This window comes from Procambarus clarkii, chromosome 9 (assembly GCF_040958095.1).
Source record: "Procambarus clarkii isolate CNS0578487 chromosome 9, FALCON_Pclarkii_2.0, whole genome shotgun sequence".
NCBI lineage: Eukaryota > Metazoa > Arthropoda > Malacostraca > Decapoda > Cambaridae > Procambarus > Procambarus clarkii.
In genome coordinates this window covers 33,589,478-33,661,566 of record NC_091158.1, presented here as the reverse complement: position 1 = coordinate 33,661,566, position 72,089 = coordinate 33,589,478, and the positions used below count along the sequence as shown (strand labels likewise).

Genomic DNA, 72,089 nt, shown 5'->3' with positions numbered 1-72,089 from the left:
GTGTATTTAAATACTCCGAAATTACCATCTCTTTTAAGGGTCTGAGCAGGTGGTGGAGAGGGTTAAGGCGTACCTGTTATGCCAGTTGCTGGAAGGCTTCTGTGCTGGCTAGGGTTCGAGTCTCCTGGTGGGAAAGTGTTCTAAAGTTATATATATAGATATATATATATATATAAATATATATATATATATAAGGGTACCACCTCTGGTGCAATTGTAGGGACCCACAGCCTAACAGAAGGGAACACAGTGCATCCAGAGAAAAACTTCCCAATTAAATTCTGAATACATATGAGTATTCACTTCTCGTACAACCCCCTTTTCTAAAGTACTAAACTTTATTTTACAACATTATACAATTACTTATGTGATTGCAAAAAATGAACATTAAGAGGACAAAAGAGAAATTTTGTTTAACAGAGGCTGTAGATTTCTTTGAACTATTCCGACCCCGGGCAGGAACCGAGGACGCAGCGGATATTCCCCCTCTGGATCGCGAGACTGGGGCGCTGAAAGAGAAAAACTACCCGCTCTAGGGGCTCTTATAGTGTCAATGAGCCTGGAACCAAGATCCTTAAGAAACCTTTTTGCGCTCCCTCCCACATGGGCCTAGGGTCTCAAATCCTATTGGAACGAAGTCATACCGGTGATCTAATTCCCTGTACTTAGTTGACTTGAATCTTTCTATGTGTGTCACCGCGGCTTCTGCTTGGCTGGGAGAGAGGTTGATGTATGTGGTTGCCAGGGTGGATATGCAAGTATAGTCCCACGCCAACTGTCTGCACCCTTCTAAGGGCGCAGTGTGATTCCGTCTGGTCGGCCGACAAAGCTAACAGAGTCACTGTTCAATAGATTGCAGGGCTCTCTCTCTGCTGGACACTGGGCAGAGGCAAAGCTTCTCTCAATGATGTTATTGACTTTGTCAATATATATATAACTGAAAACTCCACACCCCAGAAGTGACTCGAAACCAGACAGCCAGGGGCACTATGCAACTGGCGTATCTGGTATCTTAACCACTTGACCAACCGTCACCATACAAAAGACGATGGTAGCCGAGGCTATTTCCCCCATCGTCCCGACGGCACTTTGTGGTGAGCTTGGGCATAGTTATTTTATGAAATCACCACATTTTCTGGGGCCACGTGAGCAACACAAATGCGAACAAGCTTGAATGGTCCCCAAGCATATATGCAACTGAAAACTCCACTCCCCAGAAGTTACTCGAACCCAGACAGCCAGGGGCACTACAACCCATCCTGGACTCAAGTTCATTACATCCAGCGGTCGACCCCACAGGCGCATTCATAAATTTTAACATGCTGTTCATTACAAACATGAATTTTCTGATATATAATTTAAAATTATATTAGCATATTGTGCATATATATAGGCATAGGTAAGGTTAGGTTAACTTTTTAGGGTCTGTTGCCGGTTATTTGTATTTAAAGTACGTGGTTGAAGCATTTCAACTCGTCCTCGATTCAAGTTCATAACATCCAGCGGTCAACCTCAAAGTAAGTAACCTATATAGTGCCCAGCCCGTCCTCCAAACTAAGATCCAAAAGTGATTCCATGCACCCGCCAAACCCCCTGTTTATGAATGAAAGCGGTTTACACACGACTCACAAATGCTGTCATTCGAACATATCCGGAACAAGTGCTTCACTGACGAATTTTGTTCGAATCACAACGCTATAAATGCTTCACCCACGTACTACAAATACAAATAATCGCCAACAGAACCTAAACACCTAACCTAACCTATCCTATGTCTATATATACACAATATGCTAATATATTATAATATTCATTTATATTTGAGAAAATTCCCGTTTTGAATGAACAGCATGTAAACATTGATGAATGCGTCTTTGGGGGTCGACCGCTGGATGGAATGAACTTGGTCTGAGGACGGGTTGCATCCGCGCTACTGAACATCCTCAATAAAAACGTTTTCGAGGAGTACGTAACTGCTTGCCAACCTGAATTTTAAGCCTTCCTATTCTAACTTGAAAGAACTAAGTCAGTAATTCTTGTTCTTAATATAACATACTAATATTAATTTAAATAAACCAGTTTTGATTTTTGTTTAAATAACGAAACCCCCTCTGCCTCTTTGGCAAATTAAACATTGCATAGAAGGCCAAGTACGGTTCTGGCTATTAGGTTCGACATATTTATGTACAAGGAGGGGGGGGGGGTGTTACCCAGTGTTGCTCCGCGTCTGTCTGTCTGTCTTGTATCTGTTCATCTGTTCATCTATTTATCATCTTTTCATCCACTTATCTATCCATCTATGTATCCATCCATCCATCCAGCTATGCACCATATACCTATCCATCTTTTATTCCATCTATCTAACCCTCTATTTACTATCTATTCGTCAAGCTTCCATCTACACATCTATCCATCCAAATATTCATCTGTATATTTGCATGTCCATCAATATATTTATCCATACACCTATCCCTCTATATGTCCATCCATTGATCCATCTACACATCTTACCCTGCATCTGTCATATATCTATCCATCCAGCCATCCTTCTATAAATCTATCAAGATGTCTATCCATGTGTTTATATCTCTATCCTTTCATCTATCAATCACTCCATCTGTGTATTCAACCATTTATTAATCGATCTTACCTGTGGGAATCTTGCTATATATCTAGATCACTAAATCCATCCATCTATCTATTTATCTATCTCTTTATCTATCAAACAATCTTTCCATCTGTCCAGCCATCTACTCATCTATCTATCTACCTGGACATCTATCCAATTATCAAGTGATCACTCCATCTACCCATCTACTACTCTACCTATCCATGCACCTGTCATGCTACCTAACCCAGTCAAAACAACCTCAAGGCAAGTTACCTGTGTTGGTCCAAACACCAGAGGGTACCTGATCCAGTATTATAAATGATTCACTTTGTTGCAGAGCTCGAAGTGAATTATATATACGCTCTGCATATATTGTTTTGTTTGCATATTGTTTTTTCTTACCAATGAATTCCTCCACTGTGCATGTATCATAAGAATGTATTCTGACATAAATAAATTATTATTATTATTATTATTATTATTTTTATTATTATTATTATTATTATTATTATTATTATTATTATTATTATTATTATTATTATTATTATTACTGCCATTATTGAGAAAATCCACAGTAGCCGTGATGAGGGTTCGAACCTTGCGGTGGATGTTCCCATCCCAACTCGTCCTCGACTCAAGTCCATTACATCCAGCAGTCGACCCCACAGATGTATTCATAAATTTTAGCATGATGTTCACTCAAAACAGGATTTTTCTCAAATATATATTACTATTATATTATATTAGCATATTGTGCATATATATAGACATAGGTTAGGTTAGGTTAGGTGTTTAGGTTCTGTTGGCGATTATTGGTATTTGTAGTACGTGAGTGTAGCATTTACAGCGTTGAGGTTCAAATATAACTTATCAATGAAGCACTTGTTCCGGAAGTGTTCGAAGGAACTCAGTTGTGAGTCGTGTGTAACAGCCTGTCCTTCAAACAATCACCCAAAAGTGATACCATGCACCCACCAAACCCCCAGTTTATGAATAAAAAACGGTTTACACCAACCAGTCCTCGACTCAAGTTCATTACATCCAGCGGTCGGCCCCACAGACGCATTCATAAATTTTAACATGTTGTTCATTCAGAACAAGAATTTTCTCAAATATAAATTAATATTATAATATATTAGCATATTGTGCATATATAGGCATAGGTTAGGTTAGGTGTTTAGGTTCGGTTGGCGATTATTTGCATATGTACAACCCATCCTCGACTCAAGTCCATTACATTCAGCAGCCCGTCCTCCAAACAAAGATCCAAAAGTGATTCCATCCACCCACCAAACCCCCTGTTTATGAATGAAAAGCGGTTTACACACGACTCACAACTGATTTAGGTCGAACACTTCCGGAACAAGTGCTTCACTGACGAGTTTTGTTCGGACCACTTCGCTATAAATGCTTCACCCACGTACTACAAATAAAAAATAATCGCCAACAGAACCTAAACACCTGACCTAACCTAACCTATGCCTATTTATACACAATATGCTAATATATTATAATATTAATTTATACTTGAGAAAATTCCCGTTTTGAATGAACAGCATGTTAAAATTTATGAATGCGTCTGTGGGGTTGACCGCTGAATGCAACCCGTCCTCGACTCAAGTCCATTACATTCAGCGGTCAACCCCACAGACGAATTCATAAATTTTAACATGCCGTTCATTTAAAACGGGAATTTTCGCAAGTATAAATTAATATTATAATTTATTAGCATATTGTGCATATTGTCACGTGGGGGTGGGTGGTCCGGGGCTCTGCTAACACTCGGCTGCTAGGGGCTCAAAGGCCCAAATACTCAGCCCCTCCGACTCCCTGGATTCACCGGAGTCTCCTTGGTCACACAAGAGAGGACCAACAATGCCCACCTCCGCAGGTCTTTGCTTCCACCACAAAGGGGTGCCACTGATTCACCCTGGAAGCCCTTCAGTCAAACACGGGGAAACTGCTGTTAACAGTTCCGGCCTAGACCCGTGGGGGAGTGAAGGAAGACTCAGGCTTACCTATAACCATAACCTCCCTGAGTCTTGCCTGCCAGACACAAAAAGGTTGCAGGAACTCCTTTCCCACCTGTTTTCTCTATCTTCCTCTTAGCAAGGTCGCCAGCTGGGTTATTATATCTGCACCCCAGCAATGCAGTTCAGTGGGTGTATTATATATTGTTTGTAGCCAGAAATGTATGCTCATAGAGAAATATCATAAATGGAGGCACACTCAAACACAGTGATAAAATGTGTGGATTTACTGATGCAAATTACATGAACACACACACAATCACAAGTAATACATGAATATGGAAATATGGATAATGAGTCTGGAGATCGTCAGCCTCTTCTTCCACGACCTCCAACACTCCTTCAACTGGGCAGGAAGACAGGAGTCTCACACTCTCACAGGAGGGCCTCTTCACCACGTCGGCGCCTCTTCTTCACTGTCCCGCCATCCATACACACTGTCCTCTCTGACAGTCCTGGACTCAAGCTGCCTTGCAGCCTGTTCTACTATTAAAGTAATCAAGTCTTGCTGCCACATACACAAGTAAATATTGTGGCCTAACTAGCCTACTCATACAAGGGGTAATGGGAGGGAAAATGATCTACCTTACATTCCTGGCTCACGACGCCTGTCCCCCGATGGTGTGAGGTTCCCACGCTTCCTTGGGTCGATCCTTGACGATCCAGGACGTTCCACAGGTCCTCAGGTGTCGTGAAGCCTTCGCGTCGTCGCCGTTCCAATCCCTGAGATTCAGCTGCCCTAATCCTGGTTCATCGATGGGCGCTGAGCTAATCACTATTTTTCCCCACACTCGCCTCTCCCACAAGGCGTTGCTCCTTGTCCTAGGCACGGTGTCGTCCTTCCAAGATTCTCAGTGGATGTGACCCCAGTCACAGCTAGGCCTGCCCGCCCACCTTCCAGACCTCAACGTCCAGCCAGCGGCGCCGCCCAGCGTCGTCGCCGACTATTTTCCAAGTTTGGCACTTCTCTGCTCAATGAACTTGGTTCCTCTTTTGCTTCCCAGAAGCGCAGGGTCTCCAATAACTATGGTGGACTGCGACGGCTAGTTCAATCCACTGAATAAGGCTTGCAGAGCCTCCAATCCTTGAGAGCAGGCCGAGGCGCGTCCTGTCGCTTCCAAGGTCAGAACCACTCTGACGTTGGCGCCGCCCGGGGCACTCGGTGACGTCATGGCGGGCCCTGATTGGTCGCCCGCGACCCACGTCGCCCAATCCGCGATCGGCTAGTGTCCCTTCCAAAAGGTCATATCTGCCATAGGGGATACTGTTTCATTTTATAACAGGGCGCCAATTTTCCTTTATTTACAACTTATAATATAACTTCCTTCCCTTAACTGGCAGCCGGTCTGGTCGCCACATATATCATTAGACTCCCTGAACCTCAGAGAATCAGTAGGGAGAGCTGATATGACTCTTTAAGCCGGCAAACGAAAGAAATGGGAGAGGGCACCGTAACATACCCCTCCCCTTAAAATAAGAGTCATATCGGAAGAGCAGCACTCAAGAGGGCAATCTATACTCTTGCTCCCTCCGTTCCTGAAGTGTCAGTCCTCCAGTTGGTGACGTGGCTCGTACCACCTTGCCAGTCACCTGCCTCATTGTATCTCCACCTCGCATAGTACCGGGTGTGATGGGTGTTCCCTGAACACCTACAAGAAATCCTCTCTCCGTGGCTACGAGTGTACTCCCCATGGCTCGTTATCACTGTAAGATTCAGTGCATGCAGCGCCTCCTCCGCGTCGTGCACTCCGAGATAGTCTTGCATTTCCACTGCATCCTACAGGTACTCCATGTTTCCTCTCATGATCTCCTCTTCGCCAATCTTCTCTCTTCTCGGTTCCTCTTCTCCCATAGGTGCGTTGTCTCCTCACAGTGGCACTTGTAACCTGTACTCCATCCAGCAGCTTCCTCTCTTCCACACTAGGCTTTTGCGATGGCCCAATGCCCCTCTGGTTAGGCTGGTGCCTATTCTGGGTGTACCTATTCCCTGCTTTCTTCGTATTGCCTTTCCTATACCATTTGCTCCTTCGTTCCCGACGAACATCTCCACTCCTACAGGAGATTCTCTTCCCTGCAGACGTCTTCTTCGGTTCGTGGTTGGGCTCATCCACCTCCCTGTGGCTCACCTCACTACGGTGGTTCATCTTGCACCTACCACTATTCATCTGGCCGGCATAGGGTGCACTGCGTCGTGGCTCCTCCACTCTGCCCCTCACTGCCGTTCGCTCATCCTCTGAGCTTACTTTATTCACGTTTCTGTATGGAGGGAGTGCGGTCTGCAGCCTCTTCACCGCCCCAGGCGTTTGTACAGCTGCTCCTCGCCACTCCTCCACACGCATCATCAGGCTTAGTCGGAGGTCCCCGTCGGGGTTTTCCAAAACCTCCGACGACCTCTCTGCACTCTCGCCCTCGTTGTCGTCGTCTCTGGCGACGTTTTCCCTGTCGAAGTCGGCTTCCTCACTATTATTTGGAGCGACTGATACCTCACCTGGCAGGGTTGTACCGCTGCTTGAAACATAGGCACTCCTGGCCCAATCGGGTTGTATCCTGCCTCCTCCGAGGTCATTACCCAGCACCATCTGTACATGCTCTATGGATAACTTAGGGGCTACAGCTACTATAACATTCTCGACTCCGCAGTCGGCAATCAGCTGTACTTCGTGAAGTGGCAACCTGTATTCCTCCCCCACACTGCGTATCCTCACCACTCCCACAGGTGAATCATTAAATTCCTTGGGGAGAATACTCCTGGTCACCATACTTATGTCAGCACCCGTATCTCAAAGCACGGCAACCTCCACTGGGTCTGACTTTCCAAACTTCACGTTGGCCCCGAAAACGAAGGGATGTTCACCCAACTTCCTTTCCCAACCATTCACGTTGGGTCCACTATAATATGGGGTGTGAACAAACACTCTCTCCTCTTCCAACATTAATCCTACATTCCTTTGGTGCTCCTCACACTCGCGGGCATAATGTCCTCTCACACCACAGTTGTAGCATCGGCCACCTCCCCTGGGCGGCCACTCGCTAGTCACTCTGGCGGTACCACTTGCAGACGTCCCCTGGGTCCTCCTTGGACTCCCTGTCGTCGTATCCAGGACTGCAGCACTTGCTCCCGAGTTAGGTCCACTGCTCACAGCTTGGGGCTTCCTCCCCGCGTCTCTTGAGCACTTGAACTGGGTTACCTCATTGGGCACACTACTTTTGGGAGAGTCCCCATCCATCCTCGCTCCTCCTAAACTCCTAAGGTTCCCTCCCGACCTGGGGTAAGGCGAGTGTCTGGGCGGCCCCTCCCTCCTGATATGTAGTGCCTCCTCCAGCATGTCGGCTCGGTCCGCTGCAGCCTTCAGGTCCTTAATACCTGCTTCTCTCACCCTTACTCGCAACTCAGGATGGAGCACCGACATGAACTTCTCCATCACTATCAGTCGTTTGATATCATCCACCGACTCCGCTTCCTCCGCCTTCAACCATCGTAGGAATTTCCGTTCCATATCCCTGGCGGTCTCGGCGTAAGTCTTTCCCGACGCTCTTGTACACTCTCTGAACCGCTTCCGGTACATCTCCGGAGTCAGCCGGAATGAATGGAGAACCGCATTCTTAATCGCGCCGTAACTAGTACACTCCTCTAGGTCCAGCATGTTATAGGCTTCCCGGGCCTCACCAGTCAACCTGCCCTGGACCAGAGCAGCCCAATCATCTTCCGGCCACTCCTTCAGAGTTGCTATCCGTTCAAAGTGTTCGAAGAACGCCTCAGCTTCTTGTGGTTCGAACGTAGGTAAGTCACGTTCCCTTACCTTGAGGTCATCCCGCCGTGCAGGTAGTGAGGGCAGACCACGTTCAACGCGACGCAATTCGACTTCTTTCTTTGCCTTTATCTCCTCCAGTCGCAGTTGTCTCTCTCCTTCTTCCCGCTGCAGCCGAGCTTCTCGCTCCTCTCGCTGCATTTGCGCTTCTCTCTCCTCTCGTCGCAGCTGGGCTTCCAGTTGCATCTTCATTATTTCCAGTTGCAGGCTCCTCTTACTACAGCTGGACCTTCCACTGCTCCCATGTTCACTGTGAATTCTCTCCACACTGGTAGGCGCTTGGGGAGGCCCTAGTCGGGACGGTTCACCTTGCGACGGCTCTCCTCGGGACGGCTCCTCTTGAGATGGCTCCTCTCCCGTCACTTCCTCTCGAGCTGTGAGCTGTGCCATGATCTCTATCCTTCGCTCCGCTACCTTAGTCGTCCTCAACCTGATCCCAAAGTGGTTTGCCACTTGTTGGAGCTGGGCCTTGGTACACTCTTCCAAAATTCTCTCGCCCCTTGTGTCAACAAATTTCTTTACTTTGTCTTCCTCCATCTCTATATCATCAAGCATACACGACAGCACAGACAAGTTAGTAGGCACTAATTTCACCGTTTCAGTCCCTTAGCTGGTTGAGTAACAGTACCACCGAATTCACTGGCCACACTGTATTAGTACCCTGGCAACACTTGTCTTGAAATTTGGTCCACACTGTAGCTTGATCCACGCTTCCTGGCGAAGTTCCCAGTTCTTGGCTACCGGGGTTCGAATCCTGGCAAGGTCGCCAGTTCTCTTGTCACGTGGGGGTGGGCGGTCCGGGGCTCTGCTAACACTCGGCTGCTAGGGGCTTCAAAGGCCCAAATACTCAGCCCCTCCGACTCCCTGGATTCACCGGAGTCTCCTTGGTCACACAAGAGAGGACCAACAATGCCCACCTCAGCAGGTCTTTGCTTCCACCACAAAGGGGTGCCACTGATTCACCCTGGAAGCCCTTCAGTCAAACACGGGGAAACTGCTGTTAACAGTTCCGGCCTAGACCCGTGGGGGAGTGAAGGAAGACTCAGGCTTACCTATAACCATAATCTCCCTGAGTCTTGCCTGCCAGACAAAAAAAGGTTGCAGGAACTCCTTTTACCGCCTGTCTTCTCTATCTTCCTCTTAGCAAGGTCGCCAGCTGGGTTATTATATCTGCACCCCAGCAATGCAGTTCAGTGGGTGTATTATATATTGTTTGTAGCCAGAAATGTATGCTCATAGAGAAATATCATAAATGGAGGCACACTCAAACACAGTGATAAAATGTGTGGATTTACTGATGCAAATTACATGAACACACACACACAATCACAAGTAATACATGAATATGGAAATATGGATAATGAGTCTGGAGATCGTCAGCCTCTTCTTCCACGACCTCCAACACTCCTTCAACTGGGCAGGAAGACAGGAGTCTCACACTCTCACAGGAGGGCCTCTTCACCACGTCGGCGCCTCTTCTTCACTGTCCCGCCATCCATACACACTGTCCTCTCTGACAGTCCTGGACTCAAGCTGCCTTGCAGCCTGTTCTACTATTAAAGTAATCAAGTCTTGCTGCCACATACACAAGTAAATATTGTGGCCTAACTAGCCTACTCATACAAGGGGTAATGGGAGGGAAAATGATCTACCTTACATTCCTGGCTCACGACGCCTGTCCCTCGATGGTGTGAGGTTCCCACGCTTCCTTGGGTCGATCCTTGACGATCCAGGACGTTCCACAGGTCCTCAGGTGTCGTGAAGCCTTCGCGTCGTCGCCGTTCCAATCCCTGAGATTCAGCTGCCCTAATCCTGGTTCATCGATGGGCGCTGAGCTAATCACTATTTTTCCCCACACTCGCCTCTCCCACAAGGCGTTGCTCCTTGTCCTAGGCACGGTGTCGTCCTTCCAAGATTCTCAGTGGATGTGACCCCAGTCACAGCTAGGCCTGCCCGCCCACCTTCCAGACCTCAACGTCCAGCCAGCGGCGCCGCCCAGCGTCGTCGCCAACTATTTTCCAAGTTTGGCACTTCTCTGCTCAATGAACTTGGTTCCTCTTTTGCTTCCCAGAAGCGCAGGGTCTCCAATAACTATGGTGGACTGCGACAGCTAGTTCAATCCACTGAATAAGGCTTGCAGAGCCTCCAATCCTTGAGAGCAGACCGAGGCGCGTCCTGTCGCTTCCAAGGTCAGAACCACTCTGACGTTGGCGCCGCCCGGGGCACTCGGTGACGTCATGGCGGGCCCTGATTGGTCGCCCGCGACCCACGTCGCCCAATCCGCGATCGGCTAGTGTCCCTTCCAAAAGGTCATATCTGCCATAGGGGATACTGTTTCATTTTATAACAGGGCGCCAATTTTCCTTTATTTACAACTTATAATATAACTTCCTTCCCTTAACTGGCAGCCGGTCTGGTCGCCACATATATCATTAGACTCCCTGAACCTCAGAGAATCAGTAGAGAGAGCTGATATGACTCTTTAAGCCGGCAAACGAAAGAAATGGGAGAGGGCACCGTAACAATATATAGGCATAGGTTAGGTTAGGTTAGGTGTTTTGGTTCTGTTGGCGATTATTTGTATTTGTAGTACGTGGGTGAAGCATTTATAGCGTTGTGATTCGAACAAAATTCGTCAGTGAAGCACTTGTTCCGGATATGTTCGAACGTCAGCAGTTGTGAATCGTGTGTAAACTGCTTTTCATTCATAAACAGGGGGTTTGGTGGGTGGATGGAATCACTTTTGGATCTTTATTTGGAGGACGGGCTGTTTATAGCGTTGTGATTCGAACAAAATTCGTCAGTGAAGCACTTGTTCCGGATATGTTCGAACGTCAGCAGTTGTGAGTCGTGTGTAAACCGCTTTTCATTCATAAACAGGGGGTTTGGTGGGTGGATGGAATCACTTTTGGATCTTTGTTTGGAGGACGGGCTGAGCAGTTATAGCTTTGTGGTTCGAACAAAATTCGTCAGTGAAGTACATGTTCCAGAAATGTTCGAACGAAATCAGTTGTGAGTCGTGTGTAAACCAGCCCGTCCTCCAAACAAAGATGCAATAGTGATTCCATGCATCCGCCAAACCCCCTGTTTATGAATGAAAAACGGTTTACACACGACTCACAACTGATTTAGTTCGAACACTTCCGGAACAAGTGCTTCACTGACGAATTTTGTTCGAATCACAACGCTATAAACAGCCCGTCTTCCAAACAAAGATCCAAAAGTGATTCCATGCATCCGCCAAACCCCCTGTTTATGAATGAAAAACGGTTTACACACGACTCACAACTGATTTCGTTCGAACACTTCCGGAACAAGTGCTTCACTGACGAGTTTTTTTCGAACCACTTCGCTATAAATGCTTCACCCACGTACTACAAATGCAAATAATTGCCAACCGAACCTAAACACCTAACCTAACCTAACCTATGCCTATATATGCACAATATGCTAATATATTATAATATTAATTTATATTTGAGAAAATTCTTGTTCTGAATGAACAGCATGTTAAAATTTATGAATGCGTCTGTGGGGGCGACCGCTGGATGTAATGGACTTGAGTCGAGGACGGGTTGCTATAAATGCTTCACCCACGTACTACAAATACAAATAATCGCCAACAGAACCTAAACACCTATCCTAACCTAATCTAACCTATGCCTATATATGCACAATATGCTAATAAATTATAATATTAATTTATACTTGCGAAAATTCCCGTTTTGAATTAACGGCATGCTAAAATTTCTGAATTCGTCTGTGGGGTTGACCGCTGAATGTAATGGACTTGAGTCGAGGACGGGTTGAACTACTTCACCTACCTACTTCACCTACAAATAATTGTCAACAAAACCTAATTACCTAACATAACATAACCTATGCCTATATATGCAGAATATGCTAATATACACAGAAGCTATGTATATTACGACAATATTTGAGGCAAGGTTATGACAAACCTTGGTTTCCAAGGGTTGTCAAAGCCAGTGGGTGGTATTGGGGGACGAGCTCCCATGACCTATAAAAAAACTCCCGTACGGCGTGCGTCTCAAATAGCCTCTGACAACCAAGTCCAACTCCTGGCCTGCATGGGTGGCTTAGTCTCTAAATCCGGCGGAACTGCTTTTACTGACAGGAGAAGGGGCGAGGGCGTGCTTCTGGCGCCTTAAAACTAGCTGCTCCAGGTAGATGTGACTCGTTAGCCTGGGAAGGCAGCTCATCTAGGGGAAGGAAAACCATGATTTTAAACCTCCGCTGCATTGCGGCCATACCCCTCTTTTGGGAAAGGCTTCAAGGGTCAACCTCGAGGAAAAATCCGGAGTTGGGGCCCCTAAGACAGTTCGTTGTCGATTTCGACCTCGCTCTAGCAGCTCCTGCGACAGTGCTGGAACAGTGTTTTTGCATTTGCCTTTCCATTGGATAATTTCAGCAACGTGGAGAGAGGGGACCTTCTGCATGGGTAACAGCTTCTCCTCCAAATCGACCTACCCAGGCTTTGCGTCCTGGAGAGCAACCAGAGCACAACTCTTTAGTCTGCAGAGACTGAAGGATGCCTACTGTGCTAATATATTATAATATATATTTATATATGAATAATTTCTGTTTTTGATTAACAGCATGTAAAAAATTATGAATGCGTCTGTGGGGTCGACCGCTGGATGTTATGGACTTGAGTTGAGGACAGGTTGTGTGTAAACCGTTTTTCATTCATAAACAGGGGGTTTGGCGGGTGCATGGCATCACTTTTGGTCTTTCTTTGGAGTACGGGATGCCAACGCAAACGCCTTAGTCAACACCCCACTCCCCCTCTCACATATTCGAACACCCACCGCATAGGTTCGAACGCGCAACTCGGCTCCTATGGATTTTCACATTGATACATCACGTTAGTGGGATTACTCTCTGTGTATTATTATTATTATTACACAGAGAGATCACATTATCATGATATGTCAGTGTTAAAGTCCACCTTAGCAGTGATCAGGATTCGAGCTTATGCGCTGGGTGATCCCAGATGCCCGCTCTAGACGACTAAGCCATGACACTGAAACTCGTGTTCCATGTCATGGCTCAGTCGTTTAGAGCGTGCATCTGGGAATACCTAGTGCAATGTTTGAATCCTGATAACGGCTCCTGTGAACTTTATTATTATTACTATTATTATTATTACTATTATTATTATTATTATTATTATTATTATTATTATTATTATTATTATTATTATTAATGACCAAAGCACACAATAGAACATGAAGAAATGATGTTGTGTGGTTTGGTCATAATATATTCAGCCACTCATCGTCTGCATTGTTATTATTAATTATTTCAGAATGGTAAATAAGTGGTTAAAGAGATCAACAAAGAGACCAAAACATAACCAGATATTAGGAAGTTCTTCCTAATTGCATTTTTTTTTTTAAAGTAACATATGATAATATATGAGATATATGTGAAGTATCACACTCTTACTTGGGTTGATACATAGTCCCCCTGGATTAGTGTCGTCGTTTGATGTCTATTACTTGGGTCGGTAATACAGATTATCTGGAAACCAAATAACAACAAATGTTATGGAAGACAATGTTACAGGAGAAAAAACGGTTGTCTGGACACAAAGACCACCTGATTAAGCCACCGGGGCGTGCATTAGGGGCCACGCACGCGTCGTCTTGACCAACCAGAAGCCTGAGCACCTGCGACCAGGCGACTCTTCAAGTCAATATAAGGATCCCTCACAGTAACCTTCTGATTATTGTCCTGTGTGTCGTGGCTCTGTGCTCGTCTGGCCTTCACCTGTGTGTCGTGGCTCTGTGCTCGTCTGGCCTTCACCTGTGTGTCGTGACTCTGTGCTCGTCTGGCCTTCACCTGTGTGTCGTGACTCTGTGCTCGTCTGGCCTTCACCTGTGTGTCGTGGCGCTGTGCTCGTCTGGCCTTCACCTGTGTGTCGTGGCTCTGTGCTCGTCTGGCCTTCAAGCCTCTTTTCCATTAGACTTGTCATGTACGTGTCTTTTTTTCAATTTTTCGATTTTCTAATTGAAAGTAAATAACATTTTGTGTATTATATATAATGTGTAGACTCCAGTACAGATGTGTAGATATATGAAATTCAGCATTTATAATGAACAATTTTTTGGTATTCGGTAAATGTGATCATATGATAACATTTTAGGAATAATCTGAAATCCATTAGCGGACACTACCTGTTTGCAAGGATTGCAATTAAACGTTAAATAAAGGTCTCCATCGGATTTGATATATTCACAGCCTGTACTGTAGGCATATCCCTGGGGATAACACGAGTGTTCAGAGACGTACTAGTAATAGGAAATAAGTTTTAGAAAGGTAAACAATTTTCCTCAATCCATCTTACAATAAGAAGTCTTTGGAAAGGTTATTTGGTCTCAAGCTGTGAGTTTAAGATGATATATAACCTTATCATGTTATCATATATTTGAGATCACTATTAGTGTGTGTCTGTGTGTGTACTCACCTAGTTGTACTCACCTAGTTGCACTTGCGGGGGTTGAGCTCTGGCTCTTTGGTCCCGCCTCTCAACCATAAATCAACTGATGTATAGAGTCCTGAGCCTACTGGGCTCTTTTTTTCAGGGATATTCCTGCGCGGGCCCTAAGCCTCTGGCTGGCCCACTAAGTGTTGCTAGTTTCTGTTTTACTTGGGCGGAGTATGCGTATTTATCTCTATCATATGTACATTTGAAACTGTGAATGGAGTCAGCTTCCACCACATCACTACCTAATGCATTCCACGTGTTAACTACTCTGACAATGAAAAAGTTTCTTCTAACGTCTCTGTGGCTCATTTGGGTACTCAGTCTCCACCTGTGTCCCCTTGTTCGCGTACCACCAGTGTTAAAAGGTTTATCCTTATCTACCCTGTCAATTCCTCTGAGAATTTTGTAAGTAGTGATCATGTCTCCCCTTACTCTTCTGTCTTCCAGTGTCGTGAGGTGCATTTCCCGCAGCCTTACCTCGTAACTCATGCCTCTTAGTTCTGGGACTAGTCTAGTGGCATACCTCTGAACTGTTTCCAGTTTGGTCTCGAGCCTGACAAGGAACGGGTTCCATGCTGGGGCCGCATGGTGTGTATGTGAGTGTACTCAACTAAGTGAGTACATACACAAGCTCACATACACACACGCGCGCTCACAGTGAGAGCGTTTGTACTCACCTAATTGTACTCAGCTAATTGTGCTTGCGGGGATTGAGCTCTGGCTCTTTGGTCCCGCGTCTCAACTGAGCGTGTGTGTGTGTGTACTCACCTAATTGTGCTTGTGGGAGTTGAGCTTTGGCTCTTTGGTCCCGCCTCTCAATCGTCAATCAACTGGTGTACAGATTTCTGAACCTACTGGGCTCTATCATATCTACATTTAAAACTGTGTATGGAGTCAGCCTCCACCACATCACTGCCCAATGCATTACACCTGCTAACTACTCTGACACTGAAAAAGTTCGTTCTAACGTCCCTGTGGCTCATTGTGTCTCTGTGTGTCTGTGTGTGTGTGTGTGTGTGTGTGTGTGTGTGTGTGTGTGTGTGTGTGTGTGTGTGTGTGTGTGTGTGTGTGTGTGTGTGTGTGTGTGTGTGTGTGTGTGTGTACTCACCTAATCATCTAATTGTACTCACCTAATTGTGTCTGCGGGGGTTGAGCTCTGGCTCTTTGGTCCCGCCTCTCAACCGTCAATCAACAGGTGTACAGGTTCCTGAGCCTATTGGGCTCTACCATATCTACACTTGAAACTGTGTATGGAGTCAGCCTCCACCACATCACTTCCTAATGCATTCCATTTGTCAACCACTCTGACACTAAAAAAGTTCTTTCTAATATCTCTGTGGCTCATTTGGGCGCTCAGTTTCCACCTGTGTCCCCTAGTGCGTGTGCCCCTTGTGTTAAATAGCCTGTCTTTACCTACCCTGTCGATTCCTTTAAGAATCTTGAATGTGGTGATCATGTCCCCCCTAACTCTTCTATCTTCCAACGAAGTGAGGTTTAATTCCCGTAGTCTCTTCTCGTAGGTCATACCTCTCAGCTCGGGTACTAGTCCGGCGGCAAACCTTTAAACCTTTTCCAGTTTAGTCTTATGCTTGACTAGATATGGACTCCATGCTGGAGCCGCATACTCCAGGAATGGTCTCACATATGTGATATATAAAGTTCTGAAAGATTCCTTACACAAGTTTCTAAAGGCCGTTCTTATGTTAGCCAACCTGGCATATGCTGCTGATGTTATCCTTTTGATATGAGCTTCAGGAGACAGGTCTGGCGTGATATCGACCCCCAGGTCTTTCTCTCTCTCTGACGCTTGATGTATTTCATCTCCCAAATGATACCTTGTCTCTGGTCTGCTGCTTCCTACCCCTATCTTTATTACATTACATTTGCTTGGGTTAAACTCTAACAACAATTTGTTCGACCATTCCTGCAGCTTGTCCAGGTCTTCTTGAAGCCTCAAGCTGTCCTCCTCTGTCTTAATCCTTCTCATAATTTTGGCGTCGTCAGCAAACATTGAGAGGAATGAGTCTATACCCTCTGGGAGATCATTTACGTATATATCAGAAACAGGATAGGTCCGAGTACAGAGCCCCGTGGGACTCCACTGGTGACTTCACGCCAATCTGAGGTTTTACCCCTCACTGTAACTTTCTGCTTCTTGTTGCTTAGGTACTCCATTATCCACTGGAGTACCCTACCATTTACTCCTGCCTGTTTCCCCAGCTTATGCATCATCTTTTTATGGGGTACTGTATCAAATGATTTCTGACAGTCCAAAAAAATGCAGTCCGCCCATCCTTCTCTTTCTTGCTTAATCTTTGTCACCTGATCGTAGAATTCTATTAAGCCTGTAAGGCAAGATTTACCCTCCCTGAACCCATGTTGATGGGTTGTCACGAAGTCTCTTCTCTCCAGATGTGTTACTAGGTTTTTCCTCAAAATCTTCTCCATTACCTTGCATGACATACAAGTAAAGGACATTGGCCTGTAGTTCAGTGCCTCTTGTCTGTCACCCTTTTTGTATATTGGGACTACATTAGCCGTCTTCCATATTTCTGGTAGGTCTCCCGTTTCCAGTGACCTACTATACACTATAGAGAGTGGCAAACAAAATGGTCCTGCACACTCTTTCAATACCCATGATGAGATTCCTTCCGGCCCTACAGCTTTTCTCACGTCCAGCTCCAATAGGTGGCTCTTGACCTTATCTCTTGTAATTTCGAACCCTTCCAAGGTCGCCTGGGTTGCTGCCACCTCTCCTAGCGCCGTGACTTCTCTCTGTTCTATTGTAAAGACCTCCTGGAACCTTTTGTTGAGTTCTTCACACACCTCTTTGTCATTCTCTGTGTACCTGTCCTCACCCGTCCTAAGTTTCATCACCTTTTCCTTCACTGTTGTTTTCCTCCTGATGTGACTGTGTAGTAGCTTTGGTTCGGTCTTGGCTTTATTAGCTATATCATTTTCATACCTTTTCTCAGCTGCTCTTCTCACACTGACATACTCGTTCCTGGTTCTCTGGTAACTCTCTCTACTTTCTGGTGTTCTGTTATTACGGAAGTTCCTCCATGCCCTTTTGTTCAGCTCCTTTGCTTTCATACATTCCCTATTAAACCACGGATTCTTCTCTTGCTTCTCTGTTTTTTCCTGACGGGTCGGGACAAACCTGCTTACAGCCTCCTGACACTTTTGGGTGACATAGTCCATAATGTCTTGTACGGACTTGGTTCTGAGTTCTGAGTCCCATTGTATATCCCTTAGGAATTTATTCATCTCCTCATAGTTTCCCTTTCGGTACGCCAGCCCTTTGTGTCTCAGTTCTTTTTTGGGGAGATAATTCGTAGCTCATCCAGGTACTCAAAGCTCAATACACTATGATCACTCATTCCCAAGTGGGCTTCCAACTTAACTTCCCTTATATCCGACTCATTTAGGGTAAATGTCAGATCAAGCAAGGCTGGTTCATCTTCTCCTCTCATTCTTGTCGATCCCTTGACGTGTTGACTTAGAAAGTTTCTTGTTGCCACATCCAGCAGCTTAGCTCTCCATGTGTGTGGTCCTCCATGTGGGTCTTTGTTCCCCCAATCTATCTTCCCATGGTTGAAGTCTCCCATGATTAGTAGTCTGGATCCGTTCCTGCTAGCCACAGAAGGTGCTCTCTCTATTATGTTGATGGTGGCCATGATTTTTCTATGATATTCCTGCCTGGGTCTTCTGTCGTTCGGTGGGGGGTTATATATGACTACTAATATAATTTTCTGTCCTCCAGTTGCTATGGTGCCTGATATGTAGTCACTGAAACCTTCACAGTTCTGAATTACCATCTCCTTAAAACTCCAACCTTTTCTTATCAGCAGAGCTACACCACCTCCTCCTCCTCTCCCTTCTCTCTCTTTCCTCACTACATAGTTGTCTTGTGGATACTCTGCGTTTGTTATGGTTTTCGTCAGCTTTGTTTCTGTGAGTGCTATTATGTCTGGCACACATATGCACACATACTGTATTATGTGTGTAATACATATTACATATGTATTACACAATATAATATGTATTATTACATAATATATTATTATTACATAATATATCATTACATAATATAATATGTATTATGCACACACACACACACACACGTGTGTGTGTGTGTGTGTGTGTGTGTGTGTGTGTGTGTGTGTGTGTGTGTGTGTGTGTGTGTGTGTGTGTGTGTGTGTGTGTGTGTGTGTGTGTGTGTGTGTGTGTGTGTGTGAGCGTGTGTGCAATAACTCTCGACCAGTTCTTCCATTATTTCTACTTTTTGAAATAATGAATTGTGCTCGCTTATTCAACCTGCTCCATTAGCACATTTTATTTTCTATTATCCTTAACCTCAAAATACAAATTGTAAGATCTGTATTGCTCATATTTTCTGAAGCTTTCATCCATGTAATTTTCTGTTGTATTCATTGAAAATATCATTTTTTCCCTCTGTCAATATCCCAAGTTTTTTACATCTACACTTTTAACCTCTCTTACTCTCCTCTTTTCCAGCGACATTAGATAACTGTTGATTAGTATTTCCTTATACACCATTCCTCATAGTCTTGGAACTGGCCTTTCTTCATATCTATGTGCCACTTTAAGTTTCCTTTGGTATGTTTTAAGACCGAGGTACCGCGAGTGGGTGAGACACAATAGAGCTAGTCTCACTTATTCAATGAAAAGTGACGTGAATGCCTCTGTGTTTATGTTCCTGAATGATATTCTAGATTTATCCAGTGTTAAGGATAATGCTGATGTTATCCTATTTACAAATACCACCAGAAAAATGGTATATTCACTCGCAAGTAAATTTATCTAATCACGAAAGGGAACGAGGGAGCTTCCTTACATTTTGTGGCGTCCATTGGGCCTCCACTCCTCTGTTTCTGTGTCCGTCACCTTACAATGTCTGGTGCTCAAGTCCATTTTCAATCTCTCGGACCAACTCTGAAGATTGTTCAGATCATCTTGGAATATCTTTCAATCCTCATCCATGCCAACCCTACTGAATAAATGTTCCTGGTTTGCAAATGTCGACATACAGTATAAGACTCAACTGTTTTTGTTTGGTCATTAACATTTATGAGAATTGGTCCGAGTCAAATGAATGATCAACGAGCGGGTCCGCTTGTTACTGAACTCCAGTCCGACTTCTCGCCTATCACTGGGATTCTCTTTCCTTTCTATTAGGTACTCTCTTTCCCATGCCAGTGTTCTTGCACTTACTTATGTCTGTTTTTTTAGCTTCTATGGAACTCTTTTGTGTGAATCTTCGGCATAGAATCTCATTAGGATCGTGGAGTTCCTTGTGGAGCTAGGCATATTTAAGCATAATTATTTTCCTTCCCTAATTATGTCTAGGTGTTCAACTAATCTAATTATTAATATTATTCTTTCGAGTACTTTGCAAGAGATGTTTGGCAGTGATGCTGGTGTGCGAAGTGCTTCCGTCCAATACTCTCTCATGCGTCATGCCACCACTATACCGTCTTCCAGTATCTATGCCCAATACTCTCTCATGCGTCATGCCACCACTATACCGTCTTTCAGTATCTATGCAAATTTCCCTCCTCCTTTGAATTATTAATATGAAGAATGTAGGCATACTGCAAAATATTTTTTACAGTGTCTTATAAAATCAATTGTGTTAAATTGTCTTGTTCAACATATTTGATTTAATCTGCTGATGCAAGATGTCTCATTACTTTCTCTGTTGATTACCTTGATATGTCAGTAACTCATCGATCACTAACTCCTCTTCTTGCACTAGGACTTTTCCCCACAAAATCGTGAACGCTTCATGAAAAATGGCATTTAGTTCCAATCAAATTTCCTTCTCATTACCTGTATGTTCTTCTAGCGTCATCGTGTCACTTCACCATTATTTGTCATTTTCCTCTGTGCATGGCTATGTAGTAACTTCAATTCTTTCATTACTTCAGATGCAGCGTCATCTTCATTTTCTCTGATACTCTTCTCATGTTAATTTATTCGCTTCTCGCTATGTTCCATTTATTTTATGTTTACTTCTGTCCTTAGTCCTTCATGTTTATTACATTCCTTCCTGCATACGCTTAGACACAATAACGAGGCTGAAGATATTATAAGCGAAAAGACGTTTCGGTCCGTCTTGAACCATTATCAAGTCACACACACGACTTGATAATGGTCCAGGACGGACCAAAACATCTTCGTTTCTACAACTTCTGATGCGTGGTTTGAACATCGCACTCCTTTCTGATTTTGGTTTTAGGTTCTTGTCATTGTATCTTGAGCCATGGGATGTTATATTCCCTCGAACTTTTCTCTTCTGCTTAGCACCTTAGCACCTGGCGCCAAGTGGTATTGTGCTCCAAGTTCTTGATGTCAAACTTTTCACAGACGAAGACTATGCCTAATAGCCTCTGTGATTCCCGTTTCAATGCTCCTGTGGAACCTTTTAAACATTGTGTAAAGAACTTCCTTTAGTAAGCTTTAGGAGTGCCAGGGTGTTGCTGGAGACCGCGGCCAGCGTGTTACCGGAGACCCCTGCCAGCGTGTTGCTGGAGACCCCTGCCAGCGTGTTGCTGGAGACCCCTGCCAGCGTGTTGCTGGAGACCCCTGCCAGCGTGTTGCTGGAGACCCTTGCCAGCGTGTTGCTGGAGACCCCTGCCAGCGTGTTGCTGGAGACCCCTGCCAGCGTGTTGCTGGAGACCCCTGCCAGCGTGTTGCTGGAGACCCCTGCCAGTGTGTTGCTGGAGACCCCTGCCAGCGTGTTACCGGAGACCACTGCAAGCGTGTTGCTAGAGACCCCTGCCAGCGTGTTACCGGAGACCACTGAAAGCGTGTTGCTGGAGACCCCTGCCAGCGTGTTACCGGAGACCACTGCAAGCGTGTTACCGGAGACCCCTGCCAGCGTGTTGCTGGAGACCCCTACCAGCGTGTTGGTGGAGACCCCTGCCAGCGTGTTGCTGGAGACCCCTGCCAGCGTGTTGCTGGAGACCCCTGCCAGCGTGTTGCTGGAGACCCCTGCCAGCGTGTTGCTGGAGACCCCTGCCAGCGTGTTGCTGGAGACCCCTGCCAGCGTGTTACCGGAGACCACTGCAAGCGTGTTGCTGGAGACCCCTGCCAGCGTGTTGGTGGAGACCCCTGCCAGCGTGTTGCTGGAGATCCCTGCCAGCGTGTTGCTGGAGACCCCTGCCAGCGTGTTGCTGGAGACCCCTGCCAGCGTGTTGCTGGAGACCCCTGTCAGCGTGTTGCTGGAGACCCCTGCCAGCGTGTTGCTGGAGACCCTTGCCAGCGTGTTGCTGGAGACCCCTGCCAGCGTGTTGCTGGAGACCCCTGCCAGCGTGTTGCTGGAGACCCCTGCCAGCGTGTTGCTGGAGACCCTTGCCAGCATGTTGCTGGAGACACCTGCCAGCGTGTTGCTGGAGACCCCTGCCAGCGTGTTGCTGGAGACCCCTGCCAGCGTGTTGCTGGAGACCCCTGCCAGCGTGTTGCTGGAGACCCCTGCCAGCGTGTTGCTGGAGACCCCTGCCAGCGTGTTGCTGGAGACCCCTGCCAGTGTGTTGCCGGAGACCCTTAGCAGTGTGTTGCCGGAGACCCATGCCAGTGTGTTGCCGGAGACCCCTGCCAGCGTGTTGCTGGAGACCCTTGCCAGTGTGTTGCTGGAGACCTCTGCCAGCGTGTTGTTGGAGACCCCTGCCAGCGTGTTGCTGGAGACCCCTGCCACCGTGTTGCTGGAGACCCCTGCCAGTGTGTTGCTGGAGACCCCTGCCAGTGTGTTGCTGGAGACCCTTGCCACCGTGTTGCTGGAGACCCCTGCCAGCGTGTTGCTGGAGACCCCTGCCACCGTGTTGCTGGAGACCCCTGCCAGTGTGTTGCTGGAGACCCCTGCCAGCGTGTTGCTGGAGACCCCTGCCAGCGTGTTGCCGGAGACCCCTGCCACCGTGTTGCTGGAGACCCCTGCCAGTGTGTTGCTGGAGACCCCTGCCAGTGTGTTGCTGGAGACCCTTGCCATCGTGTTGCTGGAGACCCCTGCCAGCGTGTTGCTGGAGACCCCTGCCACCGTGTAGCTGGAGACCCCTGCCAGTGTGTTGCTGGAGACCCCTGCCAGCGTGTTGCTGGAGACCCCTGCCAGCGTGTTGCCGGAGACCCCTGCCAGCGTGTTGCTGGAGACCCTTGCCTGCGTGTTGCTGGAGACCCCTGCCACCGTGTTGCTGAAGACCCTTGCCAGTGTGTTGCTGGAGACCCCTGCCAGCGTGTTGCTGGAGACCCCTGCCAGCGTGTTGCTGGAGACCTCTGCCAGGGTGTTGCTGGAGACCCCTGCCAGGGTGTTGCTGGAGACCCCTGCCAGGGTGGTGCTGGAGACCCCTGCCAGTGTGTTGCTGGAGACCCTTGCCAGAATGTTGGTGGAGACTTCTGCCACCGTGTTGCTGGAGACCCTTGCCAGTGTGTTGCTGGAGACCCCTGCCAGCGTGTTGCTGGAGACCCCTGCCAGCGTGTTGCTGGAGACCCCTGCCAGCGTGTTGCTGGAGACCCCTGCCAGCGTGTTGCTGGATACCCTTGCCAGTGTGTTGCTGGAGACCCCTGCCAGCGTGTTGCTGGAGACCCCTGCCAGCGTGTTGCTGGAGACCCTTGCCAGTGTGTTGCTGGAGACCCCTGCCAGTGTGTTGCAGGAGACCCCTGCCAGCGTGTTGCTGGAGACCCCTGCCAGTGTGCTGCTGGAGACCCTTGCCAGTGTGTTACTGGAGACCCCTGCCAGCGTGTTGCTGGAGACCTCTGCCAGTGTGTTGCTGGAGACCTCTGCCAGTGTGTTGCTGGAGACCTCTGCCAGCGTGTTGCTGGAGACCTCTGCCAGTGTGTTGCTGGAGACCCTTGCCAGTGTGTTGCTGGAGACCCTTGCCAGTGTGTTGCTGGAGACCCTTGCCAGTGAGTTGCTGGAGACCCCTGCCAGTGTGTTGCTGGAGACCCCTGCCAGTGTGTTGCTGGAGACCCCTGCGAGCGTGTTGCTGGAGACCCCTGCCAGCGTGTTGCTGGAGACCCTTGCCAGTGTGTTGCTGGAGACCTCTGCCAGTGTGTTGCTGGAGACCCCTACCAGCGTGTTGCTGGAGACCCCTGCCAGCGTGTTGCTGGAGACCCCTGCCAGGGTGTTGCTGGAGACCCCTGCCAGTGTGTTGCTGGAGACCCTTGCCAGAATGTTGGTGGAGACCTCTGCCAGCGTGTTGCTGGAGACCCTTGCCAGTGTGTTGCTGGAGACCCCTGCCAGAATGTTGGTGGAGATCCCTGCCAGCGTGTTGCTGGAGACCCCTGCCAGCGTGTTGCTGGAGACCTCTGCCAACGTGTTGCTGGAGACCCCTGCCAGCGTGTTGCTGGAGACCCTTGCCAGCGTGTTGCTGAGACCCCTGCCAGCGTGTTGATGGAGACCCCTGCCAGCGTGTTGCTGGAGACCCTTGCCAGTGTGTTGCTGGAGACCCCTGCCAGTGTGTTGCTGGAGACCCCTGCCAGCGTGTTGCTGGAGAACCCTGCCAGTGTGCTGCTGGAGACCCTTGCATGTGTGTTGCTGGAGACCCCTGCCAGCTTGTTGCTGGAGACCTCTGCCAGTGTGTTGCTGGAGACCCTTGCCAGTGTGTTGCTGGAGACCCTTGCCAGTGTGTTGCTGGAGACCTCTGCCAGAGTGTTGCTGGAGACCCCTGCCCGCGTGTTGCTGGAGACCCTTGCCAGTGTGTTGCTGGAGACCTCTGCCAGTGTGTTGCTGGAGACCCCTGCCAGCGTGTTGCTGGAGACCCCTGCCAGTGTGATGCTGGAGACCCCTGCCAGCGTGTTGCTGGAGACCCCTGCCAGCGTGTTGCTGGAGACCCCTGCCAGCGTGTTGCTGGAGACCCTTGCCAGTGTGTTGCTGGAGACCTCTGCCAGTGTGTTGCTGGAGACCCCTGCCAGCGTGTTGCTGGAGACCCCTGCCAGCGTGTTGCTGGAGACCCCTGCCAGCGTGTTGCTGGAGACCCCTGCCAACGTGTTGCTGGAGACCCCTGCCAGCGTGTTGCTGGAGACCCCTGCCAACGTGTTGCTGGAGACCCCTGCCAGCGTGTTGCTGGAGACCCCTGCCAGCGTGTTGCTGGAGACCCCTGCCAGCGTGTTGCTGGAGACCCCTGTCAGCGTGTTGCTGGAGACCCCTGCCAGCGTGTTGCTGGAGACTCCTGCCAGTGTGTTGCTGGAGACCCCTGCCAACGTGTTGCTGGAGACCCCTGCCAGCGTGTTGCTGGAGACCCCTGCCAGCGTGTTGCTGGAGACCTCTGCCAGTGTGTTGCTGGAGACCTCTGCCAGTGTGTTGCTGGAGACCTCTGCCAGCGTGTTGCTGGAGACCTCTGCCAGTGTGTTGCTGGAGACCCTTGCCAGTGTGTTGCTGGAGACCCTTGCCAGTGTGTTGCTGGAGACCCTTGCCAGTGAGTTGCTGGAGACCTCTGCTAGTGTGTTGCTGGAGACCCCTGCCAGTGTGTTGCTGGAGACCCCTGCGAGCGTGTTGCTGGAGACCCCTGCCAGCGTGTTGCTGGAGACCCTTGCCAGTGTGTTGCTGGAGACCTCTGCCAGTGTGTTGCTGGAGACCCCTGCCAGCGTGTTGCTGGAGACCCCTGCCAGTGTGTTGCTGGAGACCCCTGCCAGCGTGTTGCTGGAGACCCCTGCCAGCGTGTTGCTGGAGACCCCTGCCACCGTGTTGCTGGAGACCCCTGCCAGTGTGTTGCTGGAGACCCCTGCCAGCGTGTTGCTGGAGACCCCTGCCAGCGTGTTGCTGGAGACCCCTTCCAGCGTGTTGCTGGAGACCCTTGCCAGTGTGTTGCTGGAGACCTCTGCCAGTGTGTTCCTGGAGACCCCTGCCAGGGTGTTGCTGCAGACCCCTGCCAGGGTGTTGCTGGAGACCCCTGCCAGGGTGTTGCTGGAGACCCCTGCCAGTGTGTTGCTGGAGACCCTTGCCAGAATGTTGGTGGAGACCTCTGCCAGCGTGTTGCTGGAGACCCTTGCCAGTGTGTTGCTGGAGACCCCTGCCAGAATGTTGGTGGAGATCCCTGCCAGCGTGTTGCTGGAGACCCCTGCCAGCGTGTTGCTGGAGACCTCTGCCAACGTGTTGCTGGAGACCCCTGCCAGCGTGTTGCTGGAGACCCTTGCCAGCGTGTTGCTGAGACCCCTGCCAGCGTGTTGATGGAGACCCCTGCCAGCGTGTTGCTGGAGACCCTTGCCAGTGTGTTGCTGGAGACCCCTGCCAGTGTGTTGCTGGAGACCCCTGCCAGCGTGTTGCTGGAGAACCCTGCCAGTGTGCTGCTGGAGACCCTTGCATGTGTGTTGCTGGAGACCCCTGCCAGCTTGTTGCTGGAGACCTCTGCCAGTGTGTTGCTGGAGACCCTTGCCAGTGTGTTGCTGGAGACCCTTGCCAGTGTGTTGCTGGAGACCTCTGCCAGAGTGTTGCTGGAGACCCCTGCCCGCGTGTTGCTGGAGACCCTTGCCAGTGTGTTGCTGGAGACCTCTGCCAGTGTGTTGCTGGAGACCCCTGCCAGCGTGTTGCTGGAGACCCCTGCCAGTGTGATGCTGGAGACCCCTGCCAGCGTGTTGCTGGAGACCCCTGCCAGCGTGTTGCTGGAGACCCCTGCCAGCGTGTTGCTGGAGACCCTTGCCAGTGTGTTGCTGGAGACCTCTGCCAGTGTGTTGCTGGAGACCCCTGCCAGCGTGTTGCTGGAGACCCCTGCCAGTGTGTTGCTGGAGACCCCTGCCAGTGTGTTGCTGGAGACCCCTGCCAGCGTGTTGCTGGAGACCCCTGCCAGTGTGTTGCTGGAGACCCTTGCCAGTGTGTTGCTGGAGACCCCTGCCAGTGTGTTGCTGGAGACCCTTGCCAGCGTGTTGCTGGAGACCCCTGCCAGCGTGTTGCTGGAGACCCTTGCCAGTGTGTTGCTGGAGACCCCTGCCAGCGTGTTGCTGGAGACCCCTGCCAGCGTGTTGCTGGAGACCCCTGCCAGCGGGTTGCTGGAGACCCGGCCCTGCCAGTGTGTTGCTGGAGACCCCTGCCAGCGTGTTGCTGGAGACCCTTGCCAGTGTGTTGCTGGAGACCCCTGCCAGTGTGTTGCTGGAGACCCTTGCCAGCGTGTTGCTGTAGACCCCTGCCACCGTGTTGCTGGAGACCCTTGCCAGTGTGTTGCTGGAGACCCCTGCCATGTGTTGCTGGAGACCCCTGCCACCGTGTTGCTGGAGACCCTCTCCAGTGTGTTGCTGGAGACCCCTGCCACCGTGTTGCTGGAGACCCCTGCCACCGTGTTGCTGGAGACCCCTGCCAGCGTGTTGCTGGAGACCCCTGCGAGCGTGTTGCTGGAGACCCCTGCCACCGTGTTGCTGGAGACCCTTGCCAGTGTGTTGCTGGAGACCCCTGCCAGCGTGTTGCTGGAGACCCCTGCCACCGTGTTGCTGGAGACCCTTGCCAGTGTGTTGCTGGAGACTCCTGCCAGCGTGTTGCTGGAGACCCTTGCCACAGTGTTGCTGGAGACCCTTGCCAGCGTGTTGCTGGAGACCCCTGCCACCGCGTTGCTGGAGACCCCTGCCAGTGTGTTGCTGGAGACTCCTGCCAGTGTGTTGCTGGAGACCCCTGCCAGTGTGTTGCTGGAGACCCCTGCCACCGTGTTGCTGGAGACCCTTGCCAGCGTGTTGCTGGAGACCCCTGCCAGTGTGTTGCTGGAGACCCCTGCCAGTGTGTTGCTGGAGACCCCTGCCACCGTGTTGCTGGAGACCCCTGCCAGTGTGTTGCTGGAGACCCTTGCCAGCGTGTTGCTGGAGACCCCTGCCAGTGTGTTGCTGGAGACCCCTGCCACCGTGTTGCTGGAGACCCTTGCCAGCGTGTTGCCGGAGACCCCTGCCAGTGTGTTGCTGGAGACCCCTGCCACCGTGTTGCTGGAGACCGTTGCCAGCGTGTTGCTGGAGACCCCTGCCAGTGTGTTGCTGGAGACCCCTGCCACCGTGTTGCTGGAGATCCCTGCCAGTGTGTTGCTGGAGACCCCTGCCAGTGTGTTGCTGGAGACCCCTGCCACCGTGTTGCTGGAGACCCTTGCCAGCGTGTTGCTGGAGACCCCTGCCAGCGTGTTGCTGGAGACCCCTGCCAGTGTGTTGCTGGAGACCCCTGCCAGTGTGTTGCTGGAGACCCCTGCCAGCGTGTTGCTGGAGACCCTTGCCAGCGTGTTGCTGGAGACCCTTGCCAGCGTGTTGCTGGAGACCCCTGCCAGTGTGTTGCTGGAGACCCCTGCCACCGTGTTGCTGGAGACCCTTGCCAGCGTGTTGCTGGAGACCCCTGCCAGTGTTTTCCTGGAGACCCCTGCCACCGTGTTGCTGGAGACCCTGCCAGTGTGTTGCTGGAGACCCCTGCCAGTGTGTTGCTGGAGACCCTTGCCAGCGTGTTGCTGGAGACCCCTGCCAGCGTGTTGCTGGAGACCCCTGCCAGTGTGTTGCTGGAGACCCCTGCCAACGTGTTGCTGGAGACCCCTGCCAGCGTGTTGCTGGAGACCCCTGCCAGCGTGTTGCTGGAGACCCTTGCCAGTGTGTTGCTGGAGACCCCTGCCAGCGTGTTGCTGGAGACCCCTGCCAGCGTGTTGCTGGAGACCCCTGCCAGCGGGTTGCTGGAGACCCGGCCCTGCCAGTGTGTTGCTGGAGACCCCTGCCAGCGTGTTGCTGGAGACCCTTGCCAGTGTATTGCTGGAGACCCCTGCCAGTGTGTTGCTGGAGACCCTTGCCAGCGTGTTGCTGGAGACCCCTGCCACCGTGTTGCTGGAGACCCTTGCCAGTGTGTTGCTGGAGACCCCTGCCATGTGTTGCTGGAGACCCCTGCCACCGTGTTGCTGGAGACCCTCTCCAGTGTGTTGCTGGAGACCCCTGCCACCGTGTTGCTGGAGACCCCTGCCACCGTGTTGCTGGAGACCCCTGCCACCGTGTTGCTGGAGACCCCTGCCAGTGTGTTGCTGGAGACCCTTGCCAGCGTGTTGCTGGAGACCCTTGCCAGTGTGTTGCTGGAGACCCCTGCCATGTGTTGCTGGAGACCCCTGCCACCGTGTTGCTGGAGACCCTCTCCAGTGTGTTGCTGGAGACCCCTGCCACCGTGTTGCTGGAGACCCCTGCCACCGTGTTGCTGGAGACCCCTGCCACCGTGTTGCTGGAGACCCCTGCCAGTGTGTTGCTGGAGACCCTTGCCAGCGTGTTGCTGGAGACCCCTGCCAGTGTGTTGCTGGAGACCCTCTCCAGTGTGTTGCTGGAGACCCCTGCCACCGTGTTGCTGGAGACCCCTGCCACCGTGTTGCTGGAGACCCCTGCCAGCGTGTTGCTGGAGACCCCTGCGAGCGTGTTGCTGGAGACCCCTGCCACCGTGTTGCTGGAGACCCTTGCCAGTGTGTTGCTGGAGACCCCTGCCAGCGTGTTGCTGGAGACCCCTGCCACCGTGTTGCTGGAGACCCTTGCCAGTGTGTTGCTGGAGACTCCTGCCAGCGTGTTGCTGGAGACCCTTGCCACAGTGTTGCTGGAGACCCTTGCCAGCGTGTTGCTGGAGACCCCTGCCACCGCGTTGCTGGAGACCCCTGCCAGTGTGTTGCTGGAGACTCCTGCCAGTGTGTTGCTGGAGACCCCTGCCAGTGTGTTGCTGGAGACCCCTGCCACCGTGTTGCTGGAGACCCTTGCCAGCGTGTTGCTGGAGACCCCTGCCAGTGTGTTGCTGGAGACCCCTGCCAGTGTGTTGCTGGAGACCCCTGCCACCGTGTTGCTGGAGACCCCTGCCAGTGTGTTGCTGGAGACCCTTGCCAGCGTGTTGCTGGAGACCCCTGCCAGTGTGTTGCTGGAGACCCCTGCCACCGTGTTGCTGGAGACCCTTGCCAGCGTGTTGCTGGAGACCCCTGCCAGTGTGTTGCTGGAGACCCCTGCCACCGTGTTGCTGGAGACCGTTGCCAGCGTGTTGCTGGAGACCCCTGCCAGTGTGTTGCTGGAGACCCCTGCCACCGTGTTGCTGGAGATCCCTGCCAGTGTGTTGCTGGAGACCCCTGCCAGTGTGTTGCTGGAGACCCCTGCCACCGTGTTGCTGGAGACCCTTGCCAGCGTGTTGCTGGAGACCCCTGCCAGCGTGTTGCTGGAGACCCCTGCCAGTGTGTTGCTGGAGACCCCTGCCAGTGTGTTGCTGGAGACCCCTGCCAGCGTGTTGCTGGAGACCCTTGCCAGCGTGTTGCTGGAGACCCTTGCCAGCGTGTTGCTGGAGACCCCTGCCAGTGTGTTGCTGGAGACCCCTGCCACCGTGTTGCTGGAGACCCTTGCCAGCGTGTTGCTGGAGACCCCTGCCAGTGTTTTCCTGGAGACCCCTGCCACTGTGTTGCTGGAGACCCTGCCAGTGTGTTGCTGGAGACCCCTGCCAGTGTGTTGCTGGAGACCCTTGCCAGCGTGTTGCTGGAGACCCCTGCCAGCGTGTTGCTGGAGACCCCTGCCAGTGTGTTGCTGGAGACCCCTGCCAACGTGTTGCTGGAGACCCCTGCCAGCGTGTTGCTGGAGACCCCTGCCAGCGTGTTGCTGGAGACCCTTGCCAGTGTGTTGCTGGAGACCCCTGCCAGCGTGTTGCTGGAGACCCCTGCCAGCGTGTTGCTGGAGACCCCTGCCAGCGGGTTGCTGGAGACCCGGCCCTGCCAGTGTGTTGCTGGAGACCCCTGCCAGCGTGTTGCTGGAGACCCTTGCCAGTGTATTGCTGGAGACCCCTGCCAGTGTGTTGCTGGAGACCCTTGCCAGCGTGTTGCTGGAGACCCCTGCCACCGTGTTGCTGGAGACCCTTGCCAGTGTGTTGCTGGAGACCCCTGCCATGTGTTGCTGGAGACCCCTGCCACCGTGTTGCTGGAGACCCTCTCCAGTGTGTTGCTGGAGACCCCTGCCACCGTGTTGCTGGAGACCCCTGCCACCGTGTTGCTGGAGACCCCTGCCACCGTGTTGCTGGAGACCCCTGCCAGCGTGTTGCTGGAGACCCCTGCGAGCGTGTTGCTGGAGACCCCTGCCACCGTGTTGCTGGAGACCCTTGCCAGTGTGTTGCTGGAGACCCCTGCCAGCGTGTTGCTGGAGACCCCTGCCACCGTGTTGCTGGAGACCCTTGCCAGTGTGTTGCTGGAGACCCCTGCCAGTGTGTTGCTGGAGACCCCTGCCACCGTGTTGCTGGAGACCCTTGCCAGCGTGTTGCTGGAGACCCCTGCCAGTGTGTTGCTGGAGACCCCTGCCAGTGTGTTGCTGGAGACCCCTGCCACCGTGTTGCTGGAGACCCCTGCCAGTGTGTTGCTGGAGACCCTTGCCAGCGTGTTGCTGGAGACCCCTGCCAGTGTGTTGCTGGAGACCCCTGCCACCGTGTTGCTGGAGACCCTTGCCAGCGTGTTGCTGGAGACCCCTGCCAGTGTGTTGCTGGAGACCCCTGCCACCGTGTTGCTGGAGACCGTTGCCAGCGTGTTGCTGGAGACCCCTGCCAGTGTGTTGCTGGAGACCCCTGCCACCGTGTTGCTGGAGACCCCTGCCAGTGTGTTGCTGGAGACCCCTGCCAGTGTGTTGCTGGAGACCCCTGCCACCGTGTTGCTGGAGACCCTTGCCAGCGTGTTGCTGGAGACCCCTGCCAGCGTGTTGCTGGAGACCCCTGCCAGTGTGTTGCTGGAGACCCCTGCCAGTGTGTTGCTGGAGACCCCTGCCACCGTGTTGCTGGAGACCCTTGCCAGCGTGTTGCTGGAGACCCCTGCCAGTGTTTTGCTGGAGACCCCTGCCACCGTGTTGCTGGAGACCCTGCCAGTGTGTTGCTGGAGACCCCTGCCAGTGTGTTGCTGGAGACCCTTGCCAGCGTGTTGCTGGAGACCCCTGCCAGCGTGTTGCTGGAGACCCCTGCCAGTGTGTTGCTGGAGACCCCTGCCAACGTGTTGCTGGAGACCCCTGCCAGCGTGTTGCTGGAGACCCCTGCCAGCGTGTTGCTGGAGACCCTTGCCAGTGTGTTGCTGGAGACCCCTGCCAGCGTGTTGCTGGAGACCCCTGCCAGCGTGTTGCTGGAGACCCTTGCCAGCGGGTTGCTGGAGACCCGGCCCTGCCAGTGTGTTGCTGGAGACCCCTGCCAGCGTGTTGCTGGAGACCCTTGCCAGTGTGTTGCTGGAGACCCCTGCCGGTGTGTTGCTGGAGACCCTTGCCAGCGTGTTGCTGGAGACCCCTGCCACCGTGTTGCTGGAGACCCTTGCCAGTGTGTTGCTGGAGACCCCTGCCATGTGTTGCTGGAGACCCCTGCCACCGAGTTGCTGGAGACCCTCTCCAGTGTGTTGCTGGAGACCCCTGCCACCGTGTTGCTGGAGACCCCTGCCACCGTGTTGCTGGAGACCCCTGCAAGCGTGTTGCTGGAGACCCCTGCGAGCGTGTTGCTGGAGACCCCTGCCACCGTGTTGCTGGAGACCCTTGCCAGTGTGTTGCTGGAGACCCCTGCCAGCGTGTTGCTGGAGACCCCTGCCACCGTGTTGCTGGAGACCCTTGCCAGTGTGTTGCTGGAGACTCCTGCCAGCGTGTTGCTGGAGACCCTTGCCACAGTGTTGCTGGAGACCCCTGCCACCGTGTTGCTGGAGACCCCTGCCAGTGTGTTGCTGGAGACCCCTGCCAGTGTGTTGCTGGAGACCCCTGCCAGTGTGTTTCTGGAGACCCCTGCCACCGTGTTGCTGGAGACCCTTGCCAGCGTGTTGCTGGAGACCCCTGCCAGTGTGTTGCTGGAGACCCCTGCCAGTGTGTTGCTGGAGACCCCTGCCACCGTGTTGCTGGAGACCCCTGCCAGTGTGTTGCTGGAGACCCCTGCCAGCGTGTTGCTGGAGACCCCTGCCAGTGTGTTGCTGGAGACCCCTGCCACCGTGTTGCTGGAGACCCTTGCCAGCGTGTTGCTGGAGACCCCTGCCAGTGTGTTGCTGGAGACCCCTGCCACCGTGTTGCTGGAGACCGTTGCCAGCGTGTTGCTGGAGACCCCTGCCAGTGTGTTGCTGGAGACCCCTGCCACCGTGTTGCTGGAGACCCCTGCCAGTGTGTTGCTGGAGACCCCTGCCAGTGTGTTGCTGGAGACCCCCTGCCACCGTGTTGCTGGAGACCCTTGCCAGCGTGTTGCTGGAGACCCCTGCCAGCGTGTTGCTGGAGACCCCTGCCAGTGTGTTGCTGGAGACCCCTGCCAGTGTGTTGCTGGAGACCCCTGCCAGCGTGTTGCTGGAGACCCTTGCCAGCGTGTTGCTGGAGACCCTTGCCAGCGTGTTGCTGGAGACCCCTGCCAGTGTGTTGCTGGAGACCCCTGCCACCGTGTTGCTGGAGACCCTTGCCAGCGTGTTGCTGGAGACCCCTGCCAGTGTTTTGCTGGAGACCCCTGCCACCGTGTTGCTGGAGACCCTGCCAGTGTGTTGCTGGAGACCCCTGCCAGTGTGTTGCTGGAGACCCCTGCCAGTGTGTTGCTGGAGACCCCTGCCAGTGTGTTGCTGGAGACCCCTGCCAGTGTGTTGCATGAGACCCCTGCCAGTGTGTTGCTGGAGACCCCTGCCAGCGTGTTGCTGGAGACCCCTGCCAGTGTGTTGCTGGAGACCCCTGCCAGTGTGTTGCTGGAGACCCCTGCCAGTGTGTTGCTGGAGACCCCTGCCAGTGTGTTGCTGGAGACCCCTGCCAGTGTGTTGCATGAGACCCCTGCCAGTGTGTTGCTGGAGACCCCTGCCAGCGTGTTGCTGGAGACCCCTGCCAGTGTGTTGCTGAAGACCCCTGCCACCGTGTTGCTGGAGACCCTTGCCAGCGTGTTGCTGGAGACCCCTGCCACCGTGTTGCTGGAGACCCCTGCCAGTGTGTTGCTGGAGACCCCTGCCAGTGTGTTGCTGGAGACCCTTGCCAGCGTGTTGCTGGAGACCCCTGCCAGTGTGTTGCTGGAGACCCCTGCCAGTGTGTTGCTGGAGACCCCTGCCACCGTGTTGCTGGAGACCCCTGCCAGCGTGTTGCTGGAGACCCTTGCCAGCGTGTTACTGGAGACCCTTGCCAGCGTGTTGCTGGAGACCCCTGCCAGCGTGTTGCTGGAGACCCTTGCCAGCGTGTTGCATGAGACCCCTGCCAGTGTGTTGCTGGAGACCCCTGCCAGCGTGTTGCTGGAGACCCTTGCCAGCGTGTTGCTGGAGACCCCTGCCAGTGTGTTGCTGGAGACCCCTGCCAGTGTGTTGCTGGAGACCCCTGCCACCGTGTTGCTGGAGACCCCTGCCACCGTGTTGCTGGAGACCCCTGCCAGTGTGTTGCTGGAGACCCCTGCCAGTGTGTTGCTGGAGACCCCTGCCACCGTGTTGCTGGAGACCCTTGCCAGCGTGTTGCTGGAGACCCCTGCCACCGTGATGCTGGAGACCCCTGCCACCGTGTTGCTGGAGACCCCTGCCAGTGTGTTGCTGGAGACCCCTAGCTGCCAGTGTGTTGCTGGAGACCCCTGCCAGTGTGTTGCTGGAGACCCCTGCCAGCGTGTTGCTGGAGACCCTTGCCAGCGTGTTACTGGAGACCCTTGCCAGCGTGTTGCTGGAGACCCCTGCCAGCGTGTTGCTGGAGACCCTTGCCAGCGTGTTGCTGGAGACCCCTGCCAGTGTGTTGCTGGAGACCCCTGCCACCGTGTTGCTGGAGACCCTTTCCAGCGTGTTGCTGGAGACCCCTGCCAGTGTGTTGCTGGAGACCCCTGCCACCGTGTTGCTGGAGACCCCTGCCAGTGTGTTGCTGGAGACCCCTGCCAGTGTGTTGCTGAAGACCCCTGCCACCGTGTTGCTGGAGACCCTTGCCAGCGTGTTGCTGGAGACCCCTGCCACCGTGTTGCTGGAGACCCCTGCCAGTGTGTTGCTGGAGACCCCTGCCAGTGTGTTGCTGGAGACCCTTGCCAGTGTGTTGCTGGAGACCTGAAGTAGTGTTTTGGCACCGTGACGAGACTGTATAGGACTGGCCCATGATTTACTGAGCAAGATGAACTACCGGCGTGAGGACCATAGAAGACAGATACAGGGAGGGAACCTTGAGTGTTGTACGATATAAAATAAAAGTGAACTCATTTGGAAAGGAGATTGCAGAAGTTTTATAATGTCCTGGGCGAAAGTGACACCTGCAGTGTTATGTCATGTATATGTGTATGTGTATATATATATATATATATATATATATATATATATATATATATATATATATATATATATATATATATATATTTATATATATATATATATATATATATATATATATATATATATATATATATATATATATATATATATATATATGTCGTACCTAGTAGCCAGAACTCACTTCTGAGCCTACTATGCAAGGCCCGATTTGCCTAATAAGCCAAGTTTTCATGAATTAATTGCTTTTCGACTACCTAACCTACCTAACCTAACCTAACCTAACTTTTTCGGCTACCTAACCTAACCTAACCTATAGAGATAGGTTAGGTTAGGTTAGGTAGGGTTGGTTAGGTTCGGTCATATATCTACGTTAATTTTAACTCCAATAAAAAAAAATTGACCTCTTACATAATGAAATGTGTTGCTTTATCATTTCATAAGAAAAAAAATAGAGAAAATATATTATTTCATGAAAACTTGGCTTATTAGGCAAATCGGGCCTTGCATTGTAGGCTGAAAAGTGAGTTCTGGCTACTAGGTACGACATATATATATATATATATATATATATATATATATATATATATATATATATATATATATATATATATATATATATATATATATATATATATATATATATGCAGCAATGATCACAAAAACACTGATCCAAGTATGCAGAATAACCACATGTGAAAAATAGAAAATGCTTAACGCGTTTTCGGCTAATTCGCCTTCATCAGAGCAAAGTAGAATCAATCAAAGTTGATTCTACTTTGCTCTGATGAAGGCGAATTAGCCGAAAACGCGTTAAGCATTTTCTATTTTTCACATGTGGTTATTCTGCATATATATATATATATATATATATATATATATATATATATATATATATATATATATATATATATATATATATATATACATTTACTAGCAGTACCTGGCCACATGTTGCTGTGGCTCAGCAACCATCTTTGTCCCCGAGTCCTCCCCACCATTTTCTCCTCACCCATCTCCTCGGCCTCCCAACCAATCCCCACTCCACCATCCCCTTTTCCTTCCCACTATGTCCCACTCCCCTGTCCCTTTCTCCTCCTCACCATTCTCCATTCCCCCAACCTCTCGTCCCCACCATCCCAAATTCCCCCGTCCCCTCATCCATCCCCACACTTACCCCATCCCTTGTCCCCTCGTCCTCCCCACAATCTCTCACTTTCGGCCGCTCGTCATCCCCACCATTCCCCTCTCCCTCGCCGGATGCCTTCCCAAATGGTCTGATGTTCACATCAGAAAATTGGGAATATCAAGTGATCTGATGTTCCCATCACTGAAATATAAGAAAAAGTTAAAAAATTAAATAAAAATATTAAAAAAAAATTAACTATACCCACGAAATGAACGGTATGGTAAACAACACAGCTCAATTCCAACGCAATTCACACAAAATAATTAAGTCAAAATGAAAATAAATCAAAATCTATGAAAATTCCATTTATCAATGCAATCAGCAACATTGAAATGGAATTCATGACATATTTAGTATAGCGTGCATGGTGTCATTATGTGCAACAGATGGCGTTGTTTTTCAAAAACTCATGTTTTACCTGTCACAGGTGTGGCATCTATAAAGTAGGTATAGAAAAAGACACGCCTATTCGAATGCAACGTTGTGTCAAAATTTCAAAGCAATCGGTGAAGAACTTTCGGAGATTACAGTGTGTTGCTCTTACGTTCAACAGATAGCACTGTTTTTAAAAAAAAGATAGTTTTTTCCGGACACAGGTGAGGAATGTATAAAGTAGATATATAAAAATACGCGCCTATTCGAATGCAACGTTGTGTCAAAATTTCAAAGCAATCGGTAAAGAGGTTCCGAAGATTTCCCTCACATGAAAAAGCATGTTTCTTTTACTGTCACAGACGTTATATCTATATAGTATGTATATAAAAACCTGTCCTAATACGAATGGAACATTGTGTGAAAATTTAAAAGCAATCGGTGAAGAACTTTCAGAGATTAGCCATTTTGAATGAACGAACATTTCCATTTATATAAATATATATATATATATATATATATATATATATATATATATATATATATATATATATATATATATATATATATATATATATATATATATATATATATATATATATATATATATATATATATATATATATATATATATATATATATATATATATATATATATATATATATATATATATTCTCTATTTTTTTCTTATGAAATGATAAAGCTACCCATTTCATTATGTATGAGGTCAATTTTTTTTTTATTTGAGTTAAAATTTACGTAGATATATGACCGAACCTAACCAACCCTACCTAACCTAACCTAACCTATCTTTATAGGTTAGGTTAGGTTAGGTAGCCGAAAAAGTTAGGTTAGGTCAGGTTAGGTAGTCGAAAAACAATTAATTCATGAAAACTAGGCTTATTAGGCAAATCGGGCCTTGCATAGTAGGCTGAGAAGTGCGTTCTGGCTACTAGGTACGACATATATATATATGTCGTACCTAGTAGCCAGAACGCACTTTTTGGCCTACTATGCAAGGCCCGATTTGCCTAATAAGCCAAGTTTTCCTGAATTAATGTATTTTCTCTAATTTTTTTCTTCTGAAATGATAAAGCTACCCATTTCATTATGTATGAGGTCAATTTTTTTTATTGGAGTTAAAATAACGTAGATATATGACCGAACCTAACCAACCCTACCTAACCTAACCTAACCTATCTTTATAGGTTAGGTTTGGTTAGGTACCCGAAAAAGTTAGGATAGGTAAGGTAGGTTAGGTAGTCGAAAAACAATTAATTGATGAAACTTGGCTTATTAGGCAAATCGGGCCTTGCATAGTAGGCTGAGAAGTGCGTTCTGGCTACTAGGTACGACATATGTAAATATATATATATATATACATATATATATAAATATATATATATATATATATATATATATATATATATATATATATATATATATATATATATATATATATATATATATATATATATATATATATATATATATATATATATTAAAACCTAGAAGGGGTACCACCTCTGGTGCAAGTGTAGGGACCCATAGCCTCGGAGAAGAAAATAAAGAGTACTCAGAGAAGACCTTGTGGATCCTCACTGAACACTTTGATATTTTCTTCTCCTACCACCCCTATTCTTTTGTATCTAACTTTATTTGAAAATGTCATTACACAAAAAAAGTTACATTATTGATTACAAGCAGGGTACAAAGCTGCTTGTCACAAGTTGAACAGCTCCTCCAGCTCCTCAGATGGCGGGCAGGAACCGTGGATGCAGTGGGCATTTCCTCTCTGGATTGCCACACTAAGGCGCTGAAAAAAAAACTGGCAGCTCTAGGGTCTCTAGTTGTTTCGATTAGCTTAGACCCCAACTCCTTCAAAAAGCTAGCAGCACTTTTACCCCAGGCACCAAGTGTCTCTGAGGGAATGGGGACAAAATTGTAGTGGTGCTCAAGGTCTCTGTATTTACGTGACTTGGCCGCTTCCCGGTGATTGGCAGCTCCTCCTGCTTGTGTAGCACTGAAGTCAACATAGGTATTGGCTAAAGTTGAAACGCAAGTGTAGTCCCACACCAACTGTCTACCATTCTTCCAGGGGTTCACCGTAATTCCGTCTGGGCGACCGACAGGCTCATCAGAGTTGCGGGACATTAGGTAACGGGGCTCTCTCTCTGCTGGACAACCGGCTGTGGTAAGGCTTCTCTTAATAATGTCATTAACCTCGCCGTGTCTTGCATGCCATCCTCCCGGCCTTTGGCAAAGAAGGCCATGCCGTCCATATCTGTCGGCCTCTGCCTCGCCGCAAATACACCTGTATTCGGTGTGGATTGGGGCAGCTAGGCGGAGAGCCACGGCAATTCGGAGGGCCTGCGGTGTGAGACGGGTGCCGGTTGCTGACATTGGGGTTGCTAATAGGAAATCACCTGTATGGGGAGCTGCTACAGCTCTAAGTCGGGCAGTGTCATGTGGTGTTGCAGCTTCTAGCAAAGTTGCAGCTTCTTGGTCGGCAATGGGGCGATCCCAGCTGGATTGCTTATGGGCTTCACAAGCCGGTAGTTGGGGTGCTGGTCCTGCGAGAGAGAGACCCATTTGGTTGTGCAGTCTGTGAAGCTGGGATCATGTACCCCTGCCTGTTGAACTAGGTGCTCAGGTAGGATTTCCTTCACCAAGTTGTCAGACCCCACTGGAGAGGACAGGAACGCTGGTACAGCAATTTGTGTTGCTGTGCGCACGCCAAGGCCCCCGAGTCTGACAGGAACGGAGGCCTGTTTCCACTGTGAGTCGCTGAGGGAAAGATTGAGGGCTTTTTCTAGTGTTGATTTCAGCAAGCCGTCATACTCTTCTAATTTAATATTGTTGAAAGATGGCGAACATCTTAGAAAGTAGGTCAGCCTGGGGAGGGACAAGCATCTGGTGATGAGGTAAAGTGCATCAAGAGCATCGATGTCTTCAATCCTCTCGTTCATCCTCTTCAGGTCATTGATCTTCTTCCCGAGGACCCCGTCGATGGCATTCCTTCCAAGAGGAGCACCTAGGAGTGTGCTGTCCTCAGGGTTGGTTGAATGAATGTCAGGCAAAACAACCTTTATTTGCTCTATTATCTGCTGGTTGGTGGAGGTTATTTCGCACTTGGAAGGGTTCAGGGTGAGGCCTAGGCTTGCTCCTTGCTCCTGGATTATTCTTATGTCGTCCAAGAGGGTATATATATATATATATATATATATATATATATATATATATATATATATATATATATATATATATATATATATATATATATATATATATATATATGTCGTACCTAGTAGCCAGAACTCACTTCTCAGCCTACTATTCAAGGCCCGATTTGCCTAATAAGCCAAGTTTTCCTGAATTAATATATTTACTATAATTATTTTCTTATGAAATGATAAAGCAACCCTTTTCTCTATGTATGAGGTCAATTTTTTTTTATTGGAGTTAAAATTAACGTAGATATATGACCGAACCTAACCAACCCTACCTAACCTAACCTAACCTATATTTATAGGTAAGGTTAGGTTAGGTAGCCAAAAAAAGCTAGGTTAGGTTAGGTTAGGTAGGTTAGGTAGACGAAAAAACATTAATTCATGAAAACTTGGCTTATTAGACAAATCGGGCCTTGAATAGTAGGCTGAGAAGTGCGTTCTGGCTATTAGGTACGACATATATATATATATATATATATATATATATATATATATATATATAAATATATATATATATATATATATATATATATATATATATATACAATCTTTGGACAACACCCACCAGTGGGACTCGAACCCAGAAAGCACAACTACCTTCCAGTAGCTGGCATAACTAGTATGCTTTAACCCACTACGCCATCAGACCTTACAAAAGAAGTAGATAGTTCGAGATATATATCTCAAACATCTCTACCTCCCGAAGGCACCAGATGAGTGAGGGGTCAGTCTGCATTTTTCGTCAAGCCACTGTCAATTTGAGAGAACTCGTGTCCAGCTTATAAGCCTATACTTGCATAAACCACAAGTGAAGATAAACAGTCTTTGGACAACACCCACCAGTGGGACTCGAACCCAGAAAGCACAACTACCTTCCAGTAGCTGGCATAACTAGTATGCTTTAACCCACTACGCCATCAGACCTTACAAAAGAAGTAGATAGTTCGAGATATATATCTCAAACATCTCTACCTCCCGAAGGCACCAGATGAGTGAGGGGTCAGTCTGCATTTTTCGTCAAGCCACTGTCAATGTGAGAGAACTCGTGTCCAGCTTATAAGCCTATACTTGCATAAACCACAAGTGAAGATAAACAATCTTTGGACAACACCCACCAGTGGGACTCGAACCCAGAAAGCACAACTACCTTCCAGTAGCTGGCATAACTAGTATGCTTTAACCCACTACGCCATCAGACCTTACAAAAGAAGTAGATAGTTCGAGATATATATCTCAAACATCTCTACCTCCCGAAGGCACCAGATGAGTGAGGGGTCAGTCTGCATTTTTCGTCAAGCCACTGTCAATGTGAGAGAACTCGTGTCCAGCTTATAAGCCTATACTTGCATAAACCACAAGTGAAGATAAACAATCTTTGGACAACACCCACCAGTGGGACTCGAACCCAGAAAGCACAACTACCTTCCAGTAGCTGGCATAACTAGTATGCTTTAACCCACTACGCCATCAGACCTTACAAAAGAAGTAGATAGTTCGAGATATATATCTCAAACATCTCTACCTCCCGAAGGCACCAGATGAGTGAGGGGTCAGTCTGCATTTTTCGTCAAGCCACTGTCAATGTGAGAGAACTCGTGTCCAGCTTATAAGCCTATACTTGCATAAACCACAAGTGAAGATAAACAATCTTTGGACAACACCCACCAGTGGGACTCGAACCCAGAAAGCACAACTACCTTCCAGTAGCTGGCATAACTAGTATGCTTTAACCCACTACGCCATCAGACCTTACAAAAGAAGTAGATAGTTCGAGATATATATCTCAAACATCTCTACCTCCCGAAGGCACCAGATGAGTGAGGGGTCAGTCTGCATTTTTCGTCAAGCCACTGTCAATGTGAGAGAACTCGTGTCCAGCTTATAAGCCTATACTTGCATAAACCACAAGTGAAGATAAACAATCTTTGGACAACACCCACCAGTGGGACTCGAACCCAGAAAGCACAACTACCTTCCAGTAGCTGGCATAACTAGTATGCTTTAACCCACTACGCCATCAGACCTTACAAAAGAAGTAGATAGTTCGAGATATATATCTCAAACATCTCTACCTCCCGAAGGCACCAGATGAGTGAGGGGTCAGTCTGCATTTTTCGTCAAGCCACTGTCAATGTGAGAGAACTCGTGTCCAGCTTATAAGCCTATACTTGCATAAACCACAAGTGAAGATAAACAATCTTTGGACAACACCCACCAGTGGGACTCGAACCCAGAAAGCACAACTACCTTCCAGTAGCTGGCATAACTAGTATGCTTTAACCCACTACGCCATCAGACCTTACAAAAGAAGTAGATAGTTCGAGATATATATCTCAAACATCTCTACCTCCCGAAGGCACCAGATGAGTGAGGGGTCAGTCTGCATTTTTCGTCAAGCCACTGTCAATGTGAGAGAACTCGTGTCCAGCTTATAAGCCTATACTTGCATAAACCACAAGTGAAGATAAACAATCTTTGGACAACACCCACCAGTGGGACTCGAACCCAGAAAGCACAACTACCTTCCAGTAGCTGGCATAACTAGTATGCTTTAACCCACTACGCCATCAGACCTTACAAAAGAAGTAGATAGTTCGAGATATATATCTCAAACATCTCTACCTCCCGAAGGCACCAGATGAGTGAGGGGTCAGTCTGCATTTTTCGTCAAGCCACTGTCAATGTGAGAGAACTCGTGTCCAGCTTATATCTCGAACTATCTACTTCTTTTGTAAGGTCTGATGGCGTAGTGGGTTAAAGCATACTAGTTATGCCAGCTACTGGAAGGTAGTTGTGCTTTCTGGGTTCGAGTCCCACTGGTGGGTGTTGTCCAAAGATTGTTTATCTTCACTTGTGGTTTATGCAAGTATAGGCTTATAAGCTGGACACGAGTTCTCTCACATTGACAGTGGCTTGACGAAAAATGCAGACTGACCCCTCACTCATCTGGTGCCTTCGGGAGGTAGAGATGTTTGAGATATATATCTCAAACTATCTACTTCTTTTGTAAGGTCTGATGGCGTAGTGGGTTAAAGCATACTAGTTATGCCAGCTACTGGAAGGTAGTTGTGCTTTCTGGGTTCGAGTCCCACTGGTGGGTGTTGTCCAAAGATTGTTTATCTTCACTTGTGGTTTATGCAAGTATAGGCTTATATATATATATATATATATATATATATATATATATATATATATATATATATATATATATATATATATATATATATATATATATATATATATATATATATATCAGTGTTTTGTGATCGTCAATTGCATATATATATATATATATATAAATTTGTGTATACTGGCAGCAGGTTTTCTTTTAAACATGTCTCATTGAATATGACCGCATATTTTGTATTTACTATCTTCTGATTTAGGGCTTCTATCCCTCTATTTTCTTAGCATCAGGGCTTAGCTGAAAGAGGAGTTTCTCCGCTTTTCTGTAAGGAGTCGTTTGAGGAGACTGTTGCAGCAGTGTTATCCTCAAGTAGACTTTAGATTTATTTTTGTCAACACAAATACCATAGGCTCTTATTTTAAATTTAAAGATAAAGTGCCTACCCCCTTGTGCTCAAATGTCGTATATATGTATAATTGTTCCAGCTGTAATGCTGGATATATCGGGAGTTCCATTCGGAACTTTAAGATTAGGATACTTGAGCACTGGGGATTATCTTTTAGGACTGGATTTCCATTGTCTAAACCAGCATTTTCGGAGATTAGAAACCATTGTTATGAGTTTGATCATTCTCTGCTGGAATCTGATTTTAAAATTCTGGACACTTGTATGAATGGCCAGTCAGATTTGAGAGTAATGGAATCCTTATATATAAAGGAGCTGCGGCCTCTGTTAAATAGCAACCTTTCAGCTGTTCAATTGTACACTGTATAGTGCACAGTAGGCCCTGTAATTTGATTTATAGTTCATTTAAGTAGTTTAATTTTATTATAATTTTGTTTAGTTTACCATGTCTTTGCCCTTTCTTACTTATTTCAAGTCTTGACATTGTACATTAATATAATCTTTTATTTAGGATATATAATACATTTTTTGGTATTTAATTTTATTTAATATTTGAGTTTTTATAAGATTTTGGTTAGTACATTCTAATTGTCGTTTATTCTGTTTGTATTTTACATACATTTTTTGTAGATTTGTAATCATTATATAAATATTTGTTATAGTGTTTAGTATCTATGTGTTAGGTATCAAGTTTCACTTCTGATCACTTCACGTAAGTTTAATAGAATGGTTTGTTTTAGTAGATATAAAATTCATCTTGTAGTTTAATGGATTTTTAAATTAGCTTTAATATATGTGACGGTTAATAAGTTTTATTTGTGTTGATCACTTTAAGTGCGCTTAAGTGTTTTGTTTTTTAAGCATTTTCCTTTCTTTGATAGGCAATTATATTCAGTATGAGTTCTTTGTTTACCAGTTATTTGATTGTGATTTCTGTTTTTTCTTTTAGATCTGATGATGAATACGAGAAGTATTCGAAACGTTATGCATTTTAAAGTAAATAATCTGAAACAAGATGTTCAGTATATCCCTGGTTTTCTTATTCATCTTAAATATATATATATATATATATATATATATATATATATATATATATATATATATATATATATATATATATATATATATGTCGTACCTAGTAGCCAGAACGCACTTCTCAGCCTACTATGCAAGGCTCGATTTGCCTAATAATCCAAGTTTTCATGAATTAATGTTTTTTCGACTACCTAACCTACCTAACCTAACCTAAGATTTCCTGCTACCTAACCTAACCTAACCTATAAAGTTAGGTTAGGTTAGGTTAGGTAGGGTTGGTTAGGTTCGGTCATATATCTACGTCAATTTTAACTCCAATTAAACAAAATTGACCTCATACATAATGAAATGGGTAGCTTTATCATTTCATAAGAAAAAAAACGAGAAAATATATTAATTCAGGAAAACTTGGCTTATTAGGCAAATCTGGCCTTGCATTGTAGGCTGAGAAGTGCGTTCTGGCTACTAGGTACGACATATATATATATATATATATATATATAATATTCTATTATATATTAAATATCAAAGTATTATAACGCATATTTACACTGTGTCGCTTTCACTCAGGACACTTAATAGATCTGCAGTGTCCATCAGATCCCAGCTCGTCCACTACCTCCTGGTACACGTCATCTACGCTCACTGGTAATCACCGGCGAGTTCGCCATCCTCAACATGGGCCAGTCCACACACCGTACCATCACTATATCCCAATACCCCACGTCCGCTCTCCAGAAAGGCACTGGCAGAGGCCTTCAGCAACACGCTGACAGCGGTCTCAAATAATCACGTACAGGAGTAGCTAACACCCTGCCAGAAGTCTCTAGCAACACTTCTCAGCAGGCGAACCCAACTGTCATCTCGTAACTCCTCTTGGCCAATTCCCGGGTACGTCAGTCCATACAACCTTACATAAATCCAGCCGCTAACACACTGCTACTACCGATGGTAGTCACATTGTCCTCTCACAGGACTAAGTCAGGAGTTCTGGACTGTCCAAGGTGACCTGCATTCCTCACCGCAATCGCCTCCTAACGTCACCTCTGTGAACATAAACGTCATTAGCTAGACAGACAGTATACTGGGTGACTTTAGGATAACACCCTTCCACCTGGGAATTGAAATTGTAATTGCTTTTACAATCTAGATGGTGTTGATATCGTTATGCCACCCACCGGAGGTCATCATCATCGACCTCACCTTCTAACTGAGGTATGAAACAGGAGTTTTTCACCGACGCCACATCACCGCCAGGAGATGGCGTTGTTTGCATCTCACCTTATACCTGGGGGGTTCGAGTGCAGGTCCATAGATGGCACCGAAATCGCCACTCCACACTCCAGAAATGTACTTAATGTATTTAATGAAACACTGTTTCATTAAGTACTCCAGCAACGGTACTGATACCGTAATATGCTTTGTACTCACCTAATTGTGCTTGCGGGGGTTGAGCTTTGGCTCTTTGGTCCCGCCTCTCAACCGTCAATCAACTGGTGTACAGGTTCCTGAGCCTACTGGGCTCTATCATATCAACATTTGAAACTGTGTATGGAGTCAGCCTCCACCACATCACTTCCTAGTGCATTCCATTTACTATAATAATAATAATAATAATTTTTATTTAGGCAAAGGTACATACATAAAGAGATTTTACAAAGTTTGTTGGCTTTATAGATAAGAGCTAGTACATACAATGCCTAAAGCCACTATTACGCAAAGCGTTTCGGGCAGAAACGCTGACTAACTACTAACTACTAACTACTACTCCTACTAACTACTCTGACACTAAAAATGTTCTTTCTAACGTCTCTGTGGCTCATTTGGGTACTCAGTTTCCACCTGTGTCCCCTTGTTCGCGTCCCTCCAGTGTTGAATAGTTCATCCTTGTTTACCCGGTCGATTCCCCTGAGGATTTTGTAGGTTGTGATCATGTCCCCCCTTACTCTTCTGTCTTCCAGTGTCGTAAGGTGCATCTCCCGCAGCCTTTCCTTATAACTCATGCCTCTTAGTTCTGGGACTAGTCTAGTAGCATACCTTTGGACTTTTTCCAGCTTCGTCTTTTGCTTGACAAGGTACGGGCTCCATGCTGGGGCCGCATACTCCAGGATTGGTCTTACATATGTGGTGTACAAGATTCTGAATGATTCCTTACACAGGTTCCTGCACGCCGTTCTGATGTTAGCCAGCCTCGCATATACCGCAGACGTTATTCTCTTTATGTGGGCTTCAGGAGACAGGTTTGGTGTGATATCAACTCCTAGATCTTTCTCTCTGTTTCATTAAGTACTTCATCTCCTATTCTGTATCCTGTGTCTGGCCTCCGGTTTCCACTGCCTAATTTCATTACTTTGCATTTACTCAGTTTGAACATCAACAGCCATTTGTTGGACCATTCACTCAGTCTATCTAGGTCATTTGAGTACATGGGTGAGTGATGCTTCGTGTACATGGGTGTGTGATGCTTCATGTACATGGGTGTGTGATGCTTCATGTACATGGGTGAGTGATGCTTCGTGTACATAGGTGTGTGATGCTTCGTGTACATGGGTGTGTAATGAATCGTGTACATGGGTGTGTGATGAATCGTGTACATGGGTGTGTGATGAATCGTGTACATGGGTGAGTGATGCTTCGTGTACATAGGTGTGTGATGCTTCGTGTACATGGGTGTGTGATGAATCGTGTACATGGGTGTGTGATGAATCGTGTACATGGGTGTGTGATGCTTCATGTACATGGGTGTGTGATTCTTCATGTACATGGGTGAGTGATGCTTCGTGTACATGGGTGTGTGATGCTTCATGTACATGTGTGTGTGATGCTTCGTGTACATGGGTGTGTGGTGCTCTGTGTACATGGGTGTGTGATGCTTTGTGTACATGGGTGTGTGATGCTTCATGTACATGGGTGAGTGATGCTTCGTGTACATGGGTGTGTGATGCTTCATGTACATGGGTGTGTGATGCTTCGTGTACATCGGTGTGTGGTGCTTTGTGTACATGGGTGTGTGGTGCTTTGTGTACATGGGTGTGTGGTGCTCTGTGTACATGGGTGTGTGGTGCTTTGTGTACAGGGTGTGTGGTGCTTTGTGTACATGGATGTGTGGTACTCTATGTACATGGGTGTGTGGTGCTCTGTGTTCATAGGTGTGTGGTGCTCTGTGTACATGGGTGTGTGGTGCTTTGTGTTCATGATTGTGTGGTGCTCTGTGTACATGGGTGTGTGGTACTCTATGTACATGGGTGTGTGGTGCTCTGTGTTCATAGGTGTGTGGTGCTCTGTGTACATGGGTGTGTTATGCTTTGTGTACATGGGTGTGTGGTGCGCTGTGTAAATGGGTGTGTGGTGCTTTGTGTACATGGATGTGTGGTGCTCTGTGTACATGGGTGTGTGGTGCTTTGTGTGTACATGAGTGTGTGGTGCTTTGTGTACATGGGTGTGTGGTGCTCTGTGTAAATGGGTGTGTGGTGCTCTATGTACATGGGTGTGTGGTGCTCTGTGTACATGGGTGTGTGGTGCTCTATGTACATGGGTGTGTGGTGCTCTGTGTACATGGGTGTGTGGTGCTTTGTGTACATGGGTGTGTGGTGCTTTGTGTACATGGGTGTGTGGTGCTTTGTGTACATGGGTGTGTGGTGCTTTGTGTACATGGGTGTGTGGTGCTCTGTGTACATGGGTGTGTGGTGCTTTGTGTACATGGGTGTGTGGTGCTTTGTGTACATGGGTGTGTGGTGCTCTGTGTACATAAGTGTGTGGTGCTCTGTGTACATGGGTGTGTGGTGATTTGAATACATGGGTGTGTGGTGCTCTGTGTACATGGGTGTGTAGTGCTCTGTGTACATGGGTGTGTGGTGCTTTGTGTACATGGGTGTGTGGTGCTCTGTGTACATGGGTGTGTGGTGCTTTGTGTACATGGGTGTGTAGTGCTCTGTGTACATGGGTGTGTGGTGCTCTGTGTACATGGGTGTGTGGTGCTCTGTGTACATGGGTGTGTGGTGCTTTGTGTACATGGGTGTGTGGTGCTTTGTGTGTACATGGGTGTGTGGTGCTTTGTGTGTACATGGGTGTGTGGTGCTCTGTGTACATGGGTGTGTGGTGCTTTGTGTACATGGGTGTGTGGTGCTTTGTGTACATGGGTGTGTGGTGCTCTGTGTACATGGGTGTGTGGTGCTCTGTGTACATGGGTGTGTGGTGCTTTGTGTACATGGGTGTGTGGTGCTCTGTGTACATGGATGTGTGGTGCTCTGTGTACATGGGTGTGTGGTGCTTTGTGTACATGAATGTGTGGTGCTCTGTGTACATGAATGTGTGGTGCTCTGTGTACATGGGTGTGTGGTGCTTTGTGTACATGAATGTGTGGTGCTCTGTGTACATGGGTGTGTGGTACTCTATGTACATGGGTGTGTGGTGCTCTGTGTTCATGGGTGTGTGGTGCTTTGTGTTCATGGGTGTGTGGTGCTCTGTGTACATGGGTGTGTGGTGCTCTGTGTTCATGGGTGTGTGGTGCTCTGTGTACATGGGTGTGTGGTGCTTTGTGTACATGGATGTGTGGTGCTCTGTGTACATGGGTGTGTGGTGCTCTGTGTACATGAGTGTGTGGTGCTCTGTGTACATGGTTGTGTGGTGCTCTGTGTACATGGGTGTGTGGTGCTCTGTGTACATGAATGTGTGGTGCTCTGTGTACATGAATGTGTGGTGCTCTGTGTACATGATTGTGTGTGCTCTGTGTACATGGGTGTGTGGTGCTTTGTGTACATGGGTGTGTGGTGCTTTGTGTACATGGGTGTGTGGTGCTTTGTGTACATGGGTGTGTGGTGCTCTGTGTACATGGGTTTGTGGTGCGTTGTGTATAGATGGGTGTGTGGTGCTCTGTGCACATGTGTGTGTGGTGCTCTGTGTACATGGGTGTGTGGTGCTCTATGTACATGGGTGTGTGATGCTCTGTGTACATGGGTGTGTGGTGCGTTGTGTATAGATGGGTGTGTGGTGCTCTGTGCACATGTGTGTGTAGTGCTCTGTGTACATGGGTGTGTGGTGCTCTATGTACATGGGTGTGTGGTACTTTGTGTACATGGGTGTGTGTGGTGCTTTGTGTACATGGGTGTGTGTGGTGCATTTTGTGTACATGGGTGTGTTTTGCTTTGTGTGTACATGGGTGTGTGGTGCTCTGTGTACATGGGTGTGTGGTGCTCTGTGTACATGGGTGTGTGGTGCTCTGTGTACATGAGTGTGTGGTTCTCTGTGTACATGGATGGGTGGTGCTCTGTGTACATGGGTGTGTGGTGCTCTATGTACATGGGTGTGTGGTGCTTTGTGTACATGGCTGTGTTTGGTGCTTTGTGTACATGGGTGTGGTGCTTTGTGTACATGGGTGTGGTGCTTTGTGTACATGGGTGTGTGGTGTTTTTTGTGTACATGGGTGTGTGGTGTTTTTTGTGTACATGGGTGTGTGGTGTTTTTTGTGTACATGGGTGTGTGTTGTTTTGTGTACATGAATGTGTGGTGCTTTGTGTGTACATGGGTGTGTGGTGCTTTGTGTACATGGGTGTGTGGTGTTTTGTGTACATGGTTGTGTTGGGCTCTGTGTACATGGTTGTGTTGGGCTCTGTGTACATGGTTGTGTGGTGCTTTGTGTACATGGGTGTGTGGTGCTTTGTGTACATGGTTGTGTTGGGCTCTGTGTACATGGTTGTGTGGTGCTTTGTGTACATGGTTGTGTTGGGCTCTGTGTACATGGTTGTGTGGTGCTTTGTGTACATGGGTGTGTGGTGTTTTGTGTACATGGTTGTGTTGGGCTCTGTGTACATGGGTGTGTGGTGCTTTGTGTACATGGGTGTGTGGTGTTTTGTGTACATGGGTGTGTGGTTCTCTGTGTACATGGGTGTGTGGTGCTCTGTGTGCATAGTTGTGTGGTGTTTTGTGTACATGGGTGTGTGGTGCTTTGTGTGTACATGGGTGTGTGGTGCTCTGTGTACATGGTTGTGTTGGGCTCTGTGTACATGGGTGTGTGGTGCTCTGTGTACATGGTTGTGTGGTGTTTTGTGTACATGGGTGTGTGGTGCTTTGTGTACATGGGTGTGTGGTGCTCTGTGTACATGGGTGTGTGGTGCTCTGTGTGCATAGGTGTGTGGTGCTTTGTGTACATGGTTGTGTGGTGCTTTGTGTATATGGGTGTGTGGTGCTCTGTGTACATGGGTGTGTGGTGCTTTGTGTACATGGGTGTGTGGTGCTTTGTGTGTACATGGGTGTGTGGTGATTTGAATACATGGGTGTGTGGTGCTCTGTGTACATGGGTGTGTGGTGTTTTGTGTACATGGGTGTGTGTGCTCTGTGTACATGGGTGTGTGGTGCTTTGTGTACATGGTTGTGTGGTGTTTTGTGTACATGGGTGTGTGGTGCTCTGTGTACATGGGTGTGTGGTGCTTTGTGTACATGGTTGTGTGGTGCTCTGTGTACATGGTTGTGTGGTGCTTTGTGTACATGGTTGTGTGGTGCTCTGTGTACATGGTTGTGTGGTGCTTTGTGTACATGGTTGTGTGGTGCTTTGTGTACATGGTTGTGTGGTGTTTTGTGTACATGGGTGTGTGGTGCTCTGTGTACATGGGTGTGTGGTGCTTTGTGTGTACATGGGTGTGTGGTGCTCTATGTACATGGGTGTGTGTGGTGCTTTGTGTACATGGGCGTGTGGTTCATTGTGTGTACATGGGTGTGTGGTGCTCTGTGTACATGGGTGTGTGGTGCTTTGTGTACATTGGTGTGTGGTGCTTTGTGTACATGGGTGTGTGGTGCTCTGTGTACATGGGTGTGTGATTCTTTGTGTTCATGGCTGTGTTTGGTGCTTGGTGTACATGGGTGTGTGGTTCTTTGTGTACATGGGTGTGTAGTGCTTTGTGTGTACATGGTTGTGTGGTGCTCTGTGTACATGGGTGTGTGGTGCTTTGTGTACATGGGTGTGTGGTGCTCTGTGTACATGGGTGTGTGGTGCTCTGTGTACATGGGTGTGTGGTGCTTTGTGTACATGGTTGTGTGGTGCTCTGTGTACATGGGTGTGTGGTGCTCTGTGTACATGGGTGTGTGGTGCTTTGTGTACATGGGTGTGTGGTGCTTTGTGTACATGGTTGTGTGGTGCTCTGTGTACATGGGTGTGTGGTGCTTTGTGTACATGGTTGTGTGGTGCTCTGTGTACATGGGTGTGTGGTGCTCTGTGTACATGGGTGTGTGGTGCTTTGTGTACATGGGTGTGTGGTGCTCTGTGTACATGGGTGTGTGGTGCTCTGTGTACATGGGTGTGTGGTGCTCTGTGTATATGGTTGTGTGGTGCTGTGTACATGGGTGTGTGGTGCTTTGTGTGTACATGGTTGTGTGGTGCTCTGTGTACATGGGTGTGTGGTGCTTTGTGTACATGGGTGTGTGGTGCTCTGTGTACATGGGTGTGTGGTGCTTTGTGTACATGGTTGTGTGGTGCTCTGTGTACATGGGTGTGTGGTGCTTTGTGTACATGGTTGTGTGGTGCTCTGTGTACATGGGTGTGTGGTGCTCTGTGTACATGGGTGTGTGGTGCTTTGTGTACATGGGTGTGTGGTGCTCTGTGTACATGGTTGTGTGGTGCTGTGTACATGGGTGTGTGGTGCTCTGTGCACATGACTGTGTGGTGCTCTGTGTACATGGTTGTGTGGTGCTCTGTGTACATGGTTGTGTGGTGCTCTGTGTACATGGTTGTGTGGTGCTCTATGTACATGGGTGTGTGGTGCTTTGTGTACATGGGTGTGTGGTGCTCTATGTACATGGGTGTGTGGTGCTCTATGTACATGGGTGTGTGGTGCTCTGTGTACATGGGTGTGTGGTGCTCTATGTACATGGGTGTGTGATGCTCTGTGTACATGGGTGTGTTGTGCTCAATGTACATGGGTGTGTGGTGCTCTATGTACATGGGTGTGTGGTGCTCTATGTACATGGGTGTGTGATGCTCTGTCGTCCAAGTAGTCTGAGATACAAATTAATATTATCTCAAGCCAGAACCTGAACAACAGGTAAAATATTTTAGTTCATTGCTTAATCCTTCGTACATCTACATCAACAGTGTTTATGAAGAGGAATGGAGCTGCTAACCTTCATGAAGTTGGCTTTTGTGATGTTGGGTGCTTGTCATCCTACTTTAAGGACGCATCAATTTTACGGTTAGTTTATATCAATTTTTTATGGAATTAACAGTTTCCTAAATTCAAGGTTACAGTGTGGTTTAGGTTGCCCTTTACTGTAAATTCAGGTCATGTTGCCATTAATGTAAAAATACTTTTCCGGTAAATATCTTCACGTAGAAAGAAAATTGGTTCATATTTTTCATCAATTTAAGTAGTAATATATTAATTCGAAAACATAAAACAAATCGTTTTTATATATGGGATGCAAGTTTTCTGGTATATCATTAATCTTATTCATATCACGCCATATCGGACAGTTCAGTGGCAACATTGTTCCAAACAATTTCCGGCATCAATTCCCAGTATAGAAAAACAGTTATTTATTTAAGAAATTTAAATTGGGAAAACGATGGTACTGAAAGGTGACTAAATTATATAATTTATAAGTGCTAAAATTGAGGTAAATAAACCTTTCTAATTTTCAAAGTGATAGACATTGGTTCACTCCATTAATTAATGGCTCCATTAATTTTCGGAAATTTATTAATTAATATGTAACAAGATTTTTCAATCTTTATGATTGTCTGAGCTTACTGTGCTATATGAGGTATTCGGAGGTGCCCGGGTCTATACTGTGCCAAGGTCTTTGCCTACACACATCCTCTCAATCGCCTACACACTATCCTCATATCCCAAATAAACACTCCATTTTCTTCAATATGCACTCACTGTCACCTATCGGAACACATTCCATTCCCCCCCCCCCGTCTCCTCCATCCCTTCCCACACTCCTCTTTCCTCAAGGTTATCCCTCCCTGCCAAAGCGTGCCCTTCCCATGTCCCCTCGCTGCAGGTTCACACACGCCCTCACTCTTTCTCCTCGCTGCATGCCCACTCACGCCCCTCCCCCCTTTTCCTCGCTGCGTACTCACACACGCCCTTCCCATGTTTCCTCGCTGTGTGCCCACACACACCCATTCTCTGTCTTTGCCCTCGCACGCTCTTTCTCGGTCTCCTTTTCTACCTGCCTTTACGCACACCTACCAATCCTTCCCATCCACACACGCCATTCCCTCATCTCCTCCCTCTTTTGAAACAAGCCCTTCACCCACCTCTTACATTCCCTTCACCCACCTCCCCCAAGCCCCCACACTCCCTTCATCCACCTCCCCCCATTACCCTCACCCACCTTCTCCAACTCCCTTCACTCACCTTTCTCCAGCCCCCACACTCTCTTCACCCACCTCCACTCGTTTCACTCACCTTCTCCAACCGCCCCCACACTCCCTTCACCCACCTTCCCCAGCCCTCACACTCCCTTCACCCACCTTCCCCAGCCCCCACACTCCCTTCAACCATTTCCCCTCAGCCTTCCAACTTCCTTCACCCATCTTTCCCCACACTCCCTTCACCCACCTTCCCTAGCCCCCACACTCCCTTCACCAACCTTCCCCCAGGCCTTTCACTCCCTTCACCAACCTTCCCCCAGGCCTTACACTCCCTTCCCCCCATCAATTATATCAAATGGTTGTGTCCAGAATGCATATGTCATCTGAACTTAAGGTTTGGAATTCAATATATTTATTCAATTTTTTTTATCATCGCATCAAGGTACATTTTCATTTGCGCAGCTGCCCTAGACTATAAGAAAGGGAGTACAGAGTGTGTCATGATACTAGGTACGTGATACTTAAATCCACATCACACAAGATGGTTAGTCATACAGAGGCATGTGATTGCACTGTCTGCACTGGCAAACGCTGGGTGCATTAAGAGGATATCATCATAAACACAAAAGTGAATAAGGTAGCAGTGATACTAAAAGTCCCCATCTCGCAGGATGGTTGATCATACAGGGTCATATGTTCAGTAGTCTGCACTGGCAAATTTTGGGTGCATTATGAAGATATCCTCAAGGAGACGAGAGTGAATAAGTAATTGCAAAACTCCAGGAACCTCACGCCAACTGGTCTGAATGGTCTGATAACTGGGCATTCGGTGATGTAGTGTGAAAGCTCATGCCCCAGTTCCTGCCCACAGAGTTTGGACCTGGAGTGCTCAGGATTTGGAGATCCGTCACCTGTAGCCACCTATCACAGGTAACGGTAACCCATACCTGATCCTGTCAACCACTGTGTCGCAGTCTGGTGGACGTTTTGTGTTGCCCATAAACATAGGTTTCAGATCTGAACACATCATAGCTTTTTATTCTGGGGTTTTCAGGTCGTTGGGAGTCAGTAATTTCTCTCCTATCAGACATGACTGTTTGGAACAATATAGTTTTGACAGCAGAGATCTGGGATACCTGGGTCAAATTCAACTTCATCTTTGTTACACGCTAATCTGGCTGCAATGTCTGTGACATTATGGTGGTTTATATTTATATGTGATGGTATCCATACAAAGGATTTTCGAAACCTTTTACTCTATGCAGCGATTTGGTCGTTTATAATTGGTAGTATGAGGTTCTTACTGTCGATCTTCCAGGATAAGTTTTCGATGGCTTGAAGAACAGATTTGAGTCACAAAATATTATTCCTCCTATGTTTTCAATGTTCTGTTAGCTAGTTGTAGTGCCGCTAGTTCTGCTTCTGTGGAGATCAGCTCGTTGTTTAACCCGACTATGAAAGTCTGTGTGCAAATATTATTTCTATAAAACCTACATGCTGCTGCAGTCCGTCCAGTAGAAGATTGCACTGATTCGATATTTTTTAAACTAATGGGAAAGTATATGTACTCGCCACTGAACATTTCACGTCTACAGACTTTGTGAAATCTGAGCATCTCATACACTGTATTATAGTCGGAGTGCTTCGTGTATACTGTATGAAACATCTGATGCATTCATGCCTAATATATTATAGTCTGAGCTCTTCATGTATTTAATATTAAAGTTTGAGCCCATCATGGATACTCTGTTCTACACTACGCCTTTCGTGCATTCTATTTGCAAGTCTGAGCCTGTCATGCATACTATATGACAGGCTAAACCCTTCATACATACTAAATTATGGTCCGAGTTCTTCAACCAAACTCTATTGTAGTCTGCGCTCTTCACATATCATTTAATATAGTTTGAGCTATTCATGCAAACTCTGTTATAATCTGAGCCTCTCATTCATACTATTTTATAATCTGAGCCACTCATTTCACTGCATTATAGCCCGAGCTCCTCGTGAACACTGTGTTAATAATCAGATCCCTTCAAGCATACTGTAATATAGTCTGAGCACTTTATGCATACTGCACTATAATCTTCCTAGCAGGGAGATGTGTGGGAGAGGTCGAAGAGGCAGCGTCACCAGCAAGAGGGTGTGTGGGAGAGGTCGTAGAGGCAGCATCCCCAGCAGGAGCGTGTGTGGGAGAGGTCGTAGAGGCAGCATCCCCAGCAAGAGGGTGTGTGGGGGAGGTCGTAGAGGCAGCGTCCCCAGCAGGAGCGTGTGTGGGAGAGGTCGTAGAGGCAGCGTCCCCAGCAAGAGGGTGTGTGGGGAAGGTCGTAGAGGCAGCGTCCCCAGCAAGAGGGTGTGTGGGGGAGGTCGTAGAGGCAGCGTCCCCAGCAAGAGGGTGTGTGGGAGAGGTCGTAGAGGCAGAGTCCCCAGCAAGAGGATGTGTGGGAGAGGTCGTAGAGGCAGCGTCCCCAGCTGCAGGTTGTGTGGGAGAAGTCCTAGGGGCGGTGCAAGGATCCCGCTGCTCCTCTATAATCATCACTGATGGTGTCATCTCTCCACACTTCGTTTTACGGGTAAAATAACACTTTTTGAATTATCTTGAATGTCAGAGCAATATTTAAAGGTGTTTTTGCCATGTGGTGTAAGTCAAGGGGTGTAGATCATTGGTATAAGTCAAGGGTTTTAGGTCATGGGGTATAAGTCAAGGGATGTAGGTCATGGGGTAAAAGTCAAGGAAAAAGATGTGATATGGGGAAAATGTCATAGGGAATAGGTCGAAGGATATAACACAAGAATGGAAGGTTATGGGGAATTTGTAAATGGAGTAACGGATAGATGGGATATCGGATCAAAGGGTGTAGGTCCTTGTAATTCCTTGATGTTACTATGAAGGTGCATAGATTGATGGGGGTATATGTTGAATATAACAAGTGGTATCAATGGGTATTTTGCAATGTTTTGAACGTCATTTTGTATTGTCAAGAGTTACAGATTACAGCATATATGTCAGAGGGTGTAGGTCATATGGAATATGATGAATGTGTGGTTTATGAGAGAAGGTCGAGAGACACCGGTCCTGCTATATATGTTATATGTTGGAGTTCATAGGGTATATGTCAATTAGTACGTCTAGGGGTATATTAAGAAGTATAGGGCAATAGGTATAAGTTCAGGAGTATGTCAAGATTGGGCAAATTTCAAGAGGTGAGTGTCAATGGGTACATGCAAAGAGGTACACGTCAAGCGGAATATGACACGAGGTGAACGTTGAAGGGTATATGACAAGTGATATATGTCAAAGGGAATATATCAAAGAGTCATAACCAAGAGGCATATATAAACCAAGGGGTGTATAACAAAGATAATATTTTAATGGGATGAGGGTTAAAGGGTGAAGTTCAAGGGGTGCAGGTCTAGGGTGAAAGTTAAGGTGTGCCGGCCATTGGGGTTCTGTGACAAGAGGTATGTGCAACTGGTTGAAGATTCTGTATATAACACTGAATTTATAACCTGGTTTATGTATGCATATATTTGTTTTAATTTGCTTATGGGATAGTATTGAACAAAATTATTATTATTTATGTATGTTCTAATCTTTATAAAAAAAAATTCCATATATATTCAAGATAAAATTAAATGATCGAGTAAAATTCTATTCCTTTACTGTTTCGGCAAAATAAATCCTTGTGGTGTTATTCTTTCATTAATACAATTTCGAAAATTTCAGGTAATGGGCATGTTTCAGATGTCTATAACAGTGCTGGAGGTGTCAACAGCTTGCCAGGATGCTGACGTGATGCTGACGCAGCTCTCCCACTTGGTCGACAAGGCTCGGCTGGTAGGTCACTGTCACATTACTGCTGACGCTGGTCGGTCACTCTCACATTACTGCTGATGCTGGTAGGTCACTCTCACATTACTGCTGACGCTGGTCGGTCACTCTCACATTACTGCTGACGCTGGTCGGTCACTCTCACATTACTGCTGACGCTGGTCGGTCACTCTCACATTACTGCTGACGCTGGTCGGTCACTCTCACATTACTGTTGATGCTGGTAGGTCACTCTCACAATACTGCTGATGCTGGTAGGTCACTCTCACATTACTGTTGATGCTAGTAGGTCACTCTCACATTACTGCTGATGTTGGTAGGTCACTCTCACATTACTGCTGATGCTGGTAGGTCACTCTCACATTACTGTTGATGCTAGTAGGTCACTCTCACATTACTGCTGATGCTGGTAGGTCACTCTCACATTACTGCTGATGCTGCTGATGCTGGTAGGTCACTCTCACATTACTGCTGATGCTGGTAGGTCACTCTCACATTACTGCTGATGCTGGTAGGTCACTCTCACATTACTGTTGATGCTAGTAGGTCACTCTCACATTACTGCTGATGCTGGTAGGTCACTCTCACATTACTGCTGATGCTGGTAGGTCACTCTCACATTACTGCTGATGCTGGTAGGTCACTCTCACATTACTGCTGATGCTGGTAGGTCACTCTCACATTACTGTTGATGCTGGTAGGTCACTCACATTACTGCTGGTGCTGGTAGGTCACTCTCACATTACTGCTGATGCTGGTAGGTCACTCTCACATTACTGCTGGTGTTGGTAGGTCACTCTCACATTACTGCTGATGCTGGTAGGTCACTCACATTACTGCTGGTGCTGGTAGGTCACTCTCACATTACTGCTGGTGCTGGTAGGTTACTCTCACATTATTGCTGGTGTTGGTAGGTCACTCTCACATTACTGCTGATGCTGGTAGGTCACTCTCACATTACTGCTGATGCTGGTAGGTCACTCTCACATTACTGCTGATGCTGGTAGGTCACTCTCACATTACTGCTGATGCTGGTAGGTCACTCTCACATTACTGCTGATGCTGGTAGGTCACTCTCACATTACTGCTGATGCTGGTAGGTCACTCTCACATTACTGTTGATGCTAGTAGGTCACTCTCACATTACTGCTGATGCTGGTAGGTCACTCTCACATTACTGTTGATGCTAGTAGGTCACTCTCACATTACTGCTGATGCTGGTAGGTCACTCTCACATTACTGCTGGTAGGTCACTCTCACATTACTGCTGATGCTGGTAGGTCACTCTCACATTACTGCTGATGCTGGTAGGTCACTCTCACATTACTGCTGATGCTGGTAGGTCACTCTCACATTACTGCTGGTGTTGGTAGGTCACTCTCACATTACTGTTGATGCTGGTAGGTCACTCACATTACTGCTGGTGCTGGTAGGTCACTCTCACATTACTGCTGATGCTGGTAGGTCACTCTCACATTACTGCTGGTGTTGGTAGGTCACTCTCACATTACTGCTGATGCTGGTAGGTCACTCTCACATTACTGCTGGTGCTGGTAGGTCACTCACATTACTGCTGGTGCTGGTAGGTCACTCACATTACTGCTGACGATGTTAAAGTCACTCTTACATTACTGATAACGCTGGTAGGTCACTCTCACGTCACTACTTAGGCGGGTAGGTCACCCTCTCATCACTACTGAGGCGGGTAGGTCACTCTCACATCACTACTGAGGCGGGTAGGTCACCCTCCCATCACTACTGAGGCGGGTAGGTCACTCTCACATCACTACTGAGGCGGGTAGGTCACTCTCACATCACTACTGAGGCGGGTTGGTCACTCTCACATAACGTCTACCATGTTGACGTCAACAGGTGCGGCAGGTGTCGTGGTGCGTGACGGTGGTGGTGGTGAGCGACGACCTCGCCTTCCTCGCCACCTTCGCCCAGTGGTCCCTCAAGGGCCGCCTCCTGGTGTGGTCGACGAGGCTCCTGGTCCTCACCCGTCTTCCCCTCCACCACCTGCAGGTCCTTGTGAGCTCTCATTGGACCTTCTCCATGATGAATACAATGCTGATGATCATAGAGGCTTCTCCCAGCATTATCAGGTATACATTTGTGCTAATGTAATGTAATGTTATAATCTTATGATATTCCTTGTTGTAAAATTAGAATTTCACATTTAAATTTATTTTCTTGTTCACCTTCAGCATGAGGTGTTCCCTGTACGTAAGTCTGCCCTATAGTCAACACGGATCTGAGGTAGTGAGAATCGCGTCGTGGACTATGCGTCATGGACTAATATTACATTCAACATTAAGGATGTTTCCTGAAAAGTTTGAGAAGTTAGTAACGAGAGTACATGATTATCTAGCCAAGATTCTGTTGGGTTTTTTATGCACATTGTGGTTATATATCTGTTGTATCTTGGTTGTTAGTGTACGCACATTGTGGTTATATAGTGGTTGTATCTTGGTTGTCAGTGTACACGCATTGTGTTTATATAGCAGTTGTATCTTGGTTGTTAGTGTTCACGCATTGTGGTTATATAGCAGTTGTGTCTTGGTTGTTAGTGTACACGCATTGTAGTTAGTTAGTGGTTGTATCTTGGTTGTTAGTGTTCACTCATCTTGGTTGTGGGGTAATCCTAGCAGGCAGTTTGTGCTTTTAATTTGTGAATATTTATTTGGATTTTTATTTACTTCAAAAGTTGTTAGTGGACTGTATGTAAATACAGTCTGCCAGGTTTTACCTGTGCACATAGTGGGTGGTAAATGTGTACAGATTATCCCACAATTGATGGAGATATAATAAGCCTAAACATTAACCGTTGGCTTCATATAAATTATACCACATATGGTGGTAATTAGACTACAGTACGAGGTTAATACTACAATCAATTATGATTATATTAGTATAACTGTGTGAGCTTATCTGAGTAGGCTGTTATGGCCTGTTGGGAAGTATGATAGTCGTTGTCCTTAAACATCAAATTACGGTGAGGCACATATGGTCTAAGTGTGCCATGTAATGGCGGCTGGCGGGTCTGTGAGGCAGCTGCTGGGGAACTCAAAGCAAGGAAGAATCACAGGTTATAGCTGAAGCTCTCATCAACTTGTGTTTCTTGAACCACACGTGTGAATAAGTTAGGCTATATAAAATGCTCTATAAACATAATTTAACGGTGTGACATTTATTATTCGTGTGTCTAATAAAAAGATTCTTACTTGGTTGGGGTGAAATCCCGTGTCCTAACGATAATTTCCTACACTAATAATGGTCACTATTATGTGCAATAGAAATACCGAAAGCTGTTCTTCCCTTTGTAAGTGAGATCTTTGGTTGGCTGGATCGTAATGGTTCCTTTATCGCAGCTCGTGGGAAATGTCTGTTCTGTGTTGTGACAAAGAGCGAGCTCTTCCCTCTGTCTCGTGTTTACATTCTCTCAAGACAATGACTCGACGCCTTCTTCCCTGGGGAGGTGTTCCAATACTATTTGTTTGGTTCTTACTCTATCTTAGGGACTTAGGGAGCTAAGCTATACTTTATGGTATCTTTAATTATATCCAGTCCTAGTGAATACGTTTTTATTAAGTTTAAACACCAAACTGTTGTTTTAAGGAATACATGTTGTGTAAATATGTGCTTGTTGTGATGATGTCATGGACCCCATTCTCCTTAATGTTCCGGTTTTGGATAACTATAGAAAATTAACATGTTAATGTGTCGGATTTCCAAACATAATTCTGGTGGGGAGGGTGAAATATAGGTCAAAGTAAAATTTTTAAGAATTCGAATACTTTATTTCTTGCCCTCTGAATTATAATGTTTTAATTTGAGCTTGCATTGTCGTGCAGCAATCCTTTTTGGACAAATGCCCCATACTGGCGCTTCAGGTGTTGGAAGTCTTTGAGCTTCTTCCTTTCCTGCCAGTGCTATAATTTCTCTAATACTTTGAGAGAAGTGTTGCCTAAGCATTTTACTTCCACTATTCTCAAGATGCCCTGATGGTCTGGATGAATAGAGACTATTTGGCCTATAGGCCACTCTGAGCGTGGCCCATCACTGTCCACCAGAACAATGTCACCAGGGTTCAAGTTAATTCTGTTCTAGGAGTCGTTAGCCCCATAATAATACTCCCTCAGAGTAGTTAGGTATTCTCGAGTCCATACGTCATTCCACCGACTTATCACTCATGAGAGATGTTTGAAACGTTGAACCAAGTCACTCTCTCTGACATATGAAGGATCTTCTGGTTCCTCATTCGTTAGGAATGCTAGAGGTCTTAGAGGTCCCCCAATATATCAGATGGGCAGGACTTAATGGTTCACGTTGTGAAACATCATCAGAGAGGTAAGTGGTCGGCTGTTAACTCGAGCTTCTATTTCTATAACAATGGTTTGGAGCTCTGGTATGTCAATCTTTTGGCAGTGTAGGGTTTCCCTAAGAGAATGTTTTACTCTACCAATCATGCGTTCATAGAAGCCTCTGTGACACGGTGCTCAGGTAGGTATGAATTTTCAGTGACACTGCCATTGATTCAGGGCAGTGAACACCTTTGGGTGGTTCCAGACTTCCGTCAGACATGCTTCCCCTGCCACCCATTTTGGACTCATTGTCTGAGATCATTAATTTAGGAAGGATCTTCGGGCTGCAAATCTGCAGATAGCCTATAGGAATGCCACGGCACTTATATCAGGAGTCAATTCTAGATGTACTCCCCTTGTTGTGGCACAGATGAATAGGCCGATTTATGCCTTCACTGGGATTTTGACCTTGGTGCCTGTTAGTGTTAGAGCTGTGAAATCTACTCCAGTGGTCTCACTGGAGTAGATTTCTTCATCACGAAGATGAAGAACCTCCTCCACCACTTTCCTTTGGGAGTGGTGGAGGTCCAGGGTAAGGACACACTCTGACATCGTACCTCCAGCAGATTACACAGGATTTAATTATGGACATTACAGTCTGCCAACATTGAGGAAGCCAGAACTGTTGTCTTTGGTCAGTGAGGGTATCCAGTATCCCCCCATGCAGAGTGTTGTGTTTGTGTATGTGTAACACAAATAGCTTGATTATTATGTGGTGATGTGGAAACAATATTTGATTTTTACTTCCAGATCTATGTTTGCATGCTGTAAGCGGCCTCCACACTTTATTAGGTTATAATTATTTGTGTCAAACCAAAAACCCAGATCATTTTGAGGGGTTTTAGGGTTGTTGTCAAAATCCATCCCGAATGTATCTGTTTGGGCTCTTTTGACCTAGTACCTTAAGGGACTAGGGAATTGATGTTTGATATATATTTTCTTTAGGAAATCAAACACCACTTGTGTGACACCTAGTAGTTTGTTCAGTTCAGAGTACCGATTAGGATCAGTTACCAAAGTCCGCGGTGGTTCTGGATTCTCATTGGGAACAGTGCCATTGGGCACAATGACTTGTGGCTTTTGTTCAGGCACCTTTTGTTTTCTTGTTTTGACCAATAGCACCATTGGTCACTGACTAGACACTGAGGTCCATTGAACGACATCTAGGTTTTGGTTAATTGCCATAAAGTTAGGCCTCTGGAGAGATAATCAGATGGATTATCTTCGGAGGGTACATATACCTCAGTTTGTACCCTGCTGACAGCTCTTGTATTTCCTTAATGCGGTTACTCATGTAAGGATTTTTACTCTTATTATTTTTCACCCACTGTAGTACTGCCTCATTATCTGACCATACCACTGTTTCTTCAAAGTGGATGTTGCTTAAGTCATTGATCAGATAATGAGCCAATCTTACTCCTAACAGTAGGGCTGTTAACTCCAGTTGTGCCAATGACCATTTCTTCAACAGTGCCACCCTGGCCTTTCATGTGAGCAAATTGGCTTGCCCATTTGAGACCAGGTAAGCTATTGTGCCATAAGTCTTTCCTGAGGCATCGCAAAATACATGTAGTTTAATTGGTTGATTTTCATTTACTGTGTTCCGAGGGAACTTCACAGATTCCTATATACTTAGATCCTTTACTAGCCCCTGCCACTTTTCTTGTAAGGCAGGTGTTAGAAGATCATCCCAGCCTATCATCTGTTGCCAGCATTCCTGCATTATCAACTTCCCACATATCAATATTGGACTTAATAGTCCCAAGGGGTCGAAAGGTTAGCTGACTTGGGATAGTAGTTACCTCATATTTAGGTTGGTTGTATCTGGTTCCACTGATTTGATGGTCAACTGATCTTAAGTCCTATCCCATTCAACACCTAGTACCTTTGTCTTCTGCGGTACCTTGTAGTCCAGAAATTTTGTTTCAATCACATGATTTAAATTGGTATTATTGGAGTCCAACAACTGGAGAGGCATATTTGCTCTCGGCAACTCTTGATTGGCCTCGTGATATATGTACAGCAGTTTACTTTCACTGCTGGTTGTTCCTTGGAAATTGTTCACATACAGGTTGTTGCTAATTTCAATTTTATTTGGGCTATTAGACTTCTTCATGAGCATGTCTAAGGTTGCTTGAAGCAAAAACGGCTAAGAAGTAGCACCAAACAAAACTGATGCAAACCTGTAGGTGATTAAATCACTGTTCGGATCGATAGGATCCTTGATCCATAGGACCATTGTGTAGTTATTGACTTAAGAATGCCCAACTGATGTCGACTGTGTATGCATAAGTCCCGATGTGGAACTTTAACAGCAGGTCGTACAGTCTTTGTTTCAGGCTATGGCCAGTTTGAAGGCAATCATTAAATTAAACACTATTCTGCCTAGTCTTGGCACTGCAGTTAAATACTATCCTCAGTGGGATAGCAGCTGAATTCCTCAGTAATGGATGGTGCGGTAGATCCTTCCTTAGGGTTATCGTTAGTTATAACCTCGATGATTTTGATATCAATTTGTTGTTGGATTATAACATGGTACAATTTCAACTTCTCAGAATGTCTATTTAAGCGCATCACCTATGACCTTTATTGATTTTGTGCCATGAAATGGTTTATGGGTTGCTGAGTGCTATTCAGTTCCCATGGTAACCTGACCCAGTATTGATTGTCCCTGTAGACAACTGGGTCCAGGTATTGTGTGTATGTCCAGTCATCATCTTGACTAGGTTGTTCAGGGACAATACCTAGAGTTGCTAGATCCCATAATTTATGTTTGGGGGGATCAAATTCATTCATGGACATGTCTCTGAATTTTAGTGGTGACTGTTCACCTAGTCATGTAACCATCATTGGGTTGACTTGTTGGTTGTCTATAGGGGTGGGTTGCTTCAGCCTCAATACTGGGCTTGTGAGCAAATTGCCCCCTTCAGACATTATGTTACAGTATCCACGCCATCACTGGAGTATAGAGTGGCGATTTCAGAGCCATCTATGGGTCTGCACTCCAACTCCCTGGTATTGGGTGCTATGCGGACAATGCCATCTGTTGGTGTTGGCGTGATATAAAAACCAGAAAGGCTCTGGTTTCTTGCCTCGGTTAGAAGGGGAGGTCGATGATGATGAGTTCTGGTGGGTGGCGTATCGAGATCAGTGCCATCTAAGGTGTGGCTATAATTTACAATGTCAATTCCCCGGTGGAAGGGTGTTATCCCAAGGCCACCTAGTATACTGTGTGTCTAGCTAATGACGTTTTATGTTCACAGAGGTGACATACAGAGGCAATTGCATCAAGGAAGGCAGTTCATCTAGGGCAGTCCAAGAACTCTTGATTTGGTCATGTGAGAGGACTAAGTGGCTGCCGTAGGTTAGAGCAGTGTGTTAGCTGCTGATGTATGCAGTGTTGTATGGCCCAACGTACCTGGGATAAGTCAGTAAGAGTTACGAGACAACAGCGGTGCGTCTGTTGAGAAGTGCTAGTGAGTGACTAGAGACTTCTGCCAGGGTGCTAGCTACCCCTGTATGTGACTGTTTGAGACCCCTGTCAGCGTGTTGCTGAAACCCTCTGCCAGAGTGTATCAGGAGAGTGGAGGTGGGGTATTGGCACATTGTGAAGATGTAGTGTGTGTGGACTGGCCCATGTTGAAGGTGAGCTCGCTGGTGTTTGCCATTAGGTGTGGACGAAGTGTACCTGGAAAGTGGAATCGCTGGGATTCGCTGAACACTGCCGATGTATTGTGTCCTGAGTGAAAGAGACATTATTGTAAATACGTGTAGTAATACTTTATTATAATATATATATGGTGGTGACGGTGTTAATATATTGGTGAAGATGTAATTGTGTGTAGTATATCCCCCCTCCTCTTTATTCTTTGCCCTACTACTTGTCTCAATTTCTTGAAAACTTTCCACCGACTTGGGGCTGGATAAAGAAGAAGAGGTCATAACAGCAAGAACCTGGTTACTGGTCCAAAGGGGCCATAACACGTTAATAACATTCCCTGTTGTTTATCTTTTCTCTTTATAAAGGTATGATAGTAGTCTGCACCTACACGGAATCCAATATTGGAGAGGTGGTCAGACGAAATTTTGTCAGCTAACTTGATTCCCTTTTCTTGTAGGAATTTGCCTTTTGTCCCTAGATCATAAACATATATGTCTGCTGAGATTTTGTCTATGACAGGGGCCCGTACCATTGAGGCATAACCGCCTAAACGTAGTAAAGGTTGGACCATATTTTAGACTCGGGTTCCTGAGTTAATTAGGAATCCTGCAATGTCAGATTTGTCTCTCGTACAGGCTTGAGTTTCAAGGCATCTGCCAATTCTTGGGTGGCAAATGGCCTTTGGGATCCTTGGTCAAATGACCCACAAATGGTGACCTTGGACCTTCTGTTTTTAAGGAGTAATTGGGCAGTGGGTAAAGCTGAGTTATTATCAGACTTTGTTGATAGTACACTTATATCCTGATGTACTTTACAGAACTGTACTGTAGTGGAAGTTTCTTCCTCCAAATGTGGTTTGGGAGACTTTATGCATGTGTCCCTACACAGTGCTGCATGATGTTGACTCTTATTGCACATATTGCATGTATGCATTTGGGTTGCACAGGCGTCAGATTTGTTTCTACGCCTACCTCCCTTAGGAGGTGGACTACAAGTTTAAAGGCTGCTCACGGCAGTTAAGCATGAGTCCAGTAGAAAAAGGAAAAGCGGGAGCAAACCGCCAGGCCTCCACCACTAGGGGTGAAAACCTGTCCACAATAGGCCGCTGGCTCCTCCTAGTTAAACAGGACGTTAAAACTAATAAAGTGTAACCGGCGGGTTCTCACAATCAAATATTTATATTTGATGTGGCGCTATGAATTGGAATTCGAATTCCCAAGAACAGCCATCATAACAAAAGATCACATCAACATTCAATCGTATAAAGCAGAACATGGGTGGAAAAGAATGGTTGAAGGGTTGACATCAAAGAGCGTTTTCTATAACATAAAAAATTATTAATAACAAGCGACTAAACTACTACATTACCGAGTTTACATTACGTTAATGTCCATCCAGTGGCACGATAACAAACAGCTAAATAGCAACCCTTGCTGTGAGGCTGCATACTGAACTAACCTGAACACAGGTGTGCCCACTGATGACGCAATATTGCAAATCAAAAAAATATCACAGACTAAGTTACACCACAGAGAGTGCCTTATTACTTTAATGTCCATCCAGTGGCATTTCAACACAGCTATTCAACAGCCCCTCGAGAAATGACAGCAGTCTCCATCTTGCTGACACTTCGGGCTGACCAGTGAACTAACTGAACAATGACGGATGCCCACTGAGGACGCAAGCTAGCAATCAATATTGTCACGGCTTCACGGTAACAGATACTATAATCACAAGCTTAAGGGTCCTCCTTCCAAACAGGAGTGACCCCCATAACTAGGCGGGTAGTCCAACAGTGACTTCCCCTATCACACCAAATGTGAACACTCTTTGCAACTCCCTACAAGAAGTTTCACTGTAAACAGTAAACAAAGTCAGGCAAGGTGGGATTCTGGGACACAGCTCCAGCAATCCCTAAGTTACTTTACTCTCGTCACCAGATGAAAAAACAAAAGAAATTGCCTCAATCAATTACAAAATTGATTATGTGATTAATTACGTTAACTGACTGATCACAACAGTCAGCAACAAAGCACTACGTTAATCACAAATAATTGTCTCTCATAGACAACAACATAATGGTACTCTACGTTAATCATTAACACTTGTCTCTCTTAGCACAAGTCATCTTGTTAACAATAACTCAAAACTCTCTTATATTACATCACACTTGACTCCTTGCAAGTATTCAGTGAGTAATTCTTAATTAAGTTCAAACGGACCATTAATTGCATCCCAATAGAGTTACGTTAACGAAGCCTACCCTAACTTGGTAGCTTCTCAACAGTTTATGTCAAAATTTACTTTACTGAGTGTTAATTACCCTAATTAACTCCGAGCAATTATTTAACTGTCACAAGGACCGATAATTAATCATACATAGATGCGTCTCACTCCGCACTGCCTAAGCAGATCTCATCAAACACTGTGAATTCACGGGAGAGGAGTTAATTACTCCCCTAATTAACATAAGTGCATCTTAATCCACTGTCCTCAGACCGGATATGATTAATATAACGATTTATGCTAGCTCCATGACCTCGCTTTACCGAGTCATCTGAGTCCTCAAGACCCTAGACGTTAATTACTCCACTAATTATCATGAGCCACTAATTGCTATACCCTAGAAAGGTAATTAGTCCCGAGCAAATTATGTTAACACAAATACTGACAGACTCTGACAGATCCTCTCCCACAAAGTAAATTCATGATGAGAAGGCTAATTACATAATTAGCTAGAGTGGTTAATTAGTTGTCACACGGACAATTAATTGCACCCGAAACGTATCTCACACAAGCTCAATACTGTTCTCCTATAACAGCTCTCACTCACTCAACAATAAATGTGCACCCCTTATCCAGTTAATTACTCTAATTAACTCACTGAATCCTTAAGTCCTCAACACAACTTAAAAAACAAAGTAACCCCAGTGTTACATAGGTCACACTTACTATGGCATGCATAACAACATAAATGCACTTCCCACATACAAGGTTGCGGCTACTGCAACTCGTTAATTACTGTACCCACACAGTAATGACACACAGTTGTGCAACAACAAGACTATACCAATATTACTGCCCCCCTTATCTTGCAACTGTTGCAAAGGACTACTTCAGCAAGACAATTTATGTTAATATAAAGCACCGCTGCTACGCGGACAGCTGACTAATTCTCTTAATTAGGCAATTAACAAATCAATTGCTTGCTCTCACTAAGTACTGTGAATTCCCTTGAATAATCAAAGAGGCCCTTAAAGCCTCAACACTGTTCCTTGGTCAGTAATATTGTATACCTGATAACAACACTGCAAAAACCCACAGCATAATGATGCCGTCAGCATACCCCACATGCTAATGACATCATTAGGCAATCAGTCAGCAACCTCATCTACTGACTCACCACACAACACATTACATAAAACATGCAAATGAACACATACAAATGGCATTCACATAATCAATGAAAATTATATCACCAGAAAAATGTATCCCTAACTACGCAGACCTCAGGGTATCCACTGACATCCCTGCAACACTGGCCTGCCTACCTCTGCAATGATATAATTAACATGTGATACTATGATGGCATTAATCAAATCTGAACGATTATTTGGTATCGACAGACTGGATCATTTATATGGTTGATCTCTACACTGACCGGTTACATAACTCGAGTCAGTCTACACACTTATATATAACTATATATCTACAGTATAAGTATATATCTACAGTATAACTATATAACTACAGTGTGTTACCGTGTACAACATCCATCTCCAGGTACCGCCCTACCAGTCACCTGGACGTGCTACAGACAGCTGTCTCTCAGCTGCTTCCCTAGCCTGGCAGGGCTATGGGACAACACAGCTTTTACCGGAATTTCCACTAGTCCTGAGACACTGTTACACAATGATTATTGTACTCACGTTTCTTTAAATCCTCAACAATCATTTCCCTGGTCACTACCTCTCTGGCTGTAAACACCTAGTTCGCTCCTCGTGTGTCGACTAGGTGTGGCCCTAGAATGTCCAGGGAAAGTGGCCAAAACATGTGGCCACCTCGTGGCCCTAAGGGGGGTGGCCACGTGTAGCGCATGACGTCACAGAGCCCCACCCGCTGAGCTGGCGTGCGGGGTGGGGTGGGGGTTTGGCGCGCGGGTGGCCTGGAGGGTGGCCCCACACCCGGCGGCTGGCCAAGGTGGCCGGCGCATGGGTGGCGCACACATGAGATGCCTCAGGCTGGCTTGGCCAGCACCCACAGGCATACAGAATGGGGATGGGAGAACCATCAAACACCCCCATTTAAAACAGAGCATGCCTCGCTCATACACTAGAGTGACAATGGCCGGCGGCGTCACCACATGGCGGACCCAACAAGGTGGAATTCAAAGTCCAACACGGGCCTGTAATAATACCTCACTTACACTGCCCTTATTCCACCAATTGTCCATTGTCCATTAACACTAGACAGGATACTCAGACCCGAGGGATGAGGGATCAATCTGATACACCATGAGGCCAGCTGCCTCATGGGTTAACACTGTAACTGTCTCTTAGTTTGTCTCATCGGCCCCAATTTCACGCAAATTGGGCCTTGACACAACCCAGGATGGCAGGAGTGCCATGCACGATGAGTAATCAGGGTGACACAGTGATTAACGGGGGTAGAGGTGGCAGGCTGCCCCCCTCCCCCCCCCCCCCACCCAAAGGTCACCCTTCCAGCTTGCCACCCCAGCTCAAACTGCCTCTATGGCGGCTAGGGGAAGCTCAAAATGCCCATCTCTCCCCCCTACCTATGTTGACCAATCAGCACTAAGCCGGCACTGTTCCCTCGTGCCGCTCCCAATCACAGCTGTTTGCGCCAAAACTCAGCTAGGAGCAGAGATGCCTAAACCGATCACCGACGGCCTTGCCCTGCGGCGTCCCGTGACATCACAAGGAGGGGGAGGCCTAGGACTGGCGCGATGTCTCACATGGTGGGGGGGGGGCGACGATCACCCTACTGTCCCCACCACCCCTAAAAAACCATTGAAACAAATACCTTCTCACACCACTTCACTCTCAACTCCCATCCTATTTTCACAGAAAAAGGAAAACTCTGTAACTCCCTTTACAGAGTAATCACAGACTTCTGGCTAACCTAACCTGATAGTCCATAGCATGAGCGTTCATCCAACACCCCACAAGTGTATGTTAGTTTGAAAACTTCTTGACTAGAATCCCTAGAGCGACTAGCCTAATCTAGAAAAATAGGAAAACTAGCTGAGGGAATCTTCATTCCCTCACAACAGGTATCAGGGTTATGTAACCATAGACACCTGGTGCATATGTGCAATTCTTTGAGCCGCTGTACACGTGTAGCACGATGCAGGTAAGTATTGCAGTTGTACATAGAATGTTCTTCATCACAAAAGAAACACGTCCTTCAACCTACAGCACTTTTGGTAGTCACCACCTTGGGTGACACAGTAGCTGTAGGTTTGAAGGGACCCACTGCATATGTGCCCACACTGCCTTCTTTTCACCTTGGGGTGGAGGTACATGTTTTCGATTTATTTGGAGACGAGGAGTCACAATAACGTGGCTGAAATATGTTGACCAAACCACACACTAGAAAGTGAAGGGACGACGACGTTTCGGTCCATCCTGGACCATTCTCAAGTCGATTGTGACTTGAGAATGATTGTGACACAATGAACTTGAGAATGGTACAGGACGGACCGAAACGTCATCGTCCCTTCACTTTCTAGTGTGTGGTTTGGTCAACATTTATTTGGAGTACTGTGTGTACTGTGTGAGTTTACTGTGGGTAGCTAACGGAGGTTTAGGCGTTGATATACCAATTGTGGTGACTCTTTGTTGTTCTATAACACAGTGTAAACCTTCTGTAATCTCCTGTATCGCCAGAGAAGATTTGTTGTGCAAGGTACACACCTTATCCAGTATTTCACTGGGTAATTTGCATCTTACAACAACTTTACCTATCTACTTCCCACCATTTAAATCAACTTTAAGGCTGAGTGCTTTGAGTATTGACCCAAGCTCCTATCTAAAGGGGTGAATCAGACGGCTTGGGGTGAATCAGTTATTCCATCTGTGGATGGTAAATCCACAAATGTTTGAACTAAAAATGTGACAGCTTGTTCTGGATCTGCATAATTTTCCTTTAGAAGCTGCACTGCGCTATCATAGCCATCCATCATTTGATAAATTACATTGCACTTTTAAAGCTTCTCCCTTTAGCTGACCCTGTAAGAATGTAAATTTGGTGATCTTAGGGATAGCGGCATTAGTACCCACTGTATCAACAAATTTGTTCCAGAAGTTATCCTAACTTTCATACTCTGTTCCAGAAAATGTGGGTAAACTAATTGAAGGTAGTTTGACTTCTGGTTGTGTCGGGTTAACGGAAGCTGTGGTTGTAATGTTTGTTGTTGCCTTGCTATGGGTTATAATGTTGACAAA

At 47.2% G+C, this 72,089-nt stretch overlaps 1 protein-coding gene across 2 annotated transcripts; it reads left to right on the top strand.

The window, feature by feature from the left end:
- The first annotated feature begins 14,224 nt into the window (after nt 1-14,224).
- Nucleotides 14,225-61,334, top strand: LOC138362954 (uncharacterized). 2 transcript variants are annotated; one of them, XM_069321525.1, is made up of 6 exons: nt 14,225-14,451; nt 52,536-52,632; nt 55,860-56,338; nt 57,493-57,603; nt 59,470-59,702; nt 59,805-61,334. In XM_069321525.1, the coding sequence occupies exons 2-6, from the start codon at nt 52,551-52,553 to the stop codon at nt 60,181-60,183; spliced, it is 1,284 nt and encodes a 427-aa protein (XP_069177626.1). In that variant the 5' UTR covers nt 14,225-14,451; nt 52,536-52,550; the 3' UTR covers nt 60,184-61,334. The 2 variants fall into 2 exon arrangements, with proteins under 2 accessions (XP_069177626.1, XP_069177627.1); XM_069321526.1 differs by lacking the exon at nt 14,225-14,451 and adding an exon at nt 45,025-45,343.
- Nucleotides 61,335-72,089: the final 10,755 nt, after the last annotated feature.

Coding starts and splice junctions, on each gene's coding strand:
- LOC138362954 (XM_069321525.1), top strand. CDS start 52,551: ATGGAGCTGCTAACCTTCATGAAGTTGGCTTTTGTGATGTTGGGTGCT. Junction 52,633..55,859: donor AAGGACGCATCAATTTTACG/GTTAGTTTATAT, acceptor TAATCTTCCTAG/CAGGGAGATGTGTGGGAGAG. Junction 57,604..59,469: donor TGGTCGACAAGGCTCGGCTG/GTAGGTCACTGT, acceptor TGACGTCAACAG/GTGCGGCAGGTGTCGTGGTG.